The sequence below is a fragment of the Spinacia oleracea genome, chromosome 1, assembly GCF_020520425.1.
Source record: "Spinacia oleracea cultivar Varoflay chromosome 1, BTI_SOV_V1, whole genome shotgun sequence".
NCBI lineage: Eukaryota > Viridiplantae > Streptophyta > Magnoliopsida > Caryophyllales > Amaranthaceae > Spinacia > Spinacia oleracea.
The window spans coordinates 124,450,544-124,512,394 of NC_079487.1; the positions used below are offsets into that span (position 1 = coordinate 124,450,544).

Here is a 61,851-nt window from a genome sequence, read left to right on the forward strand (position 1 = left end):
AAACCTATGTTTGTGGTCCATTTTCACATACCCACACCCCAAACCTAAATTGAAAACATAGATTCTTATTTACATGGGGTGTACGATAAATATTGTACACCTAAGTTAAAGTTGACGTAAAATGCTTAAAAGTTACCATTTTTAGTAATATAATTTTTCATATTAATAAAAAATATTTCTTCAAAATCACTAATAATGTATAAAATTAATCATTTGACACTTTAAAATGTTAATTTATTAATTTTTTTAATACTTCCTCCATCTCTTTTTGTTTTTTACGTTTTCCTTTTTTGGTGTTTCAAAATATTTTTTACATTTTCTTTTATATTATCACATAAATGTCTCAAAATTCTTCAAAATATGTATCCAATGATTACTTTAACCAATTAAATTCATTGGGTCTTACACTCCTCCATTGGGACATTAAATCTTTCTCATTTTTCCAATATTAGAATTTTGATAAAAGTGAATAATAGAAATAATAGAAGAATCTCAATGCACATTAATTAGTCGTTAAAACGCGTGCAAAATACCAAACGTAAAGAATAAAAAACACTGAGTGAGTAATATAAAAGTTAGAGAAAACGTTTTTAGAGAAGAGTGGGTAAAAATTAGGTTGGTGCACAATAAAATTTTTGTACACCTTGTGTATCCAAGACCTTTTGAAATTCTTATTTACATGGGGTGTACAATAAATATTGTACACCGAAGTTAAAGTTAACATAAAATGCTTAAAAGTTATCTTTATAGATGTAAAAGTTATCTATTTGTAAGTAATAAAAAATTTCATTTTAATAAAAAAAAGTTTCTTCAAAATCACTAATAATGTATAAAGTTAATCATTTAACCCTTTAAAATGTTTATCTATGAACCTTTTTTTAATAATATAAAAATTAGAGAAAATTAGGTAAAAGTTAGGCACAACGGGTCTCTTTAATGCTATTTCTTTTCATTTTACTTGCCAAAATTTTCTTATCTACTGAGGGAATCAACAATCAAGGTGTGGATGGAAGAGTGCCCATCCCTCTTGTCTTGTTGGACAAAGCCACTTATGAATGAAAAGCATATGCATTCTTCTCGTCAAAAAAAAAATTAGGTAAAAGTCATGTCGTGTGTATGCCAGATCTTTTGATAATATTAAGAGAATTATTCGGCTTTAAATGTATGATCTTACAGGAGAGTTAATGCTTTCTGGAGTTTTTCTAAGACCTCTGACATTTTAGGCCTAAAACTCGGGTTAAAATGAGTACACTGTAAAGCTAATGTAGCAATTGTGATAGCCGCATTTTCAGGATATTGGCGTTCCAATTTGGTATCCATAATTTGGATTAACTTTCTCCGAAATAACGTTACCCAGTTGAGCAGACGCTGATCACCAATCATCGATTTTGTAAGTGGTTTTCGTCCAGTTAGAAGTACAAGTAACAGAATTCCGTAGCTGTAGACATCGCTCATGGCTGAAACGCAACCTGGTGCAAAAACTGAAGAACCCAGTTTATTACTATTAGGCTGGCTATAACACAAATCAAAAGACAATATATATATATATATATAGACAATCTTACACCCGGGTGTAACAAAGAACCCACCTGTATCTGCATAACCCTGTGTTGCATAGCCTTGAATGTCATTGACTTGAGTTGAAACATAAGCCTGTAACTTGACATTAAAATCCTGCAAGTAGTACGTGGAGAGACATCAGTAAACTGTCAGTACATACACGCCCGAAAAGAGACTAGGATATAGCACGATATCTAGGTGTTGTCGTCTAAACATACATCATCTAGCAAGATATTTGATGCATCTAAATAACGGTATATCACTTGTGGTTCAACATCATGAAGAAAACAGAGTCCTTTAGCAGCACCTATAGCCACTTTCATCCTCGTCTCCCACGACAGTGGCTGAATTCCCTCATGATCTGCAATTAAATTTTCAGACATAAATACATTCATAAAACTAACAAGAATTGAGCTACTTAATTACCTCCGAACAAGTGGTTTTCTAGTCTTCCTTTGGCCAAATATTCGTACACCAGAAACCAATCTTGGCCATCAAGGCAGTATCCAAACAGTTTCACCAGATTAGGATGATGCAGTTGCCCAATATAGTTTAACTCTGACTGCATCAAATAAGCGTGCTGTAAGAAATTGAAACAGACCGGCTAGGAAGAGTGAATAATGACAAATAAACGTTTACAGAAAGAAGGCGAAACATTACCAACCAGTACTCCTTGTCACCATGGAAACCTTCAGGTTTAAGGTTCTTGAAAGCAACAACCATTCCTGTTTCAGGTGTTGAAGGAGAGAGAGTCTGCTCATCAATCCACCCCTTGAAAACTAAATCAGAACCGCCTTCTTCAGTGAGACTGTCGAAATATTGGATGGCAGTCTTAAGTTCATAGATGGAGAAGGCCTTCAAACCAGGACTAGACAGTATTTCTTCTTCAGGTCTTTCAGTAGGAAGACTTAGATTGCTCCTTGGTGCTGAGACAACACCGAAAATTCATCTAAATTGATATTATGAAAATATGTGTTGATAACAAGTAACAGAAATTGTACATTAAAAAAAAACAGAAATTAAGCCATACCAGAAGAACCTAAACAATTGCCCATCTGAGTTTTTCTTTAGTTTGACAATCAAATTAGGCTTGGACCACAGTAAGTAACAATGAAGTTTTTAGCGTTGTCCCTGATAGCTTCCGTGCATATGACAATCCTAAAAGAACTGGTAAGAAAGCTATGAATATTAAAGAGGAGTATTACTTGACAAGTTCTTACCAAAACAAAATGAATTTTAGATTAGAAATACAGATGATTAAATTATTATGAATACATTTTTTTATTGGTAAAATATTGACCGCATTGACGAATTAAGTGGGAAAACGAAGAAAAGGACGACCAACAGGGCCAACAACTCTATAGTACAAGTTGTCCAAAAACAAAAAAACTCTCTAATATGGACTACATGTTAGAGCTTGTTTTTTCACATATCAGATATGTGCGTAAACACAAATATCAACTAAAAGACAAATAGCTAAAAGACAAAAAAGGAAGTATCATTCATGTAAAAAAAAAAAGTACTATTTTTGTTTAAAAAAGTACCATTTAATTTCTTTTTTGTCCTTTTTCCTATTTTGTCTTTTGTTCTATATGTATTTGCCCATACATATCTGATATGCGCTTGTACTTCCTCGTACATGTTAAGAGAAAATGTAAGAGGGGCCAACAATAAATATAAAAATAACTTTGGATGTACGGGATGAAGTATTTCCGGATATTTGATATGTGCTTGCAAATGCATATCATAGCAAAAGACAAAATAGGAAAAAAGACAAAAAAGAACCATTTTATGGTACTTCATTTTTTATCTTTTAACTGATATAACATATCTGATATCCGAAAAAATGACCACGGATGTACAGTGTACGAGTGTACTGGTACACGTAATAATTTTCAACAACTCTTCTTCAATTGACAATTTAACATAGTCTTTCGGTTTTCCCTTAGCCACGAGTCTTTTTATATGATTCAATTTGATATGACACAACCCATATTATAATATCCATATTAACGATAGTAATTTTGACGTAAGAAAACTTCGTTTTATTCAATTTGATACATATGTAATACGAAATACTCCGTATTTGTTTTCATTTGTTACTGTAATTCACAAAATAAGTTTTGATAACTTGGGGACCACATCGCTAATTTTTAAATAAACTGGTTTATACTAAAATTATTATGGACCATGTCTAAAAAAAAATAATTAACAACTTGATTCTAATTTATTTTAGTGTGTATATTAAAATGGACAAATTGGTTTTTACCATCCAAAAAAATCAAAAAATTGTTTTTACCACCAAAAAAAACTTAAATCGTATTTTATCACTTTAAAATTTTAAAATTTGTTTTTACCACCTGGAGAATTAAAAAGTTGATGAAATTATTAATACAAAAGTAAAAAAGTGGGTTGAATATAATAAAATATGGATAAAGTAGGAGAGATGTATAAAAATGTGGATGAGTGGAAGAAAAAAAAAATGAATAAAGTAAGATAAAGTGAGTGGATTGTTGTAAATATTGTGGGATAAGAGAGGTAATATACGTAGTACTAAATTTTCATGTCCAAAAATAAATAAATAAAAAAATATAAAGAACATTATGGAACGGACTAAAACAAAAAATATAAAGATCAATTTGAAACGGAAATACTCAGTGTTATGGATCGGATAGGTCTATGCAGGAATAATCCAAATCACAGTGGAGTAGTAAAAGCCCATCCCATAAATTAAACAAGAATAATGACTAATTACTTAATTAGCTTTATCAAAGAAACCCTATTTGTTCTTTTTAGGGGAATGAAACCCTATTTGTTCTTTTTAGGGGAATGAAACCCTAACATGTTACCGTCGCTTCTACAAACTTCTCTAATTTTCTCTGTTGCTACCCACCAAGGTATTTAGTTTTCTTGTTCCAATATCTCACAAACCATCAATTAAAATTTAAACCGTGCTTAAATTTAAAGTTATGCATATAATTGTCTCATAAAATTTTGTTATGTTATAATCATGAAAATATTATTTTGAGGCAGTTTTTCTTCGATTTGGTGCTTTGTGGTGTTCTTGGTTGAGTAATCTAGCTATTTATCAGGATATGGAATTAATCGAATTACAAAGGGAACAATATTTTCTTTATTTTATATATTACACTTGTATTCAAAATTATACTTGTTTTGATCGATATTTTATGGATGCCGATAAACAATTTTTGATCAAATCCCATCCTGACACTACAAGAAATTGTATTATTAACGACGGGATTTCCTGTCGCGAACCCGTCATAAAAGGGGCCGTCGTTAATAGAAAATCCCGTCGTAAACCCGTTGTAAACCCGTCGTAAAAGACATTTGCGACGGTTATTCCCGTCATTGTTTGGTTGTTAGCCCGGTTTTTGCGACGGGATTTTTGACCCACAAATTTTTGTAGTGTGATGATTATACGTAGAACTACGCTTTTTTTGTTTTCCCTTTTCATTAACAGTTAAATTTATGCTATGTAGATGTCTCTTTCTCTACCAAAAAGGGGGGGAAAAGTAACCAACATCTTGAAGGAAAGGTTAGTTCTTTAATTTTGCTTGTATAATTCGATTTTAGGAAAATGCATATGCATAATTTTATGGATGATTTTATAATGTAACCACAATAATCTTTCTCTGATTGCATCTCTTTTGTTCCAGCTGTTCTAGTTCTTTTCCAAAAAAATTAAAGTTTTAAGATTTAAAACACTTTGAGTACAATTTTGTTGTTGCAAATAGTAATATATTTACTTTGTGATATTAATTTCTTTTATTATGTAGATTGCAAAGAGAAGGAAAGAGTTTACATGGAGTTTTATTGAAAAATATTGGAAAATGTTTACCAGATCATTTGATAATGGAGATATTGTCTTGGTTACCTGTGAGAAGTCTATTGCAATTCAAAGTTGTTAGTCATTTATGGTATGATATGATTAAGAGCCCTCATTTCATATCCATGCATTTAAAAAAGTACTCACGCTTACGCAACAATGATGAGTTTGTGGCAAAGAATTTGATACACCGCATGGACGGGTCGTGTAAGAATATATCTGCTTATGAAGAAAGCTTAGTTTCGGTTAAAGATTTTGGGAAAACTTTAACAGAACTTGAATGAATAAGCTTAATTAGTTGCAGTACTTAATCAGATTAGTTTCGTTTTTAAAATTCCATGATTCGATTAATAGCGCTTTGGCATAATAAATTGGATTGACAACTTGTTTTTGGTTTTTGTGGCTTTGTTTATTTTTGTTTTGATTACCTTTTTGAGTTCCTACTGACTTCTTGATCATTTTATTTGGCGAAATGCATTTTTTTTTTAATTTTTTTTTTTTTATAATGCCTCTGGTTCTAAATGATGTTAACAAGTTTCATTTGGTCCCTTTTTGAAATATGTTAATAAGTTTTCTTTATTTCATTTTGGGCATAACCTTTTGCTGTATTTCCATATAAACTCAAAGTATTTGCATTTTTTCACTATTTTCTCTTTTGCCTTATACATAGTACATCTCTTTCTTAAACATACTCACCAGTCACCATACCAACAAAAACCGAGGTATTATATTAAGAGTATTTGATTGTTTCCTTTTTATGGTGTAATGGGAATCTAACAATGTCATGTAACTTTTGTGTAAGATCGCCTTACCGGAAAGATCAATTTCATTGCTTAACTAATTGGTTTCAATTTTTAACTAATTTGTTTCAGTATATAACTAATTAGTTTCATTTTTTAACTAATTGGTTCTATTGCTTAACTAATTAGTTTTAGTGATTAACTAATTGATTACACTGCTTAACTTATATGACACCAAGGCATTATATAAAAGTTTGTAAACAATGTCAGACTTTTTTATTTTTAACTAATTAGTTTTAGTGATTAATTAATTGATTACACTGCTTAACTTATATGACACCAAGGCATTATATAAAAGTTTGTAAACAATGTCAGACTTTTTTATTTTTTAGGGAAACCATTCACCTACCAAAGGGAGTTAAGGAGATTATTATTTAGGGAAACCAATCACAATGTAGTTAATCGTTATCTACACGTACTACACTAGATACTTTACTGACCAAGAACGGACTTTCCGAAACGTCATCCGTCTTGGAGAGAATGTAGAAGTTAATATCAAAATATCTTCATGATACTATCTCTATCATGATTGACGTAATTATCTCAATGGTTAATAACTTGTGAGAATGATGGATAGCTCAGTTGGTTAGAGCTTATATTCCGGTTCCAGATGATCCTGTGATCGATTCTCATCCCCGCCCGTGTGGCTCATTTGCACCAAAAAATAGCTTGTGATTTGGTCAATCTTTGACATTAGTTATGTTAATTATTTAGGTAATGATTTGATTTCTATGTAAAATAATATCAATTGTTAGGATGTTATCTTTTTTTTTCCTTTATTAGTTGATCTTGTAAGGTGTATTTTAGGTAGCTTTGAACTCAATAAATAAAACATAACATTACTCATTCTCACAAACCATCTCCGTTGCCTTAAAAAAAAAATACTCCGTACTTTATATTGATATTCCTCTAGACCGAAAAAGAGAAGCCCATTATTATACCAAAAATAAACATAGTAAATATTTCCAATTTCACGTATTAGGGGGATTAAGTTTTGGAAAAGACCAGGCCATAAAATAAAATATTTCAAGAATAATAACTAAATTAAATAATTAATTTAGGCCAGAATTATTGATGATATAAAAATCACAAAAACCCTATTATTGTTTCCGTACGTCGCTTCTATTAACTTCTCTATTTCTCCATTGCTTCCCAGCAAGGTATTTTTTTTTCCTGGTTCCAATATCGCACAAACTATCTACTCATTACGATGTTAAATTATTAGTTTTGAAATTCTCGTTCTAATTGATACTTTCATTATGCTGTATAGATGTCTCTTTGTCTAGAACTGTATGGGGGCAAAGTAACCGACATCTTAAAGGAAAGGTATGTAATTCGATTTTTGGCAAATACATAATCTTGTATATATAAGGAATTTGTATCAACCAAACAATATTGTAAATGTGAGTTGTATTAATTTTGTTGTAATTTTATTTGTTATTATTATGTAGATTGCAAAAAAAAGCGACAGAAATTACGTGGAGTTTCCCTAAAAAAACATGGAGAATGTTTACCAGAACATTTGGTAATTGAGATATTGTCTTGGTTACCTGTAAAAAGTCTATTGCAATTCAAAGTTGTTAGTCATTTATGGTATGATATGATCAAGAGCCCTCATTTCATATCCATGCATTTAAACAACTACTTTCGCAACAACGATAATTGTCGTGGTTGTCTCATTGCTCAATGTTGGACAACTGCAGCAGAAGAACTTGATGTTTACGAGTTATTGATAGAAGGTGATGCATCACAATTAGGTTTTAGTCTTTTAGGTTGTGAAGATATAGAAACACCTATTTATAGTACGTACTTGTGTGGTCCTTGTGATGGGATCTACTATATGTGTGAAACATTTAAAACTAACAAACAACGTGGATTGTGGAACCCTTCACTCAGCGAGTTTAAACTTTAAAGTATTGCCTCCTTTGATTAAGAAGCCTAATCTTACACCTCATATGGCAATTGGTTCTTCGGAGGAGTTTTAATTTATGGATTTGGATATGATCGTTTTACTAAAGATTACAAGGTTATTGTCATCCATGGTTATCAAGATACAACGAGAAAAGGATCTAACCTAAAAAGGGTTGATTATTCTTTTTTAATTTTATCGGTTTTCATATACTCATTAAGGAATGATTCTTGGAGATATTGGGGAGATTTGGCTAAATCTTATTATTTGAAACGTAATACATTATACATGTTATGTTTTTGTTAACCATATATAGTTTCTACTGGCTAGGGGAGTCTAAAGCGTATAGTTTCTTTGATTTCGACGTGATCATCTCTTTTAACCTAGCTACCGATGCTTATCAAGAGATAAAATTACCCAATTTTGAGAAGTCGGCTCATCAAAGTCTTGCAATACATCATGACTCTCTTGCATATCTTCTTTTGTATTATAAGAAGAATTGTTTTGTGATGTGGACTTTAATTGAAGGGTTATGGACTAAGAAATACACCACAAATTTAATATCTAGTGTTTATAGACCACTTGGTCACTGGAAAGATGACAAGATCTTATTCTTTACATATGGTGCACTGATCTTATATGACCCCGAAACAGACAAATTATGGTATATTAGACATTTTATGCAAGGGTGGTGTGGTAATATCTCTACTTATAATGAAAGTTTAGTTTCCGTCGAAGATTTTGGGTACAATATGAAGAAATCTTCAAATATATCTTGAATAAGCTCAGTTGCAGACTACTTCATGAGACTACTTCGATTACTTCTTTTTTATTTAATGCACCAATTTCGTATGATTTTTACACTAGTTTTTGATGTTTGGTACTCACGTTTTATCTTCTTTACATTGATGCAAAAATCCATGGGGTATGGCCTTGTTTAGTTCTGGAGACAACTTGTAATCACTTTGTAGTTGTTTATGGCCTTGTTTAGTCATGTTAATTTTAATTAATGTTTTGATCACCTTTTTAAGTTCATTTCTAGAATCATTTCTAGACGGTTTGTCTATAACTTGTAAGAAGTATATGTTTAGATTATAATGTTAGTCTCTTTTCGTAACAACTTTTTGGTTGTCAATTCAACTCGAGAGTCCTTGTTTTATTTGTATTGAACTTGAAAATGACGGTCTTAGGACTATAAGACCGTATTTGTGGCGTTGTCGTGAGTTTGTTACTTTTTGCGAACGAGAAACGGTATAACAAAAAAAACTTGCTCAATGTTTTCTTAAACTATGTAATTTTAACTTGTTTTTATTAAAGTATAAATAAAAATAAAAATAAAAATAAAATAGATTACAACACTACAAGAATTTGTATCTTTAACGACAACCTAATTACGACGGGTCAAAAATCCCGTCGCAAAAGCCTTTTATGACGGGGCTAACAACCACACAATGACGGGAATAACCGTCGCAAAATGTCTTTTATGACGGTTTACCGACGGTATTTTCTATTAACGACGGCCCCCTTTTATGACGGGTTCACGACAGGAAATCCCATCGTTAATCAACGATTATTGGCCTTTCGCAACGGGATTTCCCGGCGTTAATAGTACAATTTCTTGTAGTGCAACACACTTTGATTGCAATTCAGAAATTCTTTTTGTTAAAATAAGACTCAAGAAATACCATTGGAGAGAGTTGGTAGTCCATTTTTGTCTTTTTCTTCGTTACGGTGGGTGAGACAGAAAAGATGTACCCCTTGGTATTTATAATTGTACTCTCTAATCTTGTTTAGATTCCTCTGTAATCTACTAATTTTCCTTTTGCTGCTGTTTGCTTGAATACTTGTGTTGAGGGAATATCAAATTCAAGAAAGACTCGGATGGGCAATTGTTTGGCCTCTTTTGGTTTTAGTTCCACTTCCGGTATGCCTTCAGCCTTCATTTTTGTTATTTATTGCTTTTTCATTTTTCAGAATTTGTGTTTTTTTGGGCCAAATAAAACATAAGCGCGTTACAAATTTGGGAAGAGGGAATTCGAACGTCTAACCTAAGTATACAATTATACATGTCCTTAAGGTTCAATCTATTCACTTATTTTTTCTGAACTTATATTATATGTAGTAATTGAAATTTATTTTAATTACGTAGTATAAATTATACTAACCTTTATCTTTTTGAGCTTATTTTATCTGAATTGTCTTAAGTTTCATTCTAATTGATTTTTTTTTTTGTCTGAAAAAACTTATTGAGTATGAAATAATTTTTTTTGTATTTGTATGTGAAAATGATTGAAAAAAGTTTTGTTTTCTGAACTTATCTTAACTCATTTGAAATTATCTTATCTTATCTGAACTTATTTTATCGGAAATAAATCAAAATAAGACAAAAATAACATACTCTCATCTTATTTCCCATAAATTAAGTGGAATTTAATTTTAACCATTAGGTCGAGACATCATTAGTTGATGGGTGATGATAAAGGTCGCAAGTTGCGACAACATTTAGTTATCGCAATCTTACGTGTCGCAGTTTAATTGGTACATATAGGCGACACGTAGGCTATGAGTCATAATAATATTTTACTATCAATACAATATTTTTACTATGAAAATATGTAAATAAGGTAGTCGATATAAATAAGGAAATAAATTAGAATATTAAGATTTTCCTAGTTTTTTTTGAAACATTTAAAGTAGGATATATAAATTAAATATTTTATTTTTCAATTTAAATAATGACACATAAGCATGTCATGTCATCATTGTGACACGGCTTAAAGGTCGCATGTTGCGACCTTTATCATTTTCATTAGTTGATTATATGTCTTGTTTATAAATTGGCGTGATGTTTAGTCATTTATTATCGATTAACAAAGAAGTAAACGAGTCTTTTTAGCGGGCCTACCAAAAAACGAAATTCCTTGAAAATTGTTAGTCGGGCCCTAAGCTAGAGAACGCATCAAGATCATTTAATTCACCATTATTTTGTGAAACAACAGTTGAACGCAACAATGAAAGTCGTCCTACTCCATGTTTGAAGTCATACTCCTTTGAAGACCTCAAAACTGCTACCAGAAAATTTCATCCTGACAACCTCATTGAAAAAGATGGCGATTATTTAGTTTTCAAGGGATGGATTGAAGAGCAGACTCTGTCTCCGTCAACACCTGAAACTGGAATGGGTGTTGCTGTCAAAATACTTGAACTTGAAGGTTTCCCAGACCACGACGAGTGGCTGGTACGTTTCTACTCGTTCACATTGTACTTGTGTTTCAGACTTGTTACTTCTAATGGCTTATTTGATGCAGACTAAATTAAACTATGTTGGCCAACTACATCATCCTAATCTGGTGAAACTAATTGGATATTGCCTTGATGGTAAACATCGGATTTTAGTATCCGAATTTTCGGGCAACGGAAGTTTAGAACATCGTTTGACCAGACGTAAGTAGCGCGCGTATTTCTGGTGATAGTATAACAAGTATGTGTAATTTATGCTTATATTTAACTTCAGGAGTGGGCACTCGGCCACTGTCGTGGGAGACGAGGATGAAAGTGGCTATAGGTGTTGCCAAAGGACTATCATTCCTTCATGGTGCTGAATCACAAGTCGTATATCGTTACTTAGATGCATCAAATATCTTACTAGATGATGTATGAGTATGACATTTTAAACTTAATTAATTGCAGGAATGTTAATTATATTGTGCAGCTTCTTGATAGAGTGATATCGATCTTCTCATAAACTTAATTAATTGCAGGAATTTAATGCAAAGCTATCAGCTTATTTGTCAACTCGGATCATGGACATTCAGGGTTACGCAACACAAGGTTATCCAGCAACAGAGTATGTTGATACAGGTGTGAGTCGTTGCATGTAATTATTTGTCTGTATTCATGGATAAGGTAAACCATTCATAGGTTAATATTGAGCATCGATCTTTATTCTTTAGTTGTTGCACCAGGTTGCGTTTCAGAAAAGAGCGATGTTTATTGTTTTGGTGTCCTATTACGTGCACTGTCAACTGGACAACCTGCAGTTACACAATCAATGATTGATGAGCAGAACCGATTGGACTGTGTCATGTGTTTTCAGAAGTCAGTCCAAATTATGGATACCAACATGGAGAAAGATGACTATCCCCGAAAAGCTGTTGTTGCAGTTGCTGCACTTGCTTCACAGTGTACTTATCTTAATCCAAGCTTAAGGCCTAAAATGTCAGAGGTCTTGCAGAAGCTACAGAAAGTTGTAAGCCCTCCAAAATGCATATAGCTACAAGTTTCCCAAGCAGGTTACATGGATTTCTCCAACAGAAATTTGATCCCCTCGTTATCATCTCAATGACCAGTGGCGGACCCAGGATCCCGAGTCAGGAGTGACACAAAAGCTATACGAATAATTGTTCTTCCGTATAAAAAAAATATATATATAATAAATTTTTGTATAAAATAAAACAAGTGGGTAACTCACGGATTTTTTTTTTATGGTGTTAAATTCGTATAGTTGATTCTAGACATCACAAAGTTCAAATTGATTGAGAACCTTTTTGTAAATAATGTATTACTAAAAATGAAACTTTTTCAAAAATAATGTAAAAATATGAAGTAACTATTGTGATAGAATATCACGTAGTAGTTAAAGGAAAGTATTTATTCTTATCGAAGTGGATTTTTTGAAGAAAAGAAATATAGTCCAAAAAATATAGTTGCTAATCCGTAGTATATAAAAAGACAATATAATAATTTTTTGTATAAAACTAAAAAATCGGGTACACTTACATTGTTTTATGATGTTAAATTCGTATAGTTGATTCTAGATAACACAAAGTTCAAATTGATTGAGAACTTTTTTGTTTTTTTTGTAAATGTATCACTAAAAACCTATAAAATTATGTAAAAAAATGAAGATGGTTAATGTGATAGAATACTCCGTAGTAGGTAAAGGAAATTATTTCTTGTTATTGAAGTGGACTTTTGTAGAAGAAAAAAAAATAGAGCCTAATTAAAGAGGTGAAAGAAAGAAAAAGTGCTTCAATGTAAAAAAAAATTACGGGAAAAATATGCAAAAATGACCAAACATGGTATCGAACCCAAAACGTAGGGGCACTGAAGTATAAGTCAACATTCTTTGCTGACCACTTTGACAAATTGCGGTATTGATCTTTGTTAGGAAAATTTAATATATATACGGCATTCAAGGTTGTCACATATCAAAATTTCAGTTTTTTTTCCTCTCTCTCGGGGGTGGCACGTGCCCCCGCCCCTTAGCTGGGTCCGCCAATGTCAATGACAATCTCCTCGTGCTCTTTAAACAAACAAGTTCCAGTTCAATGTTTGTTAATTCTGTACTTTATAGTTTATACTTTATACTACTGTTTATGCATTTGGGGTTTTCCTCTGTGTCTGTTTTGCTATTACGGAGTATTGTTATTTTGATTTTCATACATCGAATGCGAATATGCGGTGCTAGTTTCCCATTTCAACTTTTTAGATTTTTGTAAGGAGTAATAAAGTTCTCTACAATTTGCGCTCTCTGGTGACTGCATTCGGCTTGTATGTGCTTCTAGGACTAGCTAAAGAAACTACCTTTACTCCTTAGATGGATGTAACTAGAACCAAAAAAAAATCTGGTTGGCCTAACAGCTCGATGGAGACACCGTTTTAGGCACAACTATTGGCAAGGTTACATGAATACAGGCATACAGATAAATAAGCCACAAGGCGTAATATGAATTACAAATGGCCAAATGGGGGCGGGAAAATTCGATCCTTAGATATATCGTATGCAGGCCCTCAATACCACTAGGCTTTAAGATCACCAAATCTCATGTAAGTTTCTTCTTTAAGATCGCCAAATCTCACATCAATTGGAGGGCAAATATGTAACATTCCACGCCGCTACAGCTTTCGGGCACTCACGAGTCACGAATGGTATGGGTCCAAATTTTCACGTTATCCCGATCCTTTTGGTATGCATAGATGGTTTTTCTCATAGGACTAGGATAAAGGTTGTAAGTTGCCATGATATTTATTGTCGCAATCTTATTTGTCGGAATTTAATTGGTAAATATAGGTGTCACGTAGGCTACGTCATCAATTTATTTTTACTATCAATGCAATATGGTAATCGATACAAGGAACGAAACAAATATTTATTATATTTATACTAAATATATATTTCCTTTAATCTTGTGAAAAAATAAAAACTATAATCTAATAATATATTTTGGTCTAATTTTAAAAATACATCAATTTAATTTAAAAAATACTCCCCACTTATTTACTTATTAAAATATCTACACAACCTCACTTGCTTTATTATTTTATTTTATTTTATTCAATTCTTCATCATAATACTCGTGCCCGACCAAGTGTATCTTTTCAATAAATACGGATGGAGTACATCAATTTAATTTAAAAAAATACATCATATTCTGCATTTACAATACTAACAACGTAGATAATACGGAGTAAACCATCAGCTTCTAAGTAATGATGAAAGTATAATATTGAGGATACTAGTTCATTCCTTAGGCTATTATGAATGTCCGAGGAAGATCTGAAAAGGGTAACTATGGGCAAAGTTTAATTTGCAAACCCCACCATGTGCTAACCTAAATGCTCCTACCAACTAGAGGAGTTTAAGTTTAAGTCGTTTGGCAGACAGATTAGCAACACAGTATAAGAGAAAAAAGGGCACCCACCAACAACATCAGTAGTACTAATTTGTGTAGCAGATTACCAATTAGGAGTACTAATTTGTCGATTTCTTTGACAAACTAGCAGATTACCATAGCAGAATGACGATTTATATCACCCAAATTGTCATATTTTGTTTTAAAGATTTTTCTGACTCTAGATTAATTATGTCATTCTGTATGCTCTAACTGATAATTGCTCACTCAAATCGTTGGAAAAAATTTATGAAACATTTATAGACTAATCGATCCACAATTAATTCATCCACAAATTTCTAATTCCCAATTTTTTTTATAAAATGATTAGCTTGATGATAACTATTCGCTATTAAAAGAGAAGACCAAAACCAATAAACATGAAAGGTAATTGACTGAAACAAATACCTTTTCCTAATCTTTTATTTTCTAAAGTATAAATCAGTAATTGTAATTTTAATTTTAATTTCCTATATCATATAAATAATGTAAAAGCATTATTTCCTATACAAATTATAAATATTTTTCTGAAACAAAAATTACATTATTCAATTTGTAAATTAGAATATAAAGATTTTCCTACCTTTTTGTAACATGTATAATAGGTTATAAAATCTATATGTTTTAGTTTCCAATTACGTTCATGACACATAAACATGTCATGTCATCATTGTAACACGGCTTAAATGTCTCATGTTGCGACCTTTATCATTTTCATTTCTCATATATTCTCTTCACATTGCGATGAAGAAGGTGAACGGTGCACCCGCATACATCTTGGATGTGTTGAAGAAGTTATCAGCCCCATTTGAAGGGGTTTATATTACTTTTAAAAAAAGTGAAAAGTGTATAGTGGGAAATTTCCCACATTGGTAAAAATCATCTTTTTTATTTGTTGATGTTTTACATCTTGTATAAGAAAGTGAGAGAGTGGTATTGGTGGACACAATATGTGGGTCGGCCATGTCGAGTCTGGCTCTGACCTCGTAAACTTGAGGAATGTAATGTGCGGACGTGGAGTGGGGTTTTTGTGTGTCTTACCTATTTTTTTGGTACCCGACAAATGTTCTCAGTAAAGCTAGATTGATTTTGAATACATATTTCATCATTCAAATAGAATTATTGTACGTTTTCTATCACCATACGTCATCGTTTTCACAAAGGGAGGGGTCAATGATTTAAAAGAAACCTCAGAATATTAACAAATTCGCTATTCACCAAGAAATACACTACGTATGAAAGGTAGAGGGGTAATTAAACCTAATTAATCTCCATAAACGAGAGATAAAGAGAAGATCGTGGTAGTATTATATTTCCAACTAGTATTTGGTACAAGTGATATATTTTGATTTATTTGACAAGTAAATAAATATGAAGGTTCTAAATAAGAATTACTCCGTAAGTCTTTATTTCCTAAAACAATTAATAAATTGTAACAGAGTCCATGACTAAATAAGTTAATAATTTTATTTGCCGAATGTAATTTTGGTAGTGGATGCTATTAAAGACAGGGGCGTAAATGGGAGGATGAAAATTGAAGAAAATTAAAGAGTGATGCTAATTAGAGGTTGAAATTGAAGGTTTTTAATTTGGGTATTTAAAGGTAAGAAAGGGACTTGTAACGTTAAAGTGTACATTAATATCTTGAAACTGAAACTGTGGAATTAATCGTCCATTAATTTTACCAAAATATTGTAGTATAAATATGCACGTACTTACCAACAAGATTATTTACATTCCAAGCATTACATTAAAAATAATTGTACGAGAAAGTGTAGATTATTGCATACGTCCAATCTCAAACATGAAATCATCACACTTTGTTCCCGTCATGTTGCTCCTACTACTCTTTGCTTCTTCGTCCGGTATTTGTTCAGCTTTTTACTTTACTTTTATTGTAAATACTCCGCATTTAATTTATTGGTGTGTAGATTGTCAATAAGAGCAATGATATAGACTAGAAGTCTAGAATACATTGATCCGAGGTTTTGAAAATCACCCTTCGAGACATATTCAATTAAGATAGTGGTCGTTAAAAAAAACATACTTCTAGACGCTGTTACAGCCAGGGTCAATATATTAAGAATATGGCAACATAATTATGATTTATTTACGTTAATGCTTATTATTTTTATACTTGGTATGACACATATTATATGGCATGGAGAAATAAAATCATCCTTGTATGTTACAGGTTGTGTTGGTTGCATTATTGATTTATTGGTGGATCCATAATATAGGAAGAAGTATTAGTTTTCAAAAAATTACTTTAACTTAGTTAATTTTGAATTAATTTTTAAATAGTGACCCGCTATATTTTTGTTGCGCAAAATAATTTATCCATGAACGTAATATTTGTCGTGGGGGTGATGTTGAAACAGGCGGCATATCAGCAGTTAGATTACCAGGATCATCGGTTGTAGATGGCAAAGTGGTAGCTGATTTACTTACTACTAGAACCGGTAATGGGTGTACTGATATCGGCGCATGTACTAGAGCTACTTGCTATGGAATTTGTCCAGGTTTGGGAGCTTGCATATTTGACGATACTGCGAAAAGCGGCGTTGTTTGTTGTTGTATTTAATTTAATATTCCTTATAATATAATAACCGATTGATTGTCGAAAACTATGGAACGGAGGTAGTAGTACTTATGAACATGTAACACGTTTATGTCAAAACGGAATAAGAAAATTTGTTCTTAGTTATTTGCTTCTTTGCTTAAATTTTGCTGTCAATCGCAAATGCGCAACAATATATTTATATACGGAGTAGTTCAATGGTACTAGTACCGTACTACATAGATTAAAAAAAATAGTTTGGCAAATCGGGAACTAAAATGAAGTATTTTGTTCTCCTTAGAGATGGACAATGTCATGATGAAGTTAGAAGTGAATGAATTGCTCTACTAGATTAATCCCGTACGATGCACTTTTTAAGAAAAAAACTTTTTGCTCAATGAGTTTTCGAGAAAATAATTAGGTAACAGACGAAATATTATATAAGTTGAATAAATTTTTTAATACAAAAATATAATGGACTCGTAAAAGTACATTAAAACATTAGGGAGCATCTCTTATAAAAGATTACGTAGATCTGGATATTGGACATAGTCAGGCCACTCAATGAGGTGGTTAGGGTATAGTTAAAAGGATTTTTAGGAATATGTATTTAATGGATAGAGTCGCCGGACATTGTCGATATATGGTCAGCATTCAACAATGATAGTCCAATCGTTGCAATTTTTTTAAAATATATAGTTATATCTTCGTATTTGACTTTTTTTTTAATGCAGAAATAGGAAATATATATTACCAAGAGAGGAATACACCTCTAAAGTTTTGGTACATACAAAAGGGCCTATAATTTGCAGATGTGCCATCACAAAAACCAATATTGGCACAGCATCACAGGTTAGAACTAGGCATGCAAGAGTTAATATATAGACAAGCAAAATAAAGGAAGTTAGATCCATTGACATTCTTCTTTATACAGTACTCCATGATCCAAAACCAAGCAGCTAAGTACTCGCTTCTTCCTCCAGAACCATTTCCATTTCATAGTCATGCACCAAATTTGGGGGAGGTTGGAAGTGATACACCTTCAGTGATTTCATCTGTCTCCCAATCTCAGCAAGGCCATGAGCGATCTTATTTGCATCCCTCTTAACATGAAAGATAGAAACCACCCAGTTTCTCTGCAGAAGAGAAGTAATATCAGTGATGAGAGGAGAGAGCTGATGATCTTTATAACTCTGTGGGTGTTCCAGCATGAACTTTAGAGCTTCAACATCAGTCTCTAATTCCAGGTGGGTGATCTTCCTTTCCCAGGCAATGAGAAGGCCTTCTTTGATTGCAGTTAGCTCAGCAGAAGCAGCACCTATGCTGCTAAAATGAGAAGAGAAACCAATCTACCAGATACCTATGCTGCATCTAATAACTCCACCTCCTCCAGCATTGTTGATATCAAACCGTGCAATTGAAATAGTAGGAGTAGTATGAAATTAAAGTAAACTGAACAAGAATAGTAATCGTAATTGGTGAAAATTGAAATCACACATTTTGACGTATAAAAAAATGATAGTTGAAACAAACAAGAATTTTAAGTGGATACCCAATATCAAATTATCCATGATGAAGGTTGGTGAAAAAAAAATTGATTTACTTTATCGTCTGTTCCAACCACAGAAAATTAATAAATAAATACATATTTAGAAGATAATCATAAATATAAATTGTGATGAGAAAGGATGTAAATGTAGCGTATCAAATTGGTCAATAATATTATTTCTAAACTATGGTTTACAGAATATAAATTACTCTATATACGACTTTGACAATATTGTATCTAATGTCAACTAAAAAGACAAATTTGTGTATAAACAGTATTTGGAGTACTCCGTATTCAAAATATGGTTTATGCATCAGGATGCACAATGCTGCTGTGCACCCTGTTTTTTAATGAACATATAGTTCAAATACAAAGAACACATTGTTCATACCTAATGAACATATAGTTTAAATCTATAGAACATATAGTTTAAATATTTTACTAGTACATGTAAATTGAAATCATTCTCCATGTTCATTAGATTTTCAATGAATGTTCAATAGGGTGCACAATGAGCATTGTGCATCCGGATGTATAATCCAAATTGCGACTCAGTATTTGTCTCTCCTTTTTAAAGTGGATGTCAAAAACTAACCCGATCTAACTAATATACTTCAACAAAAATCGAAGTGATCTGGAAAAATGTTTGCACACTGAATTCTTTTGGTCACAATCACATAATGTTCCAGCACAAAATATTATCCGATTAAAACCAAACTGATTAGACCCGATCCATAACCAACAGATAACCCGATTTGACAATCCACATATTATTTGACAAATAAAAAAAATTCCTAAAAAAAATGACGGATGATAAAGTACTAAAGAAAACTATATAAAAAAAGACAATGACATTTTTTCAAATGCGAAGCCCTCGCTCCCAAAACACTCATCACCCGACTATTTAAATAGTGTGGAGGAGATAAGTCCCAACATTGTGGCTCAATAGGTTCAATGTACATGGGTCACATTCTTCGCATGATTTGAACCCTGTGGTCTGAGCATGCCAAACATTTCAAAACTTGACCTTGCTATTTACCAGCTGAGTTATGCGAAGAGTGGTAAGGAGACAATTTTGTGGTTAAACTAAAAGGCAATAAAAAGTAGTGGTACTCTTTTACCATAAAGTTTCCGATTAAAAAAATGTTGGAAATTCCATAGTTTGACTTGTTAGATGTAAACCCAGAACTACTATGAAGATCTTTACCACCACTTTCGTCAATTTCTTGTCGACAATAATAAATTTTATACTCAAAGTTTCCATCACTAAATTGCTTTTACTAGTAATTATTGTCCTTTTTTTTTCTTTGTTTAAGTAATTAATACTCGTACCAAGTTTGATAGTTGGAGAATCGAGTGATCGACAATGAGGTAGACAAAGTACGAACCATACGGTTTTAAGGAATCTACTACATGTACATTTAGTGTACAATGCATCTTGTACACCATATTTTTCTATTGGTTGAAATGACATATTTATTGTCTTTTATTCTCATTTTTTAGTGGTTTTGATGACGTGTCAATAAACTAATGGTGATGTACAAGAAAATCTTGTACACTAAGTATACATATAGCCTTTTAAATGCTTGATTAGCTTTTGGGCTCGGAGGATGTTTCAAGTTTTAGATGAATAACAATGACTTGGTAATAATTACTTTGTACATCTTTTCACAAAACCTATTATATTAACAATAATTTTGAAACTGAAAAATATAATCCGACATCAAATATTGAATAAGGCCCCGTTCTTTTTGGCTTAATTTCAGTTTCAAGACTTATTTAGCAGTTCAGTTCAGTTCAGTTCATGAGCATTAAGTTCAGTTCAGTTTAATTCAGTTTAATTCAATTCAATTCAATTTAAATTAATAATAATAATAATAATAATATATTAATATTTATATTATTGTATTACTTATTATTTATATTTATATTATTATATTAATTATTATTTATATTTATATTTATATTTATATTATTATATTACTTATTATCATTATTTATAACTAATTATTTATTAATAATTAATATAACTTATTATTATTTTTATTAATTAGTTACGGATTATTAGTTATTAATTATTTAGTTATTAACTATGAATTATTATTATTATTAATATTTATCATTTATTTTAATTATTTAGTAATCAATTACAGATTATTATTATTATTATTTATTATATAGTTATTTAGTTGTTAATTAATAATTATTCTTTGATTATTATTTAACATTTATTATTATTATTTACTATTTATTATTTATTATTTATTATTTATTATTTATTATTTATTATTTATTATTATTATTATTTATTATTTATTATTTATTATTTGTTATTTATTATTTATTATTTATTATTTATTATTTATTATATTTATTATTTATTATTTATTTATTATTTATTATTTATTATTTATTATTATATTATTTTTATTATTTATTATTTTATTATTTAGTATTTTATTTATTATTTATTATTTATTATTTATTATTTATTATTATTTATATTATTATTTATTATTATTATTTATTATTTATTATTTATTATTTATTATTTATTATTTATTATTTATTATTTATTATTTATTATTTATTATTTAGTATTTATTATTATTATATTATTTATTATTTATTATTATTTAATTTATTATTTATTATTTATTATTTATTATTTATTATTTATTATTTATTATTTATTATTTATTATTTAGTTATTATTATTTATTATTTATTATTTATTATTTATTATTTATTATTTATTCTTTATTATTTATTATTTATTATTTATTATTATTATTTATTATTTAGTATTTATTATTTATTATTATTATTTATTATTTATTATTTATTATTTATTATTTATTATTTAATTATTTATTATTTATTATTTATTTTTATTATTTATTATTTATTATTTATTATTTATTATTTATTATTTATTATTTATTATTTATTATTTATTATTATTATTTATTATTTATTATTTATTATTTATTATTTATTATTTATTATTTATTATTTATTATTTATTATTTATTATTTATTATTTATTATTTATTATTATTATTTATTATTTATTATTTATTATTTATTATTATTATTTATTATTTATTATTTATTATTTATTATTTATTATTTATTATTTATTATTTATTATTTATTATTTATTATTTATTATTATTATTTATTATTTATTATTTATTATTATTATTTTTATTTATTATTTTTATTTTTTATTTTTTATTTTTTATTTTTTAATTTTTATTTTTTATTTTTTATTTATTTTGGTAATATATTCTGTTAAGTTAAGTTAAGTTAAGTTCAGTTCAGTTTAGTTCAGTTTAGTTTAGTTCAGTTCAGTTCAGCTCTAAAGAACAGGGCCTAAATCTCCAATGTTAACACTTGAGGCCGGGGGACAAAAAATTTGTTATGGAACTATGTGGGTGTGGGCCGGGGGGTGTTTTTTGTGTGTGTGTTTTTTTCCCGTTACTCATGGGCACTCACTACACTCTACACTACTATGCAGTAGTTCCTCCAGTCAAATATTATTGCAGCATATACATAGGTTATGTATTTCGATCCCTCTGTCTCAAATTACTTGCCCTAAGTATTTTTATTGGACACGCTTATCAATGCACAACTTTGATCATCAATATCTTTAACTATATACTCTGTATTAGAAACACTTGTAACATGTTAATATTTTGAAAATAAATATTAAAATGAATCCAACAATATATTACATATTAACATTTATTTTCATAACCAATAAATAAAATATGGTCAAAGTGAATTGTGTAAATAGTGCAAAAATCAAAATATCGTAAGTAATTTGGAACAAAGGGGTACAAGAATTTAGGTAGTGGGTAAAAGAAGAGAAATAAAGAAAAAAAAAATACAAACTTGTCATTGTAATAGCAAACATTAAATAATCCAACAAGTGCATGTTACGGTGTAAGAATATATATATTATATTTGGTATTAGTAGTGTTAAGGCAACTATTTTATTTCCTAAAATGGAAATGATGCAGTGATGTAAAACTTTCGTCCTTAAAGATAAATAGTGCAGGAATATGGGAACGGATGAAGTAGTTTATTGAAAAAAAAAAAAAAAAACATAATTGAAGGGAAATGGTTGGAAATAACCAAATTTCTTCATTTTGGCTATCTTGGCCTAAAAACACAATCTTTGTAAACCCCAGAGAGAGGATGAGAAGAGGGGAGTCTCATTACACAATATAAAAAATATTATCTATTTTATATTCGGTGCGTATTAATTTGTCAAACTCGTTCCTCGGTATAAACTTAGAGTGGGTAATACTAAATTTATCTATGAACATTTATTTGAGCTATTTATTTTGACAACATACTCCCTCTGTTCCATAATGTTCCTCATGTTTACTATTTTTATGGTCAAAGTTTAAAATTTTTGACCGTAACTAATAGTATAATTAAGAGTAAAAATATTAACTTGTGGAATATCATTTGATTCGTTTCAATATAAATTTTCTAAATATCATTTTTTAATAATTTTTTCTAATGCAAAATTAAAACTATTAACGGTTAAAGTAGTGCAGCGCATAATATGAAAAAATGAGGAACATTATGGAAAGGAAGAGTATGCGATAATGTGAACTTATATTACGCCCTCCGCTTTTTTTGTTTTGTTACGTATTCCTTTTAGGTTGTTTCACAATGTTTTTTTTTTTGAAGAATCTTTTCTTTTATAAACTTATTATACTACGGAGTATCATTTTTTGTGCCAAATTTTAATTTTAATTGGTCCAATTTTTTCAACTCATTAAATTTTTTGACAATTTCTCAAGTATGTTAAGTTAACAATCTTTGTGCTTTTCCATTATTGGTTCATTTTGATAAATAAAAAAATCTTATTAGTTGTTGTAGTGATTAGTGGATTGAGGTTTTATTTGGGTTTATTTTTTTAATAATAAAAAAAAGAATCTTTATTATACGTTCATAAACGTGCAAAAGTTCAAACATAACAAACAAAAAGAAACGAATAGAATAACTTTATTATGGAGTACATGTGAATGTTGTTGAATTTGTAAGATTGTCGGAACTTAATTATTTTGTTTGAACTTAAAGGTCCATTTATTTGAAAGAAGTAAATTTAAGTTCATTTATGATGTACCCTGGCCTTGGCCCTTGGGATTAGAAAGCGAAGAAAGATACAAACAAAACCATAGTATCGAATTGACTTGACTGCCATCAAGAAAGAAGAAATATCACACCATGACTAGGAATACTGCCCAATATATATATACAACAAAAAGAAAATGAAGCATCTGTCCAAAACTAGAGAGAAAGCTGTACACACGGAAGTACCTAATCCATTTCGCATAAATAGAATTATCATGTGTGATTGTGTGAACATTCACGAAAAAACTAAGAAACATTTATTAAGGAATATAAAAAACTCTTTTTTATATATATAAAATATACCTCTGTATCCTCCATCCGTTCTGAAATATTTGAACCGCTTTGATTGACACATACGTAGTAGTTTAGTATAATGTAATTGACTTATTATTTTATTCGATGGTAGTTGATAGTGATATATTTTTTAGTATAGGTAGGGGATATGTGTCAACTTTTTAAAGGGGTACGGGATAGGAGGGGGGGTGCATGAGACTACAAAATGACATGTGAATGGGTAGTTGATATAATATTAATAAAAGTTTACCATTTATGAACGGTCCAAGTAATCAGGGACGATTTTACAAGGAAAACGGTTCCGAAAAATTGTTCTACCGTACTAGAAATCTAAGAGCAACATCAACGCCAAATCTTAAAACTTGAATTTTGCTAACATGACATATGCCCCACCTAGTATTAAGATCATACATATCAGTTTGTAGCATTGAAGTGAGTTAGTTTTAACAAAGTTTTAAATCGAGTCTTGAAAAACTAAGACTCAACTTAAGACTCAATATATGTGTGAGTTAAATAAATAAAAGATTACGTTGTTATATTATTTGAGATGTTTTAAATGAGATTGAGGGGTGAAGAGCTAAATTTGGATGAGTCTGAAGAAATCTTTACAAAATTTAATTAATTAAATATTAGCGGAAAGCTGACATGGCATATAAGAAAAGTCTCAAGATAAGATCCCCTTGATGTTGCTCTAATACACAACACTTGTTCTTTTTTTTTCTTTTTTTTAAAAGCTTTTTTCGGATTTCTTTTTAATAGTAAAATCAATCTTTTAATAAAAGGAACTTTTATGAAATACTACCTTTAAATTTGGGGGTTTCAGGACTTCTTATATTTTAATTAAAAATAAACAAGCTAACTAACTTATAAGCTTGGTTTGTTTGACTAACACTACTATTTTACGTTTTTCTATTAATATTTTTTGTTGTGTATTTCTTTTATTCTTTTAAATAGCTATAAATTGATTTAGCCAACTATTGAAGTTGTTCTTAGCTAGGCTCTACTAAACTAAACACAAGTTTCTTTTTGTTTTTTTTAATAGGGAAACACCTTCTCTTGGCACACGTCAAAAACAACAATTAAGGTAGACAAGATTTAATCCCGATAACGGTAATACAAATTTCAAATGGGGGAGGAGGCAGTGACGGAGATTATAGGCGCGGCAACAATTTAAAAGAAACTTATTTATCATATTAAATATTAAAATATATAACTAAATACTCTTTGCCTCACTGGTTATTTCTTGATTCACTAACTACTCCCTCTGTCCCATAATATAGTGCCCGTTTGACCTTTTTCACGGGAATTGAGAAACTTGAAAAATAACATGATGAATTATTAATGTTATTGTACTTTAGTAGAATCATCATCGACATGAGTTGATCGAAACCGCTACCCACCTATTGTATGCCGATGATGATTGTACTTTAGTAGAAAAATACACAATTTATTTTGTTTTTTAAACAAAAAGAGAAAAAATAATAAATTATGGGACCATATTTTTATGATAGAAACATTAATGATAAGATCACACTATTTCCTAGGTACAAACATTAAATATTGGATCACATTTTGGGACACACAAAATAGAAAACAGACACAATATTTTGGGACACCCAAAATACAAAAACAGACACACTATATTTTGAGACAGAGAAAATATTAATTAACTATCCAGGCCAATACATCATTAATTATAATTTTTTTTTATAGTTATATTTTTTCCATCTTTCATTTTAAAACACATGTTAAATAACATGTAGTGCGGTTGTTCACTTGTTTGCATTAAAGAACAAAGGAAGTATATCGAGTAAATAAAAAATAACATACACGGCCTACAATAAAAAAAAATCTCCACAGCAAAAAAGGAAGACTTTTTGATAAACGAGAGTTGCAGCGCGACTTCCAGGCACCCTCTAAAGACCTTCCTCCTTTCTTTTTTGTAATCATTTGAATTTGTTTTAAAATTCCTCATTTTTTTTTGCTTTCTTTCTCTCTCTCTCTTCTTCCTCCATCACCTTCCTGGGAAGCTTGCCATTTTCCCATGTGTGCAGATAAAGAGAGAAAACTATACTTTTTCTGAATTCCTTTCATACTTAATCTGGGTCTTTGTTTGATTTTGTTCTTGCTATAATTAGTAGCTCTGTGATTTTGCTTCAATTTCCTCTGTTTCTGCTGTCTCGGTGCAAAACTCAGATGGGAAATTGCTTGGGTTCTTCTGCACAAGTGGATAATTTCAACTCTAATCCTACTTCGGGTATGATTGGATTTTATGTTATTTATTATTATTGCATTTCTATTTATGGGTATTTGTTTAAATTTAGAATCTTGGTTACTTACTTTGTTGATAATTTTTGTTTCTGACATTAATTATTGGTTATACTCTTAAATAGATTTTGCTTATTGCTTTGTGAAATTTTTGTTTTTTCTTTTTAAAATAAATTAAATTTGGGTGTGGAATTTGAATGTTTGAGTTGTGATTGTGGGTTCAAGCATGTTAGATTGGTGATAGCTTAATTTTCAGGGATTGATTTCAATTACCCAGATTTAGTAAGTTAGTATTAGTACCTTCCTGATGTTCCTTTGAACTTTACTCAACCCCTTTATAAAAATGGCTAGTCTTTTGTTATTGAAATTCACCTAGTTGTGGTCTGCAATCGGACCAGAGGACGGGTTTTTGGGGTTTGGTCACCCTTCCTGTATCGCGACTCATCGTGATAAGTTTTCATTTTTCCTGATACAGTTCCACCGTTCATCAAAGAGTTTACTTTGTGGTGGATAATCATGAATGATAATTGGGAAAGGTGGTGATGGTTTCGGGATTCGTTGACTATGTGTTATGCCCTTTAGCTTTATTAATCTATATCTTAATAGTAGTAGTTGAAGCTTTGGAATATTGGTTTGAATATCCCATTTGCATTCACATCATTTAGTCAAAAGTTATAAGATTTATGGCAATGATTATGTAATATGTATAATTAAACCATTGAGTGTCCAACGAATTAATTCGTGTGGAAGTTTCTTCAAGTGTTTATTGTGATGTATTCTCAATGGTTAACACTTTTCGCTCAATTCATTAGTTTGAATACTGATCTCTCTGAATGGTAATTGACTTATAAGATGAAGTAAAGGTCACCGCCACATATGTATTGATATAAAGCTGTTGCAAAGGATCCTTGAATTTAAGTACAATCTTCTATTGTTGCTTCACTGATTCATTCACATGAATCACATGTACTGGATTTGGCTTCAGCGCATGTAGAATAATATCTCGAGTTATGACAGCTGACTTTCTAGGTGTGCGTTCGTCGTTTCCCTCAAATGTTATGTAGGCAATGTCCTAATTTGGCATTCAACTGGTGGTTGATTTATTTGTCCTTTTCATTGGCTTTAGAAAGTAACTGATATCATTAGCTGAGTTTAAATGTTTGGTGAAACTAAATATTGGCTGGTAGTTGGTATTGCTCTAACTGAAATCTTAATTGGAAAATCATTTACCAACTACAAGTCTACAAATATTGGCTATTTGACTATATTTTTAAGTCAAATTTAATAAAAAGAGCTGTCGAAAAAGGCATGAATCAAATTAGGCCAACGATGACTTATTTAATACGAAGTAACTTGTATGTTAGCATATCTCATTGCGGTGTTCTGTCTTCTGTCTAGTATGTTTTCTGGTTTGCACTTTGATGAGTTACACAATTTTTTGTGAGTTGGTTCTGGTCTTCTGGATAGATATTGATTTTTGCGTCTCTCCACAACGGCACAAGCACAACCCTTGATGCTAAAAGTTCACTGTTTTTACTTTTTAGCCTCAGGAGTCTCAAAAGTTGGTAGTGGTGGAAAGATAGGCCACTCCTCAAACCTTTCTAGTCCGATTGTTTCAACATCAAGTGTCAAAAGCAACAATCAAAGTCTTCCTACTGCAAGATCTGAAGATGAAATATTGTCTTGTCCTGGTTTGAAAGCCTTCACCTTCAATGACCTTAAGACTGCCACAAAAAATTTCCGTCCTGACAGCCTCATCGGAGAAGGTGGTTTTGGTTATGTTTTCAAGGGATGGATTGATGAACAGACACTCTGTCCTGCAAGACCTGGATCTGGAATGGTTATTGCTGTCAAGAAGCTTAAACCTGAAGGTTTCCAAGGCCATAAAGAGTGGCTGGTAAGTTTCTCCACCTTTTTGATTCGTTCACTTGTCATTTTGGTCTTTTTAGCCTGTTTTCTTATAGCTGCTTAAATGCAGACAGAAGTAAACTATCTTGGACAGCTACATCATCCTAATCTGGTGACACTTATTGGATATTGCGTTGATGGCGATCATCGGCTTTTGGTGTATGAGTTTTTACCCAAGGGAAGCCTAGAAAATCATTTATTCAGAAGTAAGTAGCTTAATTCTGGTGATAGTTCTTTGTTTTACGAATGTTATTAGGGTTACAAGAGTATTTTTTTTTTTACTGTCTATGATCAATCACCCGAAAATGCTTCAAAATCATCTTGTATACGTAGGTACTAACACACCCCGAAAATTAGTTAAATAGGTGCAGAATTAGTTATATTTTGTTATAGCAGTTCAAGTTTACCTCTTTTGTGCATGTACAGATCTTAAAGTCTAAACAATGCTCTTAGCCTATCATAGTTTCCATTGGAGTTAACAATTTAAGATTAACTTTATTAACTTTGCACCTGTTTTTTTTTGCTCTGCATCTTCTTAAGCTTTGTCTTTTGATCCCCTTCTCCGCCTTTGTCCTGTGATTTTTTTGTTTGGGTTCTTTTCATGTTTCTGTTGCCTTGCTTGCCTGTTGGTTGTAGACATCAAGCGTATTTACAAAAAAAAGTTACCTTCAAAATTGTACTCCCTCCGTCCCGGAATACTTGACCTGTTTTCCTTATCGGGTCATCCCTTAATACTTGACCTGTTTCTAAAAATGGAAATATTCTAACAATATTATATTATTTCTCACTCCACCCCTATTAACCCACCTACCCCCTACTCCATACAAAAAATAATTAAAAATTCAACCCCTACTCTCCCCCAACCCCACCTCTTAACCCACCTCCCACTAACTACATTAAAATAATACTCCACTATCAACTACTACCTATTAAATTAAATAAGTCAATTCAAGTCCCTTAAACTCTGTGCCGGTCAAACCGGGTCGAGTATTCCGGGACGGAGGGAGTAGTTGATATTTGCTATTTTGAAGTCCTGATTTGACGGAAAATATGTTTTTCTTTTCTACAGGGGGGCCTGAGCCAGTCTCCTGGGGAACAAGGATTAAAGTAGCTATAGGTGCTGCAGAAGGACTCTCTTTCCTTCATGATGCTGAATCACAAGTCATATATCGCGATTTCAAGGCATCAAATATCTTGCTGGATGCGGTATGTTCAGACTTGGACATTTGTTGTGTTCTCTCCTTACTTTTATTAAGAAGTTCTCTTACATCTATTATCGATCATATATGCAGGAGTTTAATGCGAAGTTGTCAGATTTTGGTTTGGCAAAGGCAGGCCCCACAGGAGATCGTACTCATGTGTCAACTCAGGTCATGGGCACTCAGGGTTATGCAGCACCAGAATATGTAGCTACAGGTGAGGAAATTGAATGATATCAAGATTTTCTTTCCTCATTGCTCAAGCTTTTAAATGAATTAATTCATCCATACCATTTATTTACAATTTGCCAACCCTCAATCTTTTTACAATGAAAATGTGTCTAATGCCCTGCTCACTGTTTTTGGGTGATTTGATATTTGTTTCCTGTATATTTCCCTTTCCCTTAAAAGCTCGAGGAAAATAAATGAGGCCTAGTGGGGAAAGGACTCTAATAGAAGCTGAAGTATTTCTAAATAACCTACTGTTGCCGGAATTGTGTGAAAAATCATTTAGTTAAAGGGGATATCATAAGATACCTCTTTGACTAGTTCGCTGTTAAACGTCTAATATATGGAGATACACTGTAGGTGGAGTTTAATTCGGGAAAGAGGGGATGTACATGTCTTTTTTAAATGAATGGAGTGTTGGCTTGTACATAGTCAAAGTCAAATACCATATGATTAGCTAAATAAAATAGGGGGGCGGGGGGTGATGGACAAATTTCTCGCTTTTATTATTTCGTGAACTTAAAATATTAATTCTTGGCAAAACCTTGGGCATGTAATTGGTTATATTGACAGATTTGCGCAGCTTAATACTAATCTAATGATCTGCTTGTTTCACCAGGTCGGCTTTCAGCAAAGAGTGATGTGTACAGTTATGGGGTTGTTTTGCTAGAACTATTGACTGGACGGCGTGCACTTGACAAATCAAGAGTTGGTGCAGAGCAGAGTCTGGTGGACTGGGCAAAGCCATATTTAGGGGACCGAAGAAAGTTATTCAGAATTATGGATACCAAACTGTTAGGCCAATATCCCCAAAAAGCAGCTTACACAGTTGCTACACTTGCTTTACAGTGTCTTAATCCTGAACCAAGATCAAGGCCTAAAATGTCAGAGGTCTTAGAGGAACTGAAGAAGCTGCAAGACTTGAAAAATGCAAATAAAGGTTTCAAGAACATTTCCAGCCCCATGAGATCTCCAATGAGTAACCATCATTCTCCCATGCAGTTTACCACTTCGGCTTCCCCGTTGTCATCTCATCGTCAATCTCCCCGTGTTCGTTGATGATGGAGATACTCCGATTCCATTCAATGTTTGTTGCCTTCCAAAATGTATGTATATATTGCTAGTACATCCCTCCCTCCCTGTAGAAGGCTGCCTCTGGCTTCAACCTTAGGTAATGTTTTACTGTCACCTGCCCTCTTTCTCTGATATTATGGTCTAGAGAAGTCAAGTTTTGTATTTTTTTTTTATATATCTTTATTTTTGGGGTGTGGTGTCAGTTCTCTGTTGTATGTATCTGTGAAATATGCCAAAGTATTTAGGAGCTTAAAATGCTTCTGGAATGCGTCTGTTGTATTACTAACCATATGATTTTAACATTTTGAGTGAAATACGAAGTACTAGTTTTCCATTTCAAGTTAAGTGTTTCAGATTTTTGTAGCCAAAAGATGTAAATTTTCTGTTTGGTGACTGCTTTTGGCTTCTCTGCACTTCAAGGCATAGCTAATGAACCGAGGAGGCTTAGTAGGGCTGATTCAGTTTTTCATTGACTAGATAAAGAGATACTCCCTCCGTCCCTTAATACTCGCACCGCTTTTATAAATGGAATCTTTGTCAATATTATATCATTTCTCACACTTACCTACTAACCCACCTACACCCCTACTTCCTACAAAAAATCATTTAAAAATTCACACCCCACACCCCACACTATAATTAAAGGAAAACTGATCAAGAACGCATATAAGGACTTCACCTAAATGAGAATAGTTGCCAGTGAAACTAATTGTCCAAGCTGGGAGTTATGTTCTTTTCTTCTAATCTGGAATGAAGTGCTCTAACTCTAAGGGTGTCTAGAGATGAAGTAGCACCTGATATGTTTTCAAGATCTGCAATTCGCATAAAAATGGATCTATTACTTCTTAAACTGATATAGCCCTTATATCTGACCTAAGAACTCAAAGCACTGATCTGAATAGCAACTGAGTGATACACACAATCACAGTGCTATAGTAAGTGGTGAATCCTCCAACTAAATCTTTTTTCAAAATGAACATAATGTCATCAACTCATCTTATAATTCTCTGCATAGGAAGTCAGGAAATAGTGGGGTATGTTTCTTGCATCAGTTGAATCAAGCCAAGTCTTTTGTCACAGGGCACTAATGAGTAATGAGGTTGAAAGGAAACAAGACCATAATATATGGTTCTAAGACTTCTAACCCGGCCCATCCTAAAATCTTACGGAGTAATTAGCAATATCATCTTCTTAAAATCTTGAAACGTAGCCCAAACCAGACCAAGCAACCAATATGGACCAAGTTTTATCAGCTCTAAAATGACAAAAGGTTTCAAAATGGTGGCAATTCTTGTAATGCATTAAACAAATAGCTAGTGTATCATTTCACGTACAGCTACTTAGATGTAAAACATGACTTTCTGTTTATGGTAACATACATTATAATTGCATCTTATTCAGTTTCTTTTTTGAGCTTGTCAACTCTTGCTTAATCTGCCTGGAATATTCCCATTAACAATAATACAAATATATCTGACTTAACCAAATCTTAAAAGCATTTTGAACTTGGTCATGTTCTTGTGCTATATTAGAGGCAGATCTACAACTAATACTCAAAATTACCCATTCTTTATTTCATTATTTGCTCACTTTCTGCGCGCTTTCTCTTATCCAAACTACCGTGATTATTTCCGCTTCTTCGGATGGTTAAAGTATAATATGGTCACATAAAACTGTTTATTGCTTTACATCATTGCTGCTAATCCTATTTTATAGTGTTGCATGATTTCCTTTGCTGTAACAGTTTGATTTTTAGCATAACTAGTTATATTAGTGTCAAGTAGTAGAGCATCAGATATATCAGATGGTTTATTCTCTCAGAAAGCATCGTTGTTTAAGAGTATCTGGCTAGCCAATCAATAACTTTAGCGCCTTTCTGATACTTTTTAACTTTATTTTTATACTATTTTTATGGTCTAAATTTTACTAGTAGAAGGTCATGCATGCAAAACCTAGTTATTTTTTTTGAATTTGACAAGTATTTTCAAGGTTTTCAGATGAGGAATTGCTCTGTTTTGACTCTGTCTTTGGTTTGGATACCGGTTTTTTGGGAGCTTTTTTCAGGTTTGTGCTTATTAAGATGTACTACCACGGTCTAGATTTAGTTGTTACTTTGTGATTAGCATCCACATTATGAAAATGAAATGACTATAATTGTGCAATAAGTGAGTACGTTGTAATAAAACCGAATCTCGATCATTGGACATTTAGGCCATGCAAGGCATTAGGTGTGCCGTGTGCCTAATCTGAAAAGGTTAAGGGACAATTTGAATTAATTTTATTAATTAGTTGGTTTATTAGGAATGTATATGGAAAACTAAGTTAGCTAGAAGTATATGAATTTTCGGCACTTAAAGGTCTGTTTCTGATCTGATGTTTCCGTCACAATGCAGGACAGTAGGAAGGTGTGCAATGCAAATGTGATAATAGTTTGATGGGTTACCTGACAAAATCTTGTTAATTAAGACGTAACCTTGTGTTAACTGAAATGCAAAAATGAAGGAATAAACCTTAATCGGTCTTGCTGTGAGTACCTACGGCCTATGAAGCCAAAGATCTCGGTTGCAGAAGAAACTGAACAAAGTTGAATCATATCGGCTTATATATAACATATGAAAGCAGAATGCAGGTATCCCTATAGACGTACTATAGTTGTTTTCTTACATTCGTGTGCATTTACATTGCTTTGTAATGTGACAAATATTTAAAGAAGAAATAATACTCGTAATCAAATGAACCCGGGAGTTCCCCCAAACGCTTCAGTAGGGAGTCGGAAAATCATCCCTCCTTAATGAAGTGTTCAGAGGAATTCTAGGGAACACCTGATGCCTGATGGTGTAAAAGTGTAAAACTATAAATGGTGATGCATGAAACTTAATTGCGGTTGGTGATGCTATTTATACCAACTTGTTAAAACTATATATTATATTCTGGTTTGACAAATATAGAACCTAGCCGTATTCCCGGCCTAAGTTAGACGTATTCATGAATACAACAGCAGATCTATAGAGACTAGAGTAGTAATTTTAATTTTTGTGGTCAATATTCTATTCTTTTATTATGATCTCTGTCTTTTTTATGTTTCTGTCTCTATGTATATCATTCGAATCCTGAGATTGTAGTTTTTCCTTTTGCCTCTTACACATGCTTATATGACACATGCTTATATGACACATGCTAAAGGCCGTGTTCTTTTCCCCCCACTTTCTCGTACTTCAGGGGAAAAAAAATTCCGATAAGTTTAGTTAAGTTCATTTCAGGATAAATAGTGGTAATCTAAGTACAACTTATGATTAAAATATTACGTAAATTCTAATAATTTCAGATAACTGAAAACAAGGTTAAAAAACGCATGGCTTTTTGTTGTTATTCAATAAGTGATTAACAGTACATTATTATTAATTATATCTCACATCTTTTTGCATGTTCATTTAGTTGTAGGCTTGCATTTTTCATGATTATTGTGTACTTTTGTAACTTATGGTGAGTTGATAAGTTTGACAAGCATTTTCCCATTGTTTCAACTTTTAGACAACTTACATGCCTTGGCCCGGACCCTATGGTAAACTGATAACGATTGAGGCTTGTGTACCATAACCCATAAGGTCAAAGTTTCGAATTTCTCCTCCCTCTATTTGTAATTTGTTGTGCGGGTTGTGCCATGTCCATGTCCATGTATTTATAAGCATTGAAAAAAAAAACAAGCGAAAAGGATGAAACGTTTTTAATTCAAATGTACCAAGCCGGGCAAGAGGCTAGCTAGTAGTACAACGTTGAACCAAGCCGTAACTGTTGGCGAGGTTATGATTTATAGAATCCAAGCAAGAGGGCAAAGGAATCACAGCCTTTCCTTTTTAAGTGGTTGCAACCTGCTTTTTATCCTTCAATTCATCTCTTTTTTCTTGTGTCATTTTCGCTTCTATATATTTTAAGATATGCTTCTTGCCTGCATGCTCTTAATTTGGCTCATTGCACATCACTCAGCCTGCTTGACTATGTAACGTCTTCTAAATTCTAATTGCCGCCTCTTCTTTTGGGCCAAATATCTATTTCACGTTTCATATGAAAAACCAAGTATCTATACCATGACCTATGATGTGAATTGGCATCAGTTTCGTAAGTTAAGGGACCGGTATAGTTTAAGTCTAGAGTTCTAGACTAGCTAGCTTAATTACAAATTAAGTGTAACGTTATAACCTTGTACGCACAATTTTCTTAATTAATTGAACAATTTTAATCATGCATGAGCATGATTATTGTGTGACCCATTTGTACATAATTGTCCAGCCTCTTTTTCCCTGTTTTTCTCCTTTCTTTGCATCTTTTCCTTTTTCTTAGGTATGTAGTTTCTTTTGTTCACATGATTTTTCATCTAACATTGATCATGTTCCTTATTCACCTTCAAAATAATAATATAATTAGTCAAAATAACTTTTTATTAGTTAAATAAATTTAAATAAATAAAATCATGAGAAAAGCCCGTTCCTTTAATTTGTAGAGATGACAGTTCCCTTTACCCAAAACAATGGAACTTTTAACTAGTACTCCGTATTATTATTGTCTAATAGTCTTATTGATCATGAAAAGCATGATTGTTTCATTATATATATAAGGAAATAGATCGTTATGTTTGTACAATTGTTTCGAAACTTGTATCCAAAAGTCACTATTTTGAAATGGCATGTAAAAAGTATAACTACTATTCTCAGCCTTTTACTTTTAAATTTGTTGTGCTATGTGTTGTGACAATTTTACAGAAAAATAGAGCTGACATTGGCACTGTAAGTATCCTTTTATCTATTTCCTTTACTATTTCATAATGTTCGTTCTTCATTTATTTTATAAAATGTGACCTAATTGAATTGTATGCAAAAACCAATTTGATATTGAAACTTTTTTGGGTCTGAATGAGCTAGCCATATATGCAAATATATAATGTGGGATAAGGATTCGAATCCGTGTTGCTTATAATGAATTAACTCACCCATGACACGCTTGTTGTTCTTGATGTTGTTCTTGATATAATTAAATTAAGTCTCTTCCTTCTTCCTTCTTCCTATATAGGTTTATATATGCACACCCTTAACCACGGCTGTAGCCTGTAGGTCCATCATTGAAGATTTATTAACAGTCGATAAAAGTAGATCATTGTTGTCTCTTTTTCTCTTAACAGTCCAAGTGTATGTATATAAACAAGTTATTAATGTTTTTCAATGTTCACGTAACGTTACCAGTACTCTAGTAGACTAGTAGTACATGGAATCTCAAGAGAGGAGAAGAAAGTCGTTATTGTCCATCAAAAAGAGAAAAAGATAGAGTCGTTATTGTCCATCCTCAATGTGTATGTCTGCAAGTCGCGCGCAGCCAATGCAAACCAACAGACTAATGTGAGATGAAAAGAAGAGTAACCTAGCTAATTAAGCACGCGGTTAGTTCCTACTTCCTAGCTAGGTTGGACTTGAATATAATTAACAATGAATTGAAGTTAAGCAAGCTAATTATATGTAATCAAATGTGCCTAGGAGTTCCCCCAAACGCTTCGATCAGTAAGGCTATGGCCTTAATCAAGTGTTCGGAGGAATTCTAAGGAACATCTGAAAAATTTACAATCTAAGGCTTGCTAGCTTACTTATTCTACCGGCCTGTTTACGAGTTACTCCGGTCTAAGTTATCATCATGTCTCTCTATTTATAAATTATATTTCCCCTTTTGACTCCGAAAACAAAAAACCATGCGAAAATGAGAAAGATTTATGATATCAATGTTGAATGTACCAAGCCAAGAGGTGGTAGTATTTTTTGAATCTAGCCGTAACTGTTGGCGAGGTTACCATTTGGAGAATCACATCCTATCCTATCCTATCCTTTAAGTGGTTGCTCCTTTCCTTTTAATTATCCTTCAATTCATCTCTTTTTCTTGTGTCGTTTTCGATCGCTTCTATTTTAAGATACCGTTTAATTTTATGCCTTCATATATGCGCATTATATATTTATATTGCATCATTCTCAAATCTCGATCAATTTCGTGCTCACCAAAAGTACGTACTAATAAAAAAACTTGTTTTTATTTTGCACAAAAACGAACAATTAGTTGTTTATAGAGACCCCTTTTCTTAACAAACTAACTACGTTACACCGTAAATCATTGAAATCATTCAACTTTTGAAAGACCGTCCTTTGTTGCAATTGGGGGATGGCCGGGATAACGGTTCCCTTTACCTAAAAACAATGCAAACAACATTTAACTAACTTATGCGTCTTTCGATACTTTTTAACTACTAGTATTAATGTCTAACAGTCTTGTTTTTTATGGAGTACTCCGTTATTTTTAGGAGTCTAACCATCAATTGATCATGAATTCGTTATATAAGGAATTTGATAGTTCAGTAGGAACACTTGACAAGAGGGGGGGTGAATTGTTTCTTGGGAACTTGAGTAAGTTTCTTGCGGAATTTAAACAATAAAGAGACTGAGAACAATGAGCGAAGAAATATATAAAACGGAGGAACCTTCTTGACCCTAATCAAGAAGAACCTCACTACTCTTTTGTATTAATGCAATAACTCTATTACAAATACACTCTTTAACTCGAGTTCCTCTCGAACACGAGTTCCCCACAGCAATCCCCTTCGATTACTGTGCTCCTCTTTCTCTCTCTGACTTAACTCTAAGTCGCTCCTTTTCTCTTTGACTTAACTCTAAGTCGCTCTGTTTCTCTTTGACTTAACTCTAAGTCAATCTTTCTCTCTTTGACTTAACTCTAAGTCACTCAAGGATCACTCAATCCTTAAACCCAAAATACAATATGATAGATAGATTCTAGTACGTAATAAAGCTTATAATAATAAGGAACTCAAGGAACACTCTATTTTGCCAACTGATTCTTTTAAAACGTTTAAGCTCTTTAAGATAGATTTTGTAGAAATCAGTTGTGTTTTGAAAAGCCAAAACTCTTCTCCTTTTATAGGAGAGTTTTACCTAAGGTTGGGTACCCATGTTCTCCTCAACTTCCCACTAACAGTTACTGCTCAGTAACATGGGCATAGTTGGAGAGAAACAGGGAGACCAAATCAAAACACTAAATGCACGTTTAAATAGAAATACGTGGGAGAGTTTTAAGGATCATGGAAAATCTTTTGCTTGAGAAACAAGGAGAATGAAAACAAAATCCTATGTTTACATTTATTAATTAAATTCATTTTATTTATTAACAAAGATTTTCCAACTTAAAACTCTTTTATAATTACAGTTAATATATTTCAATTTAAAACGTACCAAAATACTTAGGTTCCTTTCGTTCCAAATTACGTATAAACAATATTAAATACTTACATAAATCCTAAACATAAACTCATATGTTGTAGTCTTCATGTTGCACCTTTAGAAGCTTCACTCGAAGTCTTCCCAATTTGTTCCTTCTCTGGAACATCGAGTATCCACATAATATATGAGGATCTCGCCTTAGGAACTCGCCTAAGGATCTCGTCTTGCTTAATGATTATTTCTTCAATGTAGTGTCTGGCATGGATCAATTACTTGCTTATATTCCACGTTGCTTAGTTTATCCAACTCAGGATCTCCTTAACTTAGCATTATCCCTCTAAGGATCTCGGAACCTATTATGCAACATAACTTAACCAATTGTCAGGAGTTTGCTTTGTCATCATCAAAACTTTAAGGTCAACAGAATTGAAATAGGCTGTTAGGTTTGTACAATTGTTTTGAAACTTTTAGGTAGAGCTGAGCTTCATTTATTTGAAAATTCAAATGGCATGTAACAAGAATTGTTATTCTCAGCCTTTTATTTTTAAATTTCTAGTACTATTCCTTGTCACAATTTTTCAGAAAAATAGAGCTCACATTGGCACTGTAAGTATCCTTGTGTCTATTATTTCCCTTAATATTTCACAATATTTTTTCTTCATTCATTTTATAAAATGTGATGTATGCAAAAACCCACTCGACGAGGAGGAAATCCCTAAATGACCCTAAGCTCAATGAACCAAAAGGGGCTTGAGAAGTGAGAATTACCTGTGTCCCTAAAAGATTGTTCAATTGTAACTTTTTGGGTCAAACTTTGACCATGAACATCATTACGGAGTAGCTTATAAGAAATAATATAGTCACGTGGATTCTTGTTAGATACTTCACGTTTTAATGTTTATTTTTGGAATATCAACTTTTATAATTTTTTACGCGTGTAAAATTAGATATATTTACGGTTTAAGGGTGTCTTGTAAGCCGTAAAATGTCAAATGGAGCCATTTTATAGGGACATAGGTATTAATGAACTTGCAGGGAAACAAAATTGATTATCTGGCTGACGAGTTCTTCCGTTGCCCAAATATGTTTTTGTTGTAGTATGACAATGCCACATCTTTGGGCAACGGAAGAACTAATTACTCGTAGTAAACTTGCACAAGTACGAAGATAATGTTTTTGCTTGATTGATTCTTGTTTGTACACTGAGGAGTATTAATTAATTTGATGTTTCCATGAATTATGATGAAGTGGTTAAACCATGGTGGAAATATAGCAAACACGAGGGGGCGACCCATTGGAGAGCCATTTCTAAACCGGAATGAAATCCAAAGACTACATCTAAGGTGGAAATACTTTGTTGGTAATGACATAACAGCAACACCTGCTATCTCAAACGGCATAGTCTACTTCCCTGCATGGGATGGGAATTTATATGCTGTGAATGCATTTAATGGTGATCTTATATGGAAACTCAACCTTGGCCAACTTACTGGGTTAGCTCCTACTGGTACTTATGTCAATGTAACAGTCTCAAGAGCAACACCAACAATAGCCAACGATCTGTTGATCATAGGTATCTATGGCCCTGCCGTAGTCATAGCTGTTAACCGGTTCACTACTAGGCTTGTTTGGATGACAAGGCTTGACCCTCACCCTCTAGCTTTGATTACCATGTCCGGAACTGCATATCTTGAGTATGTTCCACATTAATTCTTCGTTAACCCTTATTTTTCCAGAACTTATCTGACTTTATTTTTTCTGAAATAAGTGGAAAGAAAGTGAACATAACAGAGCTCTTATTTAACATATCTAATTTGATCTATCATATATGTGCAATCGAGTATGCAGTGGCTTCTATGTAGGCGTATCATCCTTAGAAGTACTAGTACCACCTACTGAGTGCTGTACTTTTCGAGGGAGCATGGCAAGGCTAGACATCGGAACAGGAGTAATAGTATGGCAAACTTATACTGTTCCAGACAATGGTGGGAAGTTAGGAGGTTATGCAGGGGCTGCAGTCTGGGGTAGTAGCCCTGCCATTGACATCATAAGGAATCGCGTCTATATTGGAACAGGAAACTTGTACATTGCTCCTCCTGATGTATTAAAATGCCAGGCGAAACAGAATAATCAGTCGAAAGCAACTCAGCCTGATCTATGTACCACCCCAGATGCTCATTTTGATTCAATTGTTGCCCTCGATTTGGCAAGGGGGAATATTGTATGGGCACTTCAGCTTGGAGGATATGATGTGTTTTATTTTGCTTGTTTAGTGCCTAATAACCCCAACTGCCCTCCTGGGCCTAACTTAGATGCAGACTTTGGGGAAGCACCTATGTTGCTCACCATATTTCCTGGTGGTGTTAGGCGAGATGTTGTGGTTGCTGTGCAGAAGAGTGGCTTTGTTTGGGCTTTGGATCGCGATACTGGTGACATTGTGTGGTTCAGTGTAAGTGAAACCTCTGTTCTGTTGTGCTGAATTGAATTTTACTGAACTGAACTGAATGATACTGAACTGAATTTTACAGGTTGCAGGGCCAGGAGGTTTGGAAGGAGGGGGAGTGTGGGGAGCAGCAACAGATAGACGACGGATCTACACCAACATCGTCAACAGTGGAAGAACGACATTTAGGTTAGCCCCATCGAACCAAACCACAACAGCCGGGGGATGGGTAGCCTTGGATGTTAATAACGGGAATATATTATGGACAACAGCTAATCCAAGCAACGAGACTGCTCATGGTCCGGTGACTCTAGTCAATGATATATTGTTTGCTGGGTCAGTTGACCCTTCAGGACCACTCTATGCAATGGATGCTGAGAGTGGCAAGATTTTGTGGTCAATGAATACAGCAGCAACAATATATGGTGGTGCATCCGTGAGCTATGGTTGTGTTTATATCGGACATGGGTACTCCGTTGGGCTAGCCAAATTTCACCCTACTTGGAACCGAGGAAGCTCCCTCTTTGCTTTCTGTGCTGTGTAAGGTCTACCAAAGTCAGCCAAATTTATTAAGATGTTTTGTAGTTGGTGTTAAATGTGGTAATGGTAATTAATGAATTTATGCAAATCTAACTCCAATGCTCCTCCAAACCGGATGATTTTATTCCAACTTCCGCGCCTACGACATGACTTCCGCGCACAAGTATTGCGCCGACGACATGGTTCCCACGCACAAGATCTGTGCGGCTGCCATATAAGCGGAGCAATCCCTGTGCGCGGCAGCCATGTCGCTGGCGCAATGCCTGTGCGCGAAGGTTTAATTATTATTTTTTTAGATTTTTTTTTTGTTTTGTTATTTATTATTTTGAAACTTTATTATTATTATTATTGTGAATCCTCAATTTTTTTAATTATTATTATTTTATTATTTTTATTATTATTATTGTTGTTGTTAGTATTATTTTTATTATTTTTTATTATTATTACTTTGAATTATTATTATTATTATTATTATTATTATGGGAAACCACCAAAACGTTACAAGCTTAACAAGCTACAAAGATCAAGTAAACTACAAGAAGTTGGTGGGGAGCCGAGATACAATCTGGGCCCCCACTCCTCTAGCTATGGCGAACCCGATCCTGCTGAAAATGTGGGCAGCTGCCCGTGCCCCTATGTCTTGAGCCCTGGAGAACGTCTGGACCCGCTTCAGCAACGAAACAGCCCCTTTCTCTAACTCCCCAAAAGAAGAGAATGAAAAAGGAAAGAAACCGTAACCCAAAGCCCTACAACGTGCCGCATACTTAACCTGCTTCCGCTGCGCAACAACCGCCACAACCCGACCCGGAACGAAGTCTGACAACCCAGATTGCGTCATAGGTGAAGACCCAGTCAAGTCAACACACACATCTACACCGCCATCCCAAGAATAAAGCAATATATCTGCAGGACGAAGAGCTCCATCACTCTCACTAGTCAGCCCAACATCAACCTCCTTTCGAGCAGAAATCCCCGACCGGTAGCAAATATCCAAAAGGGTATCACGAACAACATTATGTCGATGTTTGATACCCACGATCCCAGCACAAGACACGGCATGATCCCCATAAATATCCCCATCGAAAACCCGAGAGCAAGCAAAACACGGCGTCGAATCAGAGAACAACGGAATACCCAACCGATAGCAAAGAACCGAACGATAAGTCTTACCGTTCATAGTCTGGCCTAAACCCGAGATGGGGACTGCCCGCAACCAAGCTGAGGAGTGATCCCCCTGCTGGGATTTCCAAAGGGCAACATGACGCGAAGATAAGGAGTAGGCGGATACCGCATCAGCAGTAACCTTCGTGAAATATATGTCTGCCAATTTCTTCATGAGAGTGGGGGCAGCGATTTCACTAGGGCTACTCATAAGGTCGCTCTCCACGGTCCTATTGAAAAGACCAAGAGCATCATCAAAGGCCGACCCCGGACCATCAACACCTGAAAGCCGAAGAAGCGAATCCTGCAAACCAGAAGACTGCAAACGGGATGCAAGAAAAGCATAATGCCGAACATCACCAGCTGAATAAACACCCAATCCTCCATACGAATAAGGCAAGGTAGCAAGACGCCATTGCCAGCCACCGAACCCAGGTCCCGAAGCAGTCACGATACGCTCTAAAGAAGCCCGAAGATCCACATCAAAAGAAACTTGGGCCGCTTCAAAAAGATGAGGTGGACAAGTGCGCATAGCAAAATAGAGTTTAGAAACTCCAGTGCACGCACGAAGAAGCAACAACTCACACTGGGGATCATTAAGCTTAGCTACAGCATCCATCAACACAACAGTCTTCGACACCCGTCGCGAAACCAACTCCTTACAAAAAGAGGAATCCGTACTGACTGGACCACCAAGCAACTTAACACCAAGCGCGGGACGAGCAATATCAGTAGGAAAGACACCCTCTAGACGACTGCGTGGGTCCTCCGAAGGCCAGAAAACCTCTGTCTTCTCAACATTAACATGGAGACCTAAATGAGGACCCTCCTCCAAAATCAACTCCAAGACCTTTCCAACCACCAAAGTGTCACCAACGATAGTGCCATCATCCAAGTACCACGCCTGCAGAGATAGATCAAAAGAGTCCCTGATTCGACACACCAATGGATGTAGAACCAAAGAAAATAGCAAAGGGCCGAGAGGATCCCCTTGCTGCACACCTTGACAAGACCACAAGGTATGCTCCCCATAATACAACCGTGCTGGAGAAGAGTAGCAGAATTCAACCCAACGCGAAAGAGCAGGACAATGTAGCCGAACCTCACGCAACAAAGCCGAACGATCAACCAAATTGAATGCATTCTGAAAATCCACCAATAACATAGAGAGGCCAACATCGGCCCCACGAGCCTCAACCAAACGATTGACAGCATGGAGAATAGCCTCACCACCTGCTGGAACCCCAACTCCAAACTGAAGCCCCCCAAAGTAGTTCCCTAAACGCGGACCAATCATAGCAGCCCCAACCTTAGAAATAAGACGCCTCCAAATAGTGCCCACAGCAATAGGCCGAATACCACCACCCGGCTTAACAAGTGGCGTAAGAGGAGCACTAGCAATATATCCACCAAGCTCAGCAGGACACTTTCCAGCAAGAAAGAGATTAACTACCTGAGTGATAGAGTCCACCAACTCATCAGAAACAGCTACAGCAGCACCACCCAAGCAATCCAAAAGGTGTTGAGCACGCAAGCCATCTCTACCGCACGAAGTACCACGCGGAAAGCCCCTAATCTGCTCCATCACAACAGCGGAGGAAGCAGTAAGGTGATGATCAACTGGGATATCCGGAAAGGTAGGTTCCGGAACTGAAGGGTGCTTAGCTTGCAAATCAGCAAGAGTAGCATCATTGTAAGGGGCAAGACCTGAGGACGAAAGAACTCTAACGGCAGCCGTGTAGTGACCGTCAGAAATTTTTCTCTTGCATTGCTTAATATTACGCTCCGCCAAATCATGGTCGTCGTCAACATCCAATAGAGGGGGAGACACGCTAGCCAATGTGTCCATAACAAGCTGCTCGCCGTTGCCGGGGAAACGGTTTAATTTTCTGCTACTAATTTTATGATCTAGATTATTTTCTTGAGTCTCATAGAACTTCCTGTTCTTTGAGACCATGTGTATATTTTATTTTCTTTAGTTTATTTTTTTATTATTTTTTTTCTTTTAATTTTTTTAATTTTTTTTTACCCTGAAAAAAATGGATTATTATTCTTTCCCTCAATTCTTAAATGAGCCTTTTTGGGTGTATTTCGATAGGCTAAATGATTTTATTGGTTACCACAATTTTAATCTTTGGGATTCTTGTGGTTTTGCTTATGGTGGTTTAAATGAGTATACAAGGAATGTGATAGAAAGTAGATTTAATGGTGATTTTCGAGCCTTGTCTTTGGATGATATGTGGGATTACTATATGTGGTTTGCAAGGGATTTGTATGAGCGTGAAATGGCGATTCATGTTACATGTGCTAATCCAAATTATGAGCATAATCTACATGTTTCTACCCCCTCTCCCTTGAATGCTTGTTATAATGAGGTGCATTCTAATGTTTATGATAATCATGTATATTCTAACGACTTATCTAACCCTTGCATGGATATCAATGTTTTGCCTCATAATTCCACTGTTGCTTCTCCCGTGTATTATTGTGAACCCTTGCTCAATCCTGTTCAACCCGAATCAGAAATCAGAGATAGCTTCTTAGAGGAATTAAGAAGATTAAACTCTGAGATTGAGATTCAGTGTACTAGATCTCAAGAGGCTACTAATGAGATTATTAAAGCTAGTAAGGCTACTCTTGAGAGATTTAGAAAAGTTCAAGAAATTATTGAAAATAATGATTCGAGTTGTGTTGGGGATGGGGGTCAACTGAGTGAACCCATAGGCAACCAAGAGTGGGAGGAGCTTATAACAGAGGCTGAGGATGAGTGGGAGGATGATGATTTGACGGTTGGATCAATGGATGAAGGATTTGTTGAAACTGAAAAGCCATATGTCATAGAGCAATTCCATGAGGAAGTTGAAGTTGATAAAACCCTTGTTGTTGTGTCAACCCCTACCCCTCATATTCCAAGTCCAACAAGGGTTATTCTTAGCCCCGTTTACACCGTCTCACTCCCCTTCTCTTTCCCCATAAAACCTTTACTTGAGTATCTTCCTCCTCCCCATGAAAATCAAAAGCCCAATGACCCAATAGAGTATGTTCCTCTTTGTGAATCTTTCGCAGGTACTTACAATACTTACAAAGAAGAGGTGGATGCTTTGCAGAGAGCTCTATATGGTGAAGAGCCTATCCACCATGAATTCCAAAACACAGAGAGAGCTATTTCATTGATCATTGAGGTTGAAGAATCAATAGTCCGTAAAAACAACTTCCATAAGGAGAGTATGCCTACTTTCTCTTTTCCTTCCTTTTCTTATTCTTCTTTTATTGTTGTTTTTTCTTTTTGTTCTTCTTCCTTTAGGCATCCTACTCCTTACTGGCATAGAGTTCATTCAGAATTTATGCAAATATTGTTGTTGATTATCGTGCATGTCTTGTTGCACGAAAGTTGTGCGAGTGCGCATGACAAGCTTCTGCGCTCGTTCGTTGGTTATTTACTAACCAATCTCTTTGCGGGAGGCACGATTTGATGATGCTGAGACCCGAAAGGCCGAAAGCTCGGTGAACGGTGGGCACCGTATTCATGATCGGGGTCGTGGTCTGTCACTTCCCGCGCCACATAGCTCATCCAAGGCAATTGATTCGACACCAGATGGCACCATCTTTGGTGATGAGTTGTCGTGGCTCTCATCCCCTTCCTTTCGTTGTCTGTACATAAACTAAGATTGTGTAATGGGGACATTGCATCAATATAATAGGGGATGAGTATTTCACTATCCATTTATTGCTTTTCGTAGTGTATTTTTCGCTTTTGTTTGTGTGTTTTAGTATAATTTTTGAGCAAGTGTGTGTTTCATTGTAGTTTTTGGTGTTAGAGAGGTGAGAAGAGGGTATTTTACGGTTTGGACGTTTAATGCTGTGCAGGTCTAAGGCTCCAAGTTCGAAAAAGTTGAATTCAAGCTGAAACGGAGTAGTCTGCGTTTTGCCCGATCCGGATCGGGCGAGGAGCGCCCGATCGGGCGCGTGTCGATTCAAGGAAAATGTTGGAAAATCGCCCGAACGAGCGACGGTTGCCCGATCCACACAAAAGGCGAGTGAAATGCCCGATCGGGCGAAATTCCGCCCGATCGGGCGGTTGATGATGACGTCGTAGAAAGGTCAAGGAAGGATTCTGGGCTGAGAAAAGTCAATAAAACAAGGCATTGCATTTCGCCCGATCCGGATCGGGCGAGGTGCGCCCGATCGGGCGCGCACAGATTCAACGGAAAGGTTCGAAATTCGCCCGATCGGGCGATCTGCTGCCCGATCGGGCGATATGCTGCCAGATCGGGCGATCTGCTGCCCGATCGGGCGATTTGCGAATCAGCGACAAATAAGCCACGGTTTGCTCACTTTCCTCATGATAGCCCTTGAGCCAATGAGGACATTGTCTGATTTTGCTTTGGGGGGTGTTTCACTCACTTGTACATATTAGGTATGTTTTTCCTTTTATTTTTGCATTTACTTATTTTTGTGTGTTTATTTTGGTGTGTTTAATGTTTTCTAGAGTAGTTTATTGCTTTGAAAAAAAAAAATACAAAAATACGTTCCGATGAATACAATATCATGCTTCCCTGTGCCCCTTTGATTGAAAATTGTTTTGATTCTTGGTATTTGATGACGAGCAATGTGGATGTGTTAGCCATGATTTGATATTCGATTGCTTTGATGCCTTAACATGAGTCAACTCTGACTAACTATTCGTGGACTTGGTGCTTGGCTAGTTGACTTGGTTAGGATGTGTGATAGATTCCTGGTGTGTCATTGATTTTGAGTATTGGTTTGCAACTGTTAGTAGTGTTTTATGACTCATATACATGCACATTGTGGAGGACGAAGGTATTTTTCTGTTTAGGTAGCCTTCAGATTAATCTAGATACATTTGTTCCCTCCTTTTCTACCCATGTTGTTGCTTGTGCCCCTTTATTCGGTGACTAGCCATATTACAAGCCCATGAAAGCCCCATTGGTTACTAGTCCCAAGCCTAGCTTGGGGGAGCTAATAGTAAGTGAGGTGAGGGAGTTGTAGTGTGCTTAGTTTTGAGCACAAAGTGAGTGTTGAAAAGGAAATAAGAGAGTTCTTCTTATCTTGTTTGTTTTTTGAAAAAGAGAAAAAAAAAAAATAATGAAGAGTGAAAGAGATGAGAAGAATAGAAAATATGAAGGTTTCCAAAGGGAAAAAAAGGAAATTGAAAAAAAAAAAAAAAAAAAAATTCATTACTCATAGAAAAATTCAAAGCATTGTTACACTCAAGTATTGTAATTTCTTATCTTTATGAGTGATTGATTTTAATTGTGAAAGAAAGGCAAGAAAGTATAGTGTGGTTTGTTTGTTGTTTCATCATGTGTTGAGTGGGAGAGTTGTGGTCATCATTTGTGGTTGATCATGGTTTTTATAGGATTTATGCTCCCCAAAGCCAAGGCTTTAAGCTCACATTTTACCCAAATTTACCTCACCCCTACCTAAGCCTATCATTACAAGCTTTGAAGACCTTCCGACCTTTGTGCATAGAGTCATATTAATGTGAAAGTAGTTGTTTATCAATGCAAGTTATGACATGACATATTCCGAGTCGACTATTAGGTTGAGTGTATGTTTTTCTAGACACACGAGTGTTGTGAGTTTTGGGAGGGCATTGTACACTTATATGTTGGGAGTAGAGCGAACGGGTACATCTTTTATCCGCCACATAAATGAGTGACGAGTGTGTGAGCACTAGTCTTGAATTCCATTGTGCATTTGTGGTTCGCTTTGCGTGACGATTGTTAGGGAGGATTTGTGGTTGGTGGATTTGATTGGTTGACATTGATGCATGCTCGTTAGATTTTGCCTTGAATTATGTCTTTCGTTTTGAAATATGTTAGGGGTGAAGTTGATCTTGTATTCATCGATGATTTCCTTCCTTAGGGACAAGCAAGGATCTAGCTTGGGGGAGTTTGATATATGCGTTTTATATAGAGTTTTTACCCCCGTCCCTTAGTACTTTTTGATTTCAAATGAGCTCTTCGGAGCGATTTTAGTACTAATGTGCTCCTTGTAGTGTGTTTGTAGTTTCAGGTTCATCATTGTAGGAATTAGCATATTTTTGTGCATTTCCTACTCGTTTGAATCAATACAAGAGATTATATACTTTCGAGAGCGCAAACATTGAGTTGGAAGAATTTTCATGCAAAGCGAATAGTGAAAGAAGTAGAAAACTGAATGTCGTCCACTCTTTTGATCATAACTCGAGTTATACAACTCCAAATGCAGCTATTCAAATTGGGTTGGATTCTAGACTTCAAGAGCTTTCCAACGAGTGGTCACTCGCCTAATTCGGACTTATAACGAAGGAGATATGGTGTTTTTAAGATAGAGGATCGTGCAGTTTCAACACGCGCCCGATCGGGCGGGCTTCGCCCGATCGGGCGGGCGGTTATTCTGGGCGCTGTTCTGGGCATTTTGCAACCGCCCGATCGGGCGGAATTTTGCCCGATCGGGCCGACTATCGAGCACATCGCCCGATCGGGCGAAGCGTCGCCCGATCGGGCCACGCCAACCTCCAGCGTATTTCGCGAGATTTTATTTCCGATTTTGGGCTCTATTTTGGGCAAACTATAAATACTAGCCCCTTATATTTTTAGTGACATCTTTTATTCTAGTTTTATAATTACTTAGTCTATTTTAGTTCTCTCTATTTTCTCCAAACACTTAGTTTTAATTTTAATCAAAGATTCAAGCTTTATTATTCCATTGTTCTTCAAGTCGGTATTGTTTCTTGCTTTAATTTATCTTATTGCTTGATCATGTTTTCTATTATGTTAATTGCTTTGTTATTTATTATCATGAGTGAGTAGTTTAATTTCTAGGGTTTAGGGGATCCATGAATGCATGATTGGGATTATATGTGGACTTGATTAATTGATTGATTGATTATAATTTCTATAGCTTATTATTATTGCTCGTCAATTCTGTTCGGCCGGACTATTTTGATTTGAGTTTGATTAACCTTAGATTATGCGCCGAGAGGTATAAATATGATGTTTTTTTGGTCTGTGGCTATTAGATAGGAATTATTTCTAGTACGTAGCGAGAGCCCGCTAGTTGTTCTATCCTAAGGAATTCATAAGATTCGAGAGATGCATGTTTTCCTAATTATGATTGTTCATTGATTGTTATTGTCCGTTGTCCAATCCTGCTCTGCATTTATGGTGAACCGTTGCCCTAGATTCCTTTAATATTGTTATTTTCCGATTTGATTATTTGCTTTAGTTTAATATACAAACCAATCCAACTCTTTGTTACCAGTAGTCTAGATTAGTTAATTAATAGTAGAAAGAACATTGTTTCCCTGTGGATACGATCCCTGCTTCCCTTATTATTATTATTATTATTATTATTGGAGGGGGTTGAACATTAAAAGGGAAAAATGGTACTTTTCAGCATAAAATGCGGGCGTTTTTAGAAAACGTGGGCGTCGAATAACGATACACTTTTTTTTCAGTCTAAAAATGCAAATTTGTTCTATAAGTATATCAATTTGTGGTAAAATTATGTGAAATTGATATTTTGAAAATACATGTTGTGACGAATCTAATAAGATTCTACATGATAATGTTTTCTATTACAGATAAAAACGGTCAAAATTGTTTATTTAACACATGAATAGAGAGTGAGTATAATATTAAGAAACAGTGTTAAATACGGGCCTGTGCCGCGTAGGTTATCAAGAGAGAGAGTTCACTTAACAAGTCTAGTTAGACCTGTCAAACGGGTCGTTCAAGTCGGGTACGTTGTAAAAAAATTATTTTCAGGTTCGGGTTAACTAGGGTCAATCACTTTCGGGTTCGGGTTTACAAATGCTTGTTCAAGACCCAGAACTTTAGGTTCGGGTCGACCTAACGGATTGAGATATTTTAAAACGCGTAATATATTTTCTTTTATTTAGGTAATAAATATACAAAAAATGGGTACAAATTAACAAATTTTCCTACACAAGTTTCTATTTAGTCAAATTCAACCATAAAATGACGTATAATTTAAATTAAATCATTTTACACCCAACGATAGTAACAACAATGTGTTTACTATGCTTAAATTTCCTCATAATCTAATTTATTACTATAAATGCAATAATTTTCAATTGGTCGGGTCAAAATCGAATTCGGTCGAATTTTGATCCATTACTTTTCGTGTTGGGTCACAAAATCTTGTTCAAGACCCATTGTTTTCGGGTCGGGTCAATTTTTGACAGGTCTAAGTCCAGCTGAGGTTCAACTTTAAAATCATATGCAAAAAAGGGAGTAACCCCTGGACCTTATTAAATGATTAACTATCTTCTCTTTTATCAATGTGAGACAAACAGAGCAGTACTACGTACTACGTATAAACTTATCACCATGTTGCAATTTTAATCACTCTTGAAAAGGCTTAAATTGTGGTCGGAAATTTGCATTATGGTTCGTATTTATATTAAGGCAAATTTGTCAAAAACTACCTTATAAAATATGATTTTTGCGAAAAACTACCTTATAAAAAAAATGTTGTAATAAACTACCTTATAAAAAATTTATGTTGTAAGATACTACCTTTTCCCAAATTACGAACGTTTGATTGAAATTTCGGGATTGACTTTACCATATATATGTCACGTGCCATTTAATTACGTCTTTCCCGTTAGATGTCGCGTAATATGCACCTAGTAAAGTCAACGTCGTAATTTTGAATTAATGCTCATAATATGGCCAAAGGTAGTATCTTACAACATAAAATTTTTATAAGGTAATTTATTACAACATTTTTTTTATAAGGTAGTTTTTCGCAAAAATCATATTTTATAAGGTAGTTTTTGACAAATTTACCTTATATTAATTATTGGTATAATTGAAATGGTAAACGATGACGGATTGACGGTTTGAGTAAAGAAGTGAAATCACTTTTCATTCTTTTCTAATTTTTGTCTTTAATAAAGCAACAAATATCATAGGGTAGAATGAACCTGGTCATAATGTCATATCCAAGGCAAGGTTAATTTACGTAGAAGATAAATTAGGTCATTAATATTATCACTTAATTAACTATCGTACATTGTCTAGAATAATCCGTATATGAAAGGGGTTAAAAATGGTGCATTTAGTTGATTTAATTAACTAAATTTTAAGGAAATATATTCTTGTTATATGATTTATTACATAAAATGATTTAGCAATTAGCAAAAACTTTTTTTTTAAAAGTTGAGTAGGTTTAATTTTGAAGAATTATGACTTCATGAGCAAATAGTTAATACGCGAAAGCATAATTCCAAATTATGTGGACGTCAACTAACTAGGTAGCTTTATTAGTTACATTGTTACAGTGTTGAGGGGGTGTACCCAAGACTTGGGATCATATCCAATGTACACCGGCCATTTGTTCGGTTTACCCTTTGAGATTCTCTCTGCACCAAAAAAAAAATTCCCTTATTTTTCCTATTATCAACTTTTTAAGTTTAGTCACTACTAATATTAGTACACTACATGGCTAGCTTAGTATTCAAATGAAAAATACAAATGTAAAATTGTTTGTCAATTTCAAACACATATGCATGTGCATCATATTAAAATTTGTTGTATCATATTATATATATGGAAATGAAACATTCAATGTAGGTCATCTCGATCAACTTAGAGTTAGCCACTCAATAAAACCAACACATGCATCAACCAATCTGACGAGAAATTATAATTTTTAAACAAATAAAACATCAAAAATTAATGTATTCCTTTTAAGTATTGAGTTACAAGTACGCATAAAACTATTTGAGATCAGTAAATTTGGTCAAAATTCGTTTAAAGCTCGTGTACTAAACAAGGAAGTGTATATAATTAATTATAAGCTTTAATTTTGATGAATTAGGGTAATGCAAATGTCGTTTATCATGCATTGAAGAAGTTTAAAGCTTAAAAAAAGACAAAAAGGTAGATATTTCAATGTGGCATGGATGTATATTAGCCACCCATTGGCAGCTGAATCCTTATTCCCAATTACTTGCAAATTATTCTCCATTTCATCCCAAAATTAACCTAGTCTATTATAATGGCCAGGTTCATATGCATATCTAAGCTTTAATAACTCTGGTTAAAATTCATTTTACAACAAATTGTACCATGAAAAGTGAAAATAAGTTGCTATAAATTTAGGATGTTAGGTTCAGTAAATCCAGCTCCTAAACTACCATAATCATCACCTGCTTCCTGGAGTTCCCTTCAAACACTTCTCATGGGTGACGGCTGGAGCATTAACTTGCACATAAATTTTGCCCTAATTGAAGTGTTTGGGGGAACTCTTGGATTCATTTGATTCTTTTTTCTTCTCTTAATTTGCTACTATTAGCATGGTACTTAATTTTCTTCTCTTAATTTGCTACTATTAGCGCGGTACTTTTTTTCTTCTCTAATTTACAGAAATCTTAGCAAATTTAATTATTCAATTGAAGATAGCTTTGGTACTTGTGTGTGTGTTTTATAATTATTTATTAATTTCCGTTGTCTTGTTGATCTCTTACATGATTTAGAACTAGTCACAATAAATATTATGCTAGAAAAATTGTTCAAAAAGTTTATATGAAGAAAAATTAGATATAATATCTAGTTAAAAGCATTTCCATAGTTAAATAATGTAATACACATATTATTTTGACTTTTTTTATAAAAAAAATAAAATTGTTTTTGTATCATTACAGTGGGTTAGTTTGCTGCAATTAAGTATTTAGTAAAAAAAATCATTTTTTTATTCCTGGCCCTGATGTTGGTGGGTTAAAGTTAGCTGTAATTAAGTACTTGGTAAAAAAAAATCTTTTTTTAATTTTGACTTTTTGCCAGTTGTTACTTGTTGTTTCATTAGTGGCGTAATTTGTGGTTGGGCCTACGTAAACTTTACTGTTAAGTTTTTTTTTTTTGTAGTTTTCCTTATTTATTTTCGACTTTTTTCCATTATGATGTTATTTATTGTGGCTATTGATGGTTTTCTTTTTCCCTTTTTATTGTATTTAATACTTATTGTTAATATAATTTATGGTTAGTAGGGGCATGTTAGTCTTTTCTATAAGGGGACACCAAAAGTGTATTTACTAAAATAACCTCAGGTGTTCCCTTATAGAATAGAGATTAAGCGTGATTTAATTATTTTTTATATAGTTTGTGAGAGGATTATAATGATATTGGTGAGCTAATAGATTTGGTTTAGGTAAATAAAGGATTGTAGATTAGTAAAAACAGTAACCTAGCTAAGAAAGGTGGAAATTAATTGAGTATGTAAACCGGCCAAGCTTACTCCATGAGCATTGGAGAATGGAGACGCGTAAACAAATAAGGCGTATTTATTTGGAACTAGCTAGGACTTCGAAGTAATGTTATGTCTTCATTTCAAACATTTTATTACGGCCTATCAAACGGGACATGTGTATATTAGTCATTACTAATATTAGCTAAACAAGTAAAGAAAATGGTAGATCTCGAGATAGAGATGGAAGGGGTAGGGGTACGTAAACCCTAAATGTTTTCGATCTCAATCTGAAAGAGATATTTATTTAATTTGAGTAAAATGTTACTTAAACCCTAAAAGGAGAAGGGATAGGGGTAAGCTCTAAACATATTGCACAGCATGACTACTCGATACTCTATTTTGTTTAATTGTCTTCACTCACGTGAGGTTAAAACTTGATCATTGTCATTCTTATTCAGTTTTCAATAACAACTTAACTAGCTACCAAAATAGGAACCACTAACATTCTAATAAACTACACAAAGTTTGACTAAAAAGAACTAACGTACAAATGTATCCATTTCCTAAAAATAAGACTGCTAACTTTGAAGAACAACTTTGAACACGGATATCATAACGTATAAAACTTGTATTAGAACATGAACATCTAAATCGTCCAAGAAAAAAGACAAATGGCTTCAAGATATATTGATATGTTCTAACTCATCTACAATCTTTATACAACTTAATTAATTAACTAGTAAACCAACCTAACTGTGTTAAATTCGGATTTGGACAATTAATTCGATCAGAAACTATCCGCAACATCTTCATAGCAGATGCAAACCTGACGAAAGGTGAATTCAACAGACAAGACGAAAGTATCGCAATGAACAGCTTTGAAACAACTCTTGACAATACGAACAACATCTGGATCATTTGGGGCTACATTCTTTCCGAGTAGCTCAGATATCACACTAGAAATAAACACTAACACTTGCATCATACTCTGATTCGTCGTGTCCACTTCAACCGTTCTTTCACCCAGCACTAGTTTATCACTGTTACGCACATGAATTAATTCCGATTCGATTTCCTTCTTCGTCATTTCATCAATTAATTCGGGCTCGTTCTTTTTCTTCTTCGTCATCGTTTTTCTTTTACAGACCTGAATCAATTCGGGTTCCTTCTTCTTCATATCGATGGGTCGGACGTAGTATGCCCTAATCTTCGAGTGCAGGAATCGGATCTTTACTTTTATCGGGCTTACCCGGACCTGCTGGCCGAAGAGAACAGACTGGATTGGGATTTTCGCGGCTCCACTTTGTTGGAATTGCCACAATATTGTGCATTTCTCTGAATCTTTCTTCTCAACTTTGTATGACGCCATGGAAATTCTTGATTATCTTGGAATTCTTTGCGCGCTGGATTACTAAACCCAGTTAATAATGGATATTAGATTATATGAGACAGATCGACTAATTATTTATATAATTATTACCAGTTTTAGGTTTCCTAATTGCTAAATGCTTATCCAATTAGGTTACGATTCCTAATCACAATCAGGAATTCGGATGTAGTAGCGTGCTTATCAAGGAATTTCTTCCGGATTCTTTTTCTACTTGGGAAATTTACGGTCTAAAAAGTCATTTACCCGTACACATTTTTTTTTTCTTCCATAATTTTTTTTTTATATTCGAGTGCTGGAATAAATACATGGATAAAGAAATACATGACATTAATATGTTGATAATTGTCATTAATAACATATCATACGGTTAGAATGTTAAATGACTTTCTTACATTTTATTTCCCCTACTCAATCTTAGTAACAACGAGTAATATTGTTTATATTATATGGTAAAGTATTCATTATTAAAGTATTCAACCATTCAAGGGAGCAATCATTTACTAAGAAAATACATGAAGTTTGATAGTTGGCATGCTTCATGACTAGTGTTTGTTTTTTATATTAATTCATTTTCTTGTAATGAATCTTTGACTATCAATGCTACTTTTTTTTTTAATTAATTAGTTTAGTAATTGAATCAATTTTGTAACTCCATTTAATTAAGGAAGACTTTTGAATGGCTACAATAAAAAGGTAGCCATTATAAAACCCTGAATCTTAACCCTTCATTATTGGTGATTGATCTGGACCATTAATTTTAAGTTAAAAAAATTAAAAAATAATAATAATTAAAACTCCTTCTATCTTTGTGCTTTCTTCCTAAATTTACAGTACCTCCATTGTTGATTTGTTGTCGATGAGAAGTGAGAAATATATCCTGGAAGTTTAATGAAAAACATGATCCTATATATCTTCTCCTATTTGTTGTCGATTTTCTCTTTCTTTATATCTTCTCCTATTTTCTAACCGTTACACCGATTAACCATTGAAATTTAACTGGAAAACATGCATTAATGAAGAACATGATTCTATTTCCATGATATTCTTCTTCATCTAACATAGAAAATCATAAACTTAGCCTTATTATCATCATTTCAAATCATTACGGAGTAATTAGATTGAAATTTGAACAAATTTCCTTTTTCCTTGAAAAATCAAAAAAATCACGGAGTAAGATTGATACTGTTTGATTTTTTTTTAATTTATGGATGGAGTATTTCATTTAATAGTCAATTTATTTCCTATTATTCGGAGAGGTCTGCCTATGATTCAGAGAAGGTCTTGTAGATATTTTTTTTTGTTTTTGTTCTTTAAGAGAGATACCAAATTACAGGTTCTTGGATGAGAATGGGTATTTTTAATTCAATTTTTTTTATTTCTTATAACCGTTTATAATTACAAAATCATTTATGATAAATTCCATTAAAAAATATAGTTTATGATAAATTAAAAGTTAGCAAAATTAATGGACAAGATTAGTCCATTTTGATTTAAGGGCTAAGATTTAATAAATTATGGTGGCTATCATTTTATTGTGGCGATTGTAAAATTATCCTTTAATTAAACCATTTAATTTTATTAAATGTTGTATGGAGACGAGCTAGTGGCATGATCAAAATGCTGTAATATATATACTGTAGGGGAAATCAAGAAAAAGTTTGGAATGATAACACAAAGTGTTGTTTGTTTAGACCCTCCCGTCCCAATTTAATCATCATATTTTTTATTTATTTTTGTATCAATTTAATTGTCATACTTCCTTTTATGGTATGAACCCACTAACATCCTTTCACATTCAATAAAAAAATTCTTCCACTAACTCCCAATTACATGCCTACTTTTCTATTAAAAAACTTATGTTCTTTTTTAGTTTACGCAATTTGACTTTTGACACTATATATTCATATAACTTAGTTTGAATATCAATTGTGATTTGTACTTAAGAAAAAATATAATCACGCAAAGTCTTGTTATAATCCTCTCATTATATAGATTTATGATATATATCAACTGTTTATCATTTTTGTCAGTTGATAATTAAATATATTAACGAATGAAAGATTGCATTGGCAAACGTGATAAAAGAATTGTGTCACCTAGAAAAGAACAAAGAAAATATAATAGATAAATCTACAATAACTTATCGCATAAAACTCCATAAAAAGTCTATTACGAGGATTACATTTAGACCGAAGGAGTAAATCAAATGTTCCTCATTTCTATATCAAGTACGGAGTACTGCTTATTATAATATCAAGAGTTGTTCGTTTGTATAACAAATGCTGCTCATTTTATAGAAAACGCAGTGCTTGAGCCTTGAGGTGTCAAGAGCTGCCATCAAGTGTTGCGCTTATACGGAGTACAAAAATCACTTGAAAATGTCAAGTGTTGCCCATCACTTTAGGTCTTTTTCAAACCATCATTTGAGCATTTTTCTATTTAGTGATACTTCGAAGTTCAGAGTAATATGGTTCTTTGTATAAGTTAAGAAAATGAAAAAAGAATTGCATGACATTTTCATCATTTATTGTATAAATTAATATACATATATCATGTCAAATTTGTATAACTCTACTATTTTTTTTCGCACCTTTCATGTTGTCCATCGTTATCGGAAAACACCCCTCCTCAATTCTATAATGCATAAACTTATTAGTAATTTAGTATCAACATCAAATATTTAACAACAAAGTTTCCCCAAAAAATCTTGTTAATAAAAAAATAAAATAAAACAAGGTAGGATTAAGAAAAAGATTATCCCATATAATTAATCCTCCTTTTCTTGTCAATTTCGATTGGGTCCCACCAACCACCAATTACGCCTTGAAAAGAATTCATGTCAATAGGGGTCCCACCCACATATTACCATGGCTTGGTGTGAACTTTACACTTCTTAGATACAACCTTGGCATTCGTTGTTAACGCGTTTACTGTTACACCACAAGAAACCTCAACGGAAATGGTCCATGTCTTAACCGACCCGATCTTGATCTTAACGGGCACCTTAACGTGAATCTCTAACGGCACCTCGCCGTTCTTTTGTTCCGTGAGCAGCTTATCACGTGCTGACTTGGACAACACGATCCCGGCCCCACTTAACTTGGTTGAAAAAACCGTTGAAGATTTAGGCGGCTGGTAAAACGCCGGTAATTTACCGTTACATAGATTAACCCCGTCGTGGTATATCTTGATCAAGCTCCCTTGCTCGTAGTAAATCCCGATTTTACCGTTTTTATTCTCGGATTTCAACGTAACGTTAAAAACAGGAGTCATGGTGGTGGTGGTAGCAGTTCTTGAGAGATTGACCCCTCTAACGTGCACACTCTCAATGGAGTAGGTAGGAGCCTTGGGTTTGTAGACGAGGTATAGAACAGCGGTGGTGACGGCGAGTAGAGCGATAATGATGAGTATTCCGGCGAGGATGGAGCAAATACAACCTCTGCATCCCCCTCGTCCAGCCTTCCTTTTGGTGTACAGCTTGAACTTGTGGGCATTTTCAGGTGGTGGAACCCGGTATACTTGGTCTTTGGGAATTTGCACAACGTAAGTTCCAGGGTTGGGCGGCGCATAACCATAGCCATAGCTCATCTTAGAGGAGGCGAAGGATTCTTGACTCATGTTTCGGCCGTGGTGTTCACCGGAGACTGGCGGTGAAGGTGAGTTCGCCATCAGCTTAGCATTCGAGTGCTCGCCAGATTCCGGTGGAGATTCGCCTGGGTAGACTCGTTGATCATTCATCTCGTTAGAGTCCTTACCAGTTGCCACTTTGCCAGATATGATCTAGAACCTGAAACGAGAATAATTTGTTTAGCTAGTGTAATTATTTTTACAATTGTACACACCAAATTCTAAAAGCTCATTCAAAAGTTAAGGTACTTTATAGTGGCTTTATTGCGACCTTGAGCTATAAAAAAAACACATTTACAAGAAATGTGTTCTCATTGCACGATTAAAAGATACAAATATAATAAAATGACAATAAACAAGCGCACAATTCAACTTTCGTTGTACATAGATGATGAAGATGATGTGATGCCAATGTAGTGAAATGGTCAAAGAGATGGATTTAAAGAAAAGAATTTATGGAGTTGTTAAAAGTGGAGGAGGAGTTCAAACGTAAGATGAGGAAAAAATATGGAGAGTTACCCAAATATTTGACTAATTGGGGTTGAGCCTTGAGGCGTACAGTTGGTTGATGGCTACTTATGTAGACTTGGTCGTTTTCAGAGAGTTATCAAGTGGAGTACTTGATTAACAATTAGACGTATCGGTTGGGTGGTTAATTATCCAGTTTAGTTTGCAAGAATTCGACTATCGTTTATTTTTTTTGCTTTGACAAAATCATATTTATTCATTTGACACTAAAGAACACAAAATCGATCATGCGTGAAATTATCTAAGTTGTTTTCACCAAACTTAATTCTATTGCATAATTCTTATGCCCAACAAGTTTAGGTTAGTTTATCACCGGACCAATATGTTAATGAGGTAGCAATCTTTTCAAACATGTTTTCGAATTTCGACGTATATTAATTCCATTGTTAATCATCACAATTATAAAGTTGTATCCCAATTGTACACGAATTGATTAATTGTCATGTAGGAGTAAAATTTACGGCAAAATGTACGGGACCTAAAGATTGTAAAAGGGCCCAAATACATCTTCCTAGCTAAAAGGTGACCGTTAATTACGGACCGGGGTAGTATTAGTGATCGAAGTTGCATTCCTTAGTTCTTTCAGAAGTCAATGGACTAGATAACGGCGAAAACTCTTAATCAATTTATTTATTTCATTTTTCGCAGGCACCAAATTTAATCACTTTCGATCACTATATAAAACGAACAAATGTTTTTGAGACTTCAAACTGAACACACTTTTAGAGTATTTCTTCGCTCTATAATTGTTGCTTTTTTTTTCCTTTTCCAGATTGTTTCAATTTGATAAAAAAAGAGTACACTAGTTTGAACTAGAATCCAAAATCCACAAATAAAACATAATCATAGCTTATTAACGAGCATGATTAATAAATAATTCAGATGATTAATGAAAAACTTAAGAATCAATCTCATAATAATACTAACATCTCAATTCCAATCACCAATAATTGAAAATTTTGACTAATTAACATGGGAAATCAATCATAAATTGCAATTAAAACATAAAAATGAAGCAATTAAAACCAACCTTGAAAAATAATTCGATGATCGGACGACTTAACAGGAACTTCAAACGTCGAATTTGAAGTTTGAAGAAGAATGAGCAACAACAAAAACAATATGCAATCAAATTAATTTCTCTAGGTTTAGAGAATAATTAATGAAGTTGATTTAGGTTGAAAATTGAGAGGGGAGAGAAAATGTATGTAAGACGTGCGGAAGTGTTGAAGGAAGAGAGAGGAAGAATGAGCAAGGGCGGTGAGTTTATAAGAAGCAAATAAAATTAGAAGAACGAGTAAAGCAAAAATGAGTGAGTGACAGCTCTATATCCTGATTTTATTTAATTAGTTATAATAACACGGTTTCGAAGCCCGGCCTGATTTTATTTGATTAGATTAAACACGGTTTGGCCGCCGGCAACCGCGTCAAAATTGTTTTATACCTTTACCAACCAGATTTGTTAATTAAACTGGTGATTTTAAACGTCAATCATCGTTGAGTATTTCATTTACAGAATACAGAGCTCTATCTCCGATCAATTGTTAACAAAATTTTAATCAGGTGGTTATTCTCCCCGGCATATCTTCATCGTTGTTCGGTGCGGAACCATAAAGCAGGGAGATAAGATTCGAACCTTGTACCTCCAACAATATTTAAATTTTAGGTTAAAATATTCACCCGAAAAGAAAAAAAAGGTAAAATGGTCACTTAAGCTAATTTAGACATGTGTATTTGTAGTGCATATTTAATATTTAAATCAAATATATCATGGGGTCATAGCCCCCATCCCCCTAATTCCATCCCTGTAAAAACCAAAATATGAAAACCACAAAAATTAGTTGTTAGTTCTCAAATCAACGTAATAACTACTATTTCCGTATTTAAGTAAATACAAATTTTTATATAGGGCGGTCTTACACAAAAACCACATTGGTGTCATATAAGTTAAGCAATAAAACCAATTAGTTAAACAATGAAATCAATTAGTTAAGTAATGGAACCAACTAATTAAACACTGGAACTAATTAGTTAAACATTGAAACCAATTAGTTAAGCAATGAAACTAATCAGTTAAGCACTGGAAGTCTGGAACCCATCAATTAAGCAATCAAAGCGATATTTCGGTAAGATTGTCTTACACAAAAGTTGTCGTTAATTAAAATATACACTTTCTATAATCGGCCATAATTAATTAAAAGACACATTTTTCTTTTTTTTTGGCATGTCATGGTCCCCATTTTTAATTATTTTAATATTTCTCTTATTCTTGTGTTCCCCACACTTACTCACATCATTTTTACTACATTAAATATTTCACTCATTATACTACTTTCATTTTATTTTAATAAATTCAACCCACCCTCCTAAAACTACGTGTCGATCAAAGTGTATCTTCTAAATAAATGGAGGGATTATAACTTTATAAACATGACTAATTTTTAGTTCATGATTCAATATACGGAGTAAATGATATAACTTTCAAAAAAAATCAAAAACTGGAATTTGACAGTGACTTTGTACTATAAGTATGCCTAGTGTTTTATTTGGTTTCCTGGTAATTTTTAACCCTTTACTAAAAATTTTCTTAAGTTAAAGCTAATTGTTTAAATAGTCTGACCACTTGTAAACCTGATGTGATTCCATACTA

The 61,851-nt window shown here is 33.5% G+C and overlaps 5 protein-coding genes and 1 long non-coding RNA gene across 10 annotated transcripts; 4 read left to right on the top strand and 2 right to left on the bottom strand.

The window, feature by feature from the left end:
* Nucleotides 1-1,088: 1,088 nt before the first annotated feature.
* Nucleotides 1,089-2,788, bottom strand: LOC110784435 (probable serine/threonine-protein kinase PBL3). 2 transcript variants are annotated; one of them, XM_056834889.1, is made up of 6 exons: nt 2,591-2,788; nt 2,221-2,486; nt 1,987-2,122; nt 1,779-1,921; nt 1,590-1,674; nt 1,089-1,469 (listed from the first exon to the last, which is right to left on the bottom strand). In XM_056834889.1, exons 1-6 carry the CDS (start codon nt 2,613-2,615, stop codon nt 1,171-1,173), a joined length of 954 nt encoding a protein of 317 aa, XP_056690867.1. In that variant the 5' UTR covers nt 2,616-2,788; the 3' UTR covers nt 1,089-1,170. The 2 variants fall into 2 exon arrangements, with proteins under 2 accessions (XP_056690867.1, XP_056690866.1); XM_056834888.1 differs by having other exon boundaries at nt 1,090-1,481; nt 2,591-2,787.
* Nucleotides 2,789-9,844: 7,056 nt separating this feature from the next.
* On the top strand, nt 9,845-12,762 carry LOC110784437 (probable serine/threonine-protein kinase PBL3). Of its 2 annotated transcripts, none has more exons than XM_021988893.2 (6): nt 9,845-10,040; nt 11,116-11,354; nt 11,425-11,560; nt 11,631-11,770; nt 11,878-11,977; nt 12,070-12,762. In XM_021988893.2, exons 1-6 carry the CDS (start codon nt 9,998-10,000, stop codon nt 12,387-12,389), a joined length of 978 nt encoding a protein of 325 aa, XP_021844585.1. In that variant the 5' UTR covers nt 9,845-9,997; the 3' UTR covers nt 12,390-12,762. The 2 variants fall into 2 exon arrangements, with proteins under 2 accessions (XP_021844585.1, XP_021844586.1); XM_021988894.2 differs by having other exon boundaries at nt 9,852-10,040; nt 12,082-12,762.
* A 3,690-nt stretch (nt 12,763-16,452) lies between these two features.
* Nucleotides 16,453-17,497, top strand: LOC130466193 (uncharacterized). The gene is made up of 2 exons (XR_008926207.1): nt 16,453-16,655; nt 17,172-17,497. It is a non-coding gene; the product is annotated as an uncharacterized lncRNA (long non-coding RNA).
* An 8,718-nt stretch (nt 17,498-26,215) lies between these two features.
* Nucleotides 26,216-31,367, top strand: LOC110784465 (probable serine/threonine-protein kinase PBL3). Its single transcript, XM_021988920.2, has 6 exons — nt 26,216-26,607; nt 28,163-28,515; nt 28,597-28,732; nt 29,596-29,732; nt 29,819-29,942; nt 30,573-31,367. The coding sequence occupies exons 1-6, from the start codon at nt 26,547-26,549 to the stop codon at nt 31,010-31,012; spliced, it is 1,251 nt and encodes a 416-aa protein (XP_021844612.1). The 5' UTR covers nt 26,216-26,546; the 3' UTR covers nt 31,013-31,367.
* A 330-nt stretch (nt 31,368-31,697) lies between these two features.
* LOC110784438 (uncharacterized) lies at nt 31,698-41,360 on the top strand. Of its 3 annotated transcripts, XM_056843657.1 has the most exons (5): nt 31,698-33,091; nt 33,421-35,808; nt 39,538-39,983; nt 40,138-40,738; nt 40,818-41,360. In XM_056843657.1, the coding sequence occupies exons 2-5, from the start codon at nt 35,704-35,706 to the stop codon at nt 41,274-41,276; spliced, it is 1,611 nt and encodes a 536-aa protein (XP_056699635.1). In that variant the 5' UTR covers nt 31,698-33,091; nt 33,421-35,703; the 3' UTR covers nt 41,277-41,360. The 3 variants fall into 3 exon arrangements, with proteins under 3 accessions (XP_056699635.1, XP_021844587.2, XP_056699638.1); XM_021988895.2 differs by having other exon boundaries at nt 31,698-35,808; XM_056843660.1 differs by having other exon boundaries at nt 31,698-33,656.
* Nucleotides 41,361-57,539: 16,179 nt separating this feature from the next.
* LOC110784466 (NDR1/HIN1-like protein 13) lies at nt 57,540-60,500 on the bottom strand. The gene is made up of 2 exons (XM_021988921.2): nt 60,232-60,500; nt 57,540-58,833 (listed from the first exon to the last, which is right to left on the bottom strand). Exon 2 carries the CDS (start codon nt 58,782-58,784, stop codon nt 57,909-57,911), a length of 876 nt encoding a protein of 291 aa, XP_021844613.2. The 5' UTR covers nt 58,785-58,833; nt 60,232-60,500; the 3' UTR covers nt 57,540-57,908.
* Nucleotides 60,501-61,851: the final 1,351 nt, after the last annotated feature.

What these genes read in the sequence shown, in the direction of transcription:
- LOC110784465 (XM_021988920.2), top strand. Translation starts at nt 26,547, where the DNA reads ATGGGAAATTGCTTGGGTTCTTCTGCACAAGTGGATAATTTCAACTCT. An exon ending in CAAATATCTTGCTGGATGCG is followed by an intron (nt 29,733 to 29,818) that starts GTATGTTCAGAC and finishes TCATATATGCAG; the next exon opens with GAGTTTAATGCGAAGTTGTC. An exon ending in ACCAGAATATGTAGCTACAG is followed by an intron (nt 29,943 to 30,572) that starts GTGAGGAAATTG and finishes TTGTTTCACCAG; the next exon opens with GTCGGCTTTCAGCAAAGAGT.
- LOC110784437 (XM_021988893.2), top strand. Translation starts at nt 9,998, where the DNA reads ATGGGCAATTGTTTGGCCTCTTTTGGTTTTAGTTCCACTTCCG. An exon ending in CAAATATCTTACTAGATGAT is followed by an intron (nt 11,771 to 11,877) that starts GTATGAGTATGA and finishes AATTAATTGCAG; the next exon opens with GAATTTAATGCAAAGCTATC. An exon ending in AACAGAGTATGTTGATACAG is followed by an intron (nt 11,978 to 12,069) that starts GTGTGAGTCGTT and finishes TTTATTCTTTAG; the next exon opens with TTGTTGCACCAGGTTGCGTT.
- LOC110784438 (XM_021988895.2), top strand. Translation starts at nt 35,704, where the DNA reads ATGGCATGTAAAAAGTATAACTACTATTCTCAGCCTTTTACTTTTAAA. An exon ending in TCCGGAACTGCATATCTTGA is followed by an intron (nt 39,984 to 40,137) that starts GTATGTTCCACA and finishes TCGAGTATGCAG; the next exon opens with TGGCTTCTATGTAGGCGTAT. An exon ending in GTGACATTGTGTGGTTCAGT is followed by an intron (nt 40,739 to 40,817) that starts GTAAGTGAAACC and finishes TGAATTTTACAG; the next exon opens with GTTGCAGGGCCAGGAGGTTT.
- LOC110784435 (XM_056834888.1), bottom strand. Translation starts at nt 2,615, where the DNA reads ATGGGCAATTGTTTAGGTTCTTCTG. An exon ending in GTGACAAGGAGTACTGGTTG is followed by an intron (nt 2,123 to 2,220) that starts GTAATGTTTCGC and finishes TATTTGATGCAG; the next exon opens with TCAGAGTTAAACTATATTGG. An exon ending in CAAATATCTTGCTAGATGAT is followed by an intron (nt 1,675 to 1,778) that starts GTATGTTTAGAC and finishes TACTACTTGCAG; the next exon opens with GATTTTAATGTCAAGTTACA.
- LOC110784466 (XM_021988921.2), bottom strand. Translation starts at nt 58,784, where the DNA reads ATGAATGATCAACGAGTCTACCCAGGCGAATCTCCACCGGAATCTGGC.